The 72,089-nt window shown below is 39.0% G+C and overlaps 4 protein-coding genes and 1 long non-coding RNA gene across 6 annotated transcripts; all 5 read right to left on the bottom strand.

Annotated features, from left to right (window-relative positions):
• Positions 1-35,377: 35,377 nt before the first annotated feature.
• On the bottom strand, positions 35,378-36,163 carry LOC129764926 (arylalkylamine N-acetyltransferase-like 2). Its single transcript, XM_055764576.1, has one exon. It carries the CDS (start codon positions 36,126-36,128, stop codon positions 35,466-35,468), a length of 663 nt encoding a protein of 220 aa, XP_055620551.1. The 5' UTR covers positions 36,129-36,163; the 3' UTR covers positions 35,378-35,465.
• A 10,568-nt stretch (positions 36,164-46,731) lies between these two features.
• LOC129764928 (uncharacterized) lies at positions 46,732-47,158 on the bottom strand. The gene is made up of 3 exons (XR_008741291.1): positions 47,041-47,158; positions 46,848-46,899; positions 46,732-46,779 (listed from the first exon to the last, which is right to left on the bottom strand). It is a non-coding gene; the product is annotated as an uncharacterized LOC129764928 (long non-coding RNA).
• A 1,196-nt stretch (positions 47,159-48,354) lies between these two features.
• LOC129764927 (arylalkylamine N-acetyltransferase-like 2) lies at positions 48,355-49,523 on the bottom strand. 2 transcript variants are annotated; one of them, XM_055764577.1, is made up of 2 exons: positions 49,379-49,523; positions 48,355-49,322 (listed from the first exon to the last, which is right to left on the bottom strand). In XM_055764577.1, the coding sequence occupies exon 2, from the start codon at positions 49,213-49,215 to the stop codon at positions 48,559-48,561; it is 657 nt and encodes a 218-aa protein (XP_055620552.1). In that variant the 5' UTR covers positions 49,216-49,322; positions 49,379-49,523; the 3' UTR covers positions 48,355-48,558. The 2 variants fall into 2 exon arrangements, with proteins under 2 accessions (XP_055620552.1, XP_055620553.1); XM_055764578.1 differs by having other exon boundaries at positions 48,355-49,276; positions 49,344-49,519.
• Positions 49,524-59,153: 9,630 nt separating this feature from the next.
• Positions 59,154-60,113, bottom strand: LOC129764925 (MIT domain-containing protein 1-like). Its single transcript, XM_055764575.1, has 3 exons — positions 59,871-60,113; positions 59,380-59,818; positions 59,154-59,322 (listed from the first exon to the last, which is right to left on the bottom strand). Exons 1-3 carry the CDS (start codon positions 59,989-59,991, stop codon positions 59,166-59,168), a joined length of 717 nt encoding a protein of 238 aa, XP_055620550.1. The 5' UTR covers positions 59,992-60,113; the 3' UTR covers positions 59,154-59,165.
• A 1,510-nt stretch (positions 60,114-61,623) lies between these two features.
• Positions 61,624-62,901, bottom strand: LOC129766826 (uncharacterized protein K02A2.6-like). Its single transcript, XM_055767424.1, has one exon. The coding sequence runs from the start codon at positions 62,899-62,901 to the stop codon at positions 61,624-61,626; it is 1,278 nt and encodes a 425-aa protein (XP_055623399.1).
• Between the last annotated feature and the right edge of the window lie 9,188 nt (positions 62,902-72,089).

Below are 72,089 nucleotides of genomic sequence, written 5' to 3'. Positions count from 1 at the left end.
ATTGAACAATCTCGTGAGGGTCAGCAGAAGTCTGCTTGGAGTGTCCAGTGATAGAACGCTTCATTTTGTCGGAGTGTTGTTTGTACCTTGGACGCTTCTTAAGAGGATGAGGATTCTCGCCACTGTGAATGCATTTTTTCACTGTGTGCAAGAATCCCCACTATGTTTATCGCTACATTTTCAAAAACGAAATTTGTTGCCGTAGTGGCTGACCGAGTGTCCCGACTTTTTACAGTTGGTACAGTTGGCAGTTGTCGAGCATCCACAATCTTTACATGATCTCTGATTATCGAGTTTTTAAAACAACGCGACGCATTTTCAGTTCATCGACACTAAGTAAGACTCGCATTGATGACTACGCCTTTAATTTTCACATCTCCAGAAAGGATGTAAATATGATACTCCCTATTAAAAACATTGTAGTCAACAATCTTATTTGCCACAAGCGCTTCTACACGCAGTTTGTTTGGGCTTTGTGTACCTACAGGTCCGAATATTTACGCAGCAAATCTCTTGAAAAATCAAGCAATCTCAAAAACTTGTCCGGTTTTAGAAATCACCATTTTTGAATGAAAAAAAATCGAATTTTCAAGTAGATGCTGCATTCATCATTGGTTGAGTTTACTGTCATCATATTGATCCATTCATAATTTAGGATTTCTTCAGAACATTGCTATTTCTTGGGCAGTTTAAAAGTGTTCACCTCGACACACTCAACACAGAGAAACTGCTATGCGCGAAGGACACAATAAACAAACTGCAGCGCGACAAGCGGTTGCAATAGAAATCATGTGAACAAAACAACATTAGTGAATCGGACAACTCATGATCAGAATTGAGGTCATCGAAATGCGTTAATTACATGATTTAGCTATGTGTATCTGATAAAAATGGTGTGCAATCATGATGTTTACAATATTTGTAAGTGTTATAATCCAGAAAAGGTCTGAATACGTGCCATTGATTAAAAGTTAGCTCAAATGAGGGGCGCATTGACACCAATACATGGTTATTTTTTCTAATCCTTCAAAACATGTGAATCCGTTCAAATATACTAGAAGAATACTGTGAATCATGAAAAAGACAATGTTATTTATATGTTTTGGAACATTCGAATACCTCATTTGATACAGGTGCGCTGAATTAGAGCATTCAAAACAGTGGACAAACCATGATCATATTTTCGACTGGACAAACCAAAATTATTTACCTTAGTATGCGAACGCTCACTCCTACAACATATCTGTTTTGATGTAATTGTTTTCATGATCAAACATTCTGTTGGTCCATTATTGTGGTGAGTCATGAGAATCGTCAAAAAATGACGTAGTTGCTCTAATATTGTCATGCTACACACGCCGCACCGTTCCGCAGGCCATTGGATAAGTCCAACATTGCTCGACAAGACCAATTATGTCGTAGAAAGAGACACTTCAATAAGCAAGAACCATTGACTTGTTGCATGTAGCATGTTGAATAGATGGAATTCCGCCTTAACAACAAGCACAAACCAAAATTCTTCAAAAAAAAAAAACTAGAGGTGGGTTATATCTGTGATATAACCGCAAGGTAGACGTAGGACTATCGACATTTTACTATTTTAAAATTGTTGGTGAACCGTTGCCTTTGCGTGACTTCCTAAAAGCAACTGAAGATATCTGCTGCATAATTCATTTATGTTCTCCTAAGAATAATACACGATATTTCTCATAACCCCTCCACGCGGGAGCAGAATAGAAACTGATGCTTTTGGATAACCTCACTGGAACACCTAGCCGATTGCCAAAATGTATGCGAATATTCCGTCGTTGGGGCTCATTTACACGCGAACATTCTCTCATCACCACTCCATGCGAAAGCAAAAGGGAAACTGAATGGATTTCCTTTCAAGGCAATTTTTGAGCTATTGAAACGAGTGTTTGGATCAATAAGTAACAATCATATAACGCGTAGACAATTTATCTTTCGAATAAAGTAGTTATCATACCGCGTTGAAAATCCGCATTAACTTGAGTAGTTAGAGTTATATGCAAAATTTTTTTTTGGTCAAAAATCGACTTTTCAGACAAAAAAAAGAAAATTAAATCAAAAATATTTTTTTTGACAAATTTTTTTTTTCGAAATGACATCGAAAAATTTGTTTTAAGACCCCGAATTTCGATGATTTTTCGGTTTTCAAAAAACACTAATTTTAACGTCTGCGACACTAGTAAATCAAGTCAGGATTGGCTGATATTTTGCATATGGTATATTATCTTGCAAATCAACATTTCGCAGTAAGATCCGAATGAAAAATTGAGATAACTATTTTTATTGGCACCCACAACCATACGTTTCGTCTTGCATTCCGGAAAAAAAAGTCCCAGAGTGTCGATTTTGACAATATTTTTTTTTTTGAGATGCAAGTAGATCTCAATTTTTTAATGCAATTTTAAGACATTTGGCATCAAACAATTTGTTTTGCAAACCCCGATTGACCGCTTTGTGCCACTCTCTCTTAAGTCCGATTGAGCTGATATTTTACATAGGGTGTTTTTTCGAGGTGGTGAACATTTTCTATGGGGTAACTTTTTGAAATTCGAGATGATCAGATCACTGGTACCCTAGTGTACATTTGTCTCTTGCAAGCAATCGACGAGTAATGACAGACCATTAGTATTTCAAGGACAAAGCTATTGTAGTCGTTCGCTAACTGGACTTTCACTGAATTTATCTTTACCATACAATGTAGGTTTGAGGTGTGAAACAATTAGATAGTGGTCCTTCATCAACAATCTTCCTTAAAATTCCCGGAACCCTTGCCATCATGGTTACACTGAGACCCACTTTTTTGGCACCATCTGGAAACTTCTGATGATACGGTTGTTGAGCTGTGGCGACCAACCATTTTCGTATACCGACTGGGACAGTATGGCCCAATACGACTCGATTTTATTTATTGAAAAGGGGGACGTTTCTGAGAGTCTTAAACTACAGGGTCTTTCAGATTAAACGCTCACGCAACAAATTTCAATAACTTCTACAAAAGTGAACCGATTTTTATTGTTAAAAAACTAAAATAAATTATTCTAGGACATTTACGATGTGACCACCCTATTTTTTCGATAACACGTTTTAAACGGTGAACAAAATTCTTCATGCACAACTCTAACATTACGACTTCGATGCTGTTGAAAATCTGAGAAAATCTGAAAATCTTCTTTAAGTTCCTCCAAATTTTGTGGCTCATTAACATAGCAACGGTCCTTCACGAACCCTGGGAGGAAGTGATCGACGACGAAAAATGTTGAAACTCTTACCATAAGAGGACAAAGTTTCATTAAGGCTTCGGTTGCTCGAGTAATATGATTTCACTAAAAATGCCCGTTCTTGTAAATTGTACATCTTGACACTCCGATCAGACTGAACGAGTAGCCGAACATTATCGTCCCGAAGTGGGGAATGCAGTGTTACCATCGAGCGAAAAAAAATGTTTATAGGGAGCTATTTGATTTTTTTTGTGTGAGTGTTTAATCTGAAAGACCTTGTACTTCAACCCGGCAAAGTCATATTCAACTGAGAATAGTCAGGGGACTATGACGACGCTCCGTGTTCGTTCAATTATAGGGTGTCACCGTCACCGTCAAATGAAGTTCACGGCATGTTGACAACACATGCTCATAAAATTCTACAATTGAATAGATCCGTAATCAATCTGGTTAAGCTATTATTACGAATCTGAAAGACTGACATTTTTCTTGTTCTATATTGCCGTGAAATAATTCCGAAAACAGAAGTACAACACATCGATTGTATTATCACATCATGTTAGCTTCCTCTCTCTCTCCCACTACGAAACGAATGGAAAACTCGGTCCGGAAATGACCGTTTTCGGGCGGATCGCCGCTGTGAAACAGGTAGCTCGTAAACCGAGTCCGTCCCTACGTACGTGGAACATGGTGAAAAAGTGAAAAAACTCGTTTACCAGAAATTGCAAACCATAACAGGAAAAGTATAGTTCTGCAACCACTTTTTTCACTCTCACACCTGTCGTTGCAGCAAAAGCGTGGAACTTTTTCCTTTCTTCGGTCCCGCCATGGTTTCGTTTTATGGGTAAAGTTTATAATTTGCTTAAATCCTGTGTTGTCATTGCATTTAATCTGTTGGGAGATGCAGGCTCGTTACTCGTTCCGCCCTGTTGTACCCGGGGCCCTGTTGGCGGAGGCGGAGGAAAGAGTTTTCTCGCCGAGGATCCTGAGGGTCGGAAGCGAGCGCGAATGCATGTAATTTTCTTCTCACATTTTTCTGTTTTACGTCTGTAATGTCTCCGAGAAGCCGGAGCCGGGGACGGAAGCAAGAAGCAAGAATCACGTAAAGGTCCAGAGGAGCGTTTGGAGTTAGAAACAGTCGGATCGTGTGGCTGTTGCATCGTCGTTTGAACCGATGGAAAATAAAAGAAGGAACGATAATGCTTTGTGGAATTTTCTGACTTACCCCCCTCCAGGGATGAACACGGCTAACGTGATTTTAACGATCGTTTTCCTCACTTCATAGGTTTCAGGGGTTGGCGCTACTTTCCTGTTGATGCACTAGCAGACTGAGAACTGGGGCTCTGGATGATTTGTATCAGCTGGAAAATCTCTCTCTGGTTCCATAATTCAGGGTTGTATTTTCAGTCAATGATATGTTATTAACTGGTATGGCACATCCATGAAAAGGTGTCAGAGTATGGAGTATTTGAGTTCGTTTTTGAAGTTGAAATGCAAATTAATATGCCGGATGGTTAAACCAATTCTCATAATTTTTGAGACATGGTTTCATATGCGAATGCTGATGATCCAGCTTTGCAAAAACGCACTAGTAAACGTTTGCCATATTCATTTATACTCATGATCTGAAAATAGTGAGTTGATCTACAACTGTGTTACTGTGTATCAGATAAAATGTTCATTTTTCTATCATTGTATTTTAACGTTTCGTTCTTACTGGTAGCTGGTCTGTCTTATGAATTTAGCGAATATTTTGTCATATTCTTCAGTTCTACCGTTTCTTAAGCTTAAATCTTCCTTATTTTACAAACGCCGTTGAAGGGATTTCCGCGTAAACCGGCCACGATTCTATACATGATAGCCGTATGTTTGAAGTTTTCAAAAGAACAAAACTCCGCTTGCAGTTTAATAGGGGGAACAACATCATCCGCCGATTCATCGGGTTGTGAAACACGATTATTGTATTTAAATCTTTGCATTAGCCCGAATTCGGTTTTATCCAATCCTAGATATTAATTTATTTATTACATCGGGATAATTTGCAGTCTCCAATTTATCATTGGGTAATAACAGTTTCAGCTCTCTAAATATAATTGCTTCACCAAACATAATTGAATGAGCTTTTTTCATCTTCCTTTACTCGGTTTATCTTATATATAAAAATCTCGTGTCGTGGTCGAACTCCTCCGAAATGGCTCGAACGATTTTCAAGAAATTATACACAAAAAACTTGGTAGGCATGAGAATAGGATGTAAACTATATATGATACCGCTAGGGTACCTTTTACCATATGTTTAATACCGATTAGGGTGGCCCTATGCAAAAAAAAAATATAAATAATTTTGATTTCTATTTTTTCTCAAATTTGGCATAAAACTAATTATAACCTCAAAGGTTCAACCCCATCTCCTATTTTTAATCGCGATTTTAGTATTTTGGTATGAATAATATTCAAATAATCGACCCGTAGTTTGTTTTTCAAAGAGAACGGATTTATTTAAGTTGTTAAATGACAGATGGCGCTAAGTTCACTTCATTGAACACATTCATCCTCACATGCGCCAATAACCTTAATTCGGCTAAAGCCATGCATATTGCCAGCGAGCTGGAAGACTTTTTGAATAAACATAATGAATTATGGAAATTCTTCATATCATACATGCATTCAATGCGTATGTCGTTGGATACATTTCTGGAGTTATGGTAGGCGACTGCACAGTGACGCGAGTAATTGTGATTCGAAGAAGAAACAACAATCTGGAGTTCATCGTTGACACCCACCGCTCAAATGACACTCTCCATCTTCTTCTTCAATGGTACTAATGTTTCTAATGTTTCTAACGTTCATCATCTCAACGTAGAATGAATTGCGAACGATATAGAGGTAGAGAGCGAACGACTGCGGCTCTAAACAATCAGAAGCGGCGTGAGGAAAAATACACTCACTTGCCAAACGCTATCATGAGCAACGCAGACGCAGACTTTGATATTGCCAGGTCTAAACACACGTCATGATATTACAAAACGTGTGTTCAAACATAAAAAATGAATGAAATGTAGAATGAGATTCATTACAACGTTACATGTATTCGGTTTCACACCTTGCTGAATTTATTCGGCTGGATGGCGAAATTACAAAAAATTAGGATTACCTCATATGCACATTTTTAATTCGGATAATCGACAAAATACGCCCTGAGGAAATCGATAGAGTAATTTACTCAAACATTCCAGTCATTGAGCGTCGTGTTCCATTTATGTGAAGCGTAAATTGTTATGAATTTTCGAGTGAAATAAACACACTTCTAAAACAAAAAAAAATATATGAAATATGGCTCTATTGTGTGTTCTGTGTAGCAGAATAATACATTCTCTGTAGGTATCTTGAACGAGAATAGTCTCTGATAATTAATTTATATTTTGAATGATATTTTGGTTGAAATGCAAGAATATCAATAGATAAATAGTTAAGTTAGGGTCAGGACTATGTCTACTAAGTATTGAAACAACATCGAATAAAAATTTTCATTCAAATTTCAAGAACTTGAAATTGCTTCCAGGTCAGGTGAGTTGATTGTTCGATATTGTTGCCACAAACATGATTCATGATCGTGCAGTAATCTAAAACTTTTATACCCTTGCATGGCAGATGGAAAGTGTACAATGCATTTTCTTAAATATTTCACCAACGACACGACCGCAACCTTAGGTGGATGTCCAATATATCAACGACTAAAAACTGATAGAGACAGACAATCATTCATAAAAATTAACAACGCAGACATTGACATGGAAAATCGTTCGGCAGTGCCATATTCGCCTCAGCTGAGCAAAACATTCAATGCTCATATTATTGTTGAGTTCTGTGGTTCGATGAAGAGCAACAAACACATTTGCAACAACGAAATTTATATTAATATTCTTCTTTATTTCTATTTTACGACAAAAATATATTCCTTTTTTCACTTTAGATTCGTTAATGAAATACATCGGGAATGGAATACAAAGAATGGTTTGTGTTTTTTTCCCAATCGTCATCGACTTGGTACTCTATTCCTCGGTATGTCAAACACAAGAGTAACGAACGTTTCACGTATATGTAGATCGTAAAAACGTTTAAACACACTTACAATACATTAGTTATTTTTTATTTTACAATCAACATATTCACCAGAAATATGTATTATGGCAAAACAACGTTTGCCGGGTCAGCTAGTAATTTTATAAAAATGATCCTAACAGGTCGGTCCACTCGGCAAATGAAACTCCCTTTCTATAGTGTTCAACTGTTGCTTGTGCCATAATCCTCAACAAATTTAGATTAACTTTAATTTATAGAGCTTGAGCTTGAGTAGACTGTACAATTCGTAGTTGCTCTCCGTGATTGACCTGAACCAGCGAGATTGCACACTTGGGAGTAGCAAATCATTCTCATTGAGCAGGTTTCGGTGATCCGAGTTTAAATAGTCGATAACGACCCGGCCACGTCCTTACAGTCACCAGGGGAAGGGAAGGAACGAATCGGCGACATGCTCTATGACTTTCCACTCCAAGTACTCTATTGTATTCTCAAATCACGACGTCGGAGGTTTTCAATTAACTACCTGAGAAGGTAGCCGAAAGAGTTCTTTAAGAATAGTTCGGGTCGGTGATATGTTCTATGTGCTTTAGTACGTAGTACTATATCATGAATTCAGAACGCGACGGGTTAATGATGAGCTACCTAAGAACACTAACAGAGCATTGGGTGCTCCATTCAACCATTCAAATCTAATAGAAAAACTAAATCTAAAATCTGATTTCCACAAGTCTTTGGAAGGGATGCACAAAAATATAATAATTATTTTCACAAATACACCAGATAACTGAGACAAAAATAGATCGCAATCCAAACGAGTTATAAAAGTGTTGGCGATAAAATTCAAAACCGCGTATAGAACTCTTATTTATATGATTTATATGCATAACTACGAAAAACCACAAATTTAATATCTAACATTCTGTTCAAAATTTTCAGATTTAAAACTAACATTTCTTCTTCTTCTTCAATGGCACTAACGTTCCTAGAGGAACTTCGCCGTCTCAACGTAGTATTACTTGCGTAATTTTTATTAGTACGTAGTTGAGATTTCAATGCCAAATAACACAACACGGCTTTTTTTTTATTAATTTGTTTATTTTTACAGGCTCTGTTACTTAAGTTTAAAGGAGCCGAATTCTTAAATATATTTTTAAAACTATATATATATATATATATATATATATATATATATATATATATATATATATATATAAACAATTTTCTTACATCTATGGTTAGTAAGGTGGAAAACCGATGACTCGCGGTGTACTCGAGTTTAGAAGGGTGACATATTTTTAGGAGAATGATGGGATATAAGGACATTGTAACAATGTTGATGAGTACTCAATTCTTAAATCTATTCGTATATCTATAGTTTATTTACATTTCAACTTATTCTACTATTTATAACAAGGGGACGAATTACCCGCAAAGGAAGGAAAGGAGGGTATAAGGATGTAGGGACAATCACACACGAAGATCTATAGCTTTAAGGAAAACATATATATGGGACATGTAATCAAGGTCTAACCGAGCCAACACATCTCTCACCGGCACATTGGGCTGTCTTCCTCGGGCCCGAAGGGAGTTTTCTAAATTCGATCTGGCGACCAGATACACCTCGCACGACCAAACAACGTGCTCGATGTCGTGATAACCTTGGCCCCAAACGCAGAGATTGCTGCTGGCAAGATTGAAACGGAAGAGTAGTGCATCTAACGAACAGTGATTGGACATGAGTCGGGAGAAGGTGCGAATAAAGTCCCGACTCAAGTCCAGACTTTTGAACCACGGTTTGAGGCTAACCTTTGGGATAATCGAGTGAAACCACCGGCCCAATTCATCTTCATTCCACTTGCGTTGCCAGTTAGCGATGGTATTTTTGCGAACTAAAGAATAAAATTCATTGAAGGCGATTTGACGCTGATATATATCGCCTTCAATTGCACATACCTTTGCCAATGAGTCAGCCCTCTCATTACCCGGAATTGAGCAATGTGAAGGGACCCAGATAAAGGTAATGACATAACAGCGTCTGGATAAAACACTCAAAATTTCTCGTATTCTCTCAAGGAAGTACGGCGAGTACTTTTCCGGCCTCACTGAACGGATAGCTTCGACAGAGCTAAGACTATCCGTTACAATGTAATAGTGTTCAACAGGTCGTGAGGCGACGCTGTCCAGCGCCCAGTATATCGCTGCCAATTCAGCAATATATACCGAGCAAGGATTCTGAAGACTGTGTGAGGTGCTAAAAAATACGTTGAACACTCCAAATCCTGTGGACTCATTCATAGAGGACCCATCAGTAAAGTATATATTATCACAATTGATACGCCCATACTTCCCATACTTTGCATTGAAGATTATAGGATTTTCATGGATTTTCTCCTTCATGAACAGATCGAAATGTACAGAGGAATTGATGTAGTCAGGAAAACAAACACGGTTGGGAATATACGAAGAAGGAACAACCTGCATAGAGGTGAATTCATGATATGAACTCATGAATCCAGAATGAAAATTTAGCTCGATCAATTGCTCAAAATTTCCGATCACCAATGGATTCATAACCTTACACCGGATGAGGAACCGAAGAGATAATAAATTGAAGCGATCTTTTAGTGGGAGTACGCCTGCCAAAACCTCGAGACTCATGGTATGCGTTGAGGGTATACATCCCAACGCAATACGGAGACAAAGATACTGAATTCGCTCGAGTTTAATGAGGTGTGTTTTGGCAGCTGATTGAAAACAGAAACTGCCATACTCCATCACTGAGAGAATAGTTGTTCGATACAAAATAATAAGATCTTCGGGATGGGCTCCCCACCAGGTGCCGGTAATTGTACGGAGAAAGTTTATTCTTTGTTGACATTTTTTACTCAGATACCTAATATGGGCCCCCAAGTACATTTGGAGTCGAATCAGACCCCAAGATACTTGAATGACATAGCATGAGTGATCGGTTTACCCAAAAGTTGAAGCTTTGATTTTGCTGGTCTATGCTTCCTAGAAAAAACCACCATCTCTTTTTTCTCCGTGGAGAATTCGATCCCTAGCCCAATGGCCCAGGTTGAAAAATTGTTCAAAGTATCTTGTAAGGGTCCTTGCAGGTCGGATTCGTTTGATCCTACGACAGACACCACTCCATCATCTGCAAGTTGTCTTAGGCTGCAATTTTGTGTAAGGCAATTGTCGATGTCGCTTACGTAGAAGTTGTACAAAAGGGGGCTTAAACATGAGCCCTGGGGGAGGCCCATGTAAGAGACTCGACTTACTGCCGAATCTCCGTGAGAAAAGTTCAAATGTTTCTCACAAAGCAAGTTATATAACATATTATTCAATAGAGGCGGCAGACCCCGAGAGTGTAATTTGTCTGACAAAACCTCTATTGAAACAGAATCAAAGGCCCCCTTTATGTCCAAGAATACTGAAGCCATTTGTTTTTTTTCGGCGTAAGCCATTTGAATTTCTGAAGAAAGCAACGCAAGACAATCATTCGTCCCCTTGCCCCTGCGGAACCCATATTGTGTATCTGAGAGTAGGCCATTCGTTTCAACCCATCGATCAAGGCGAAACAAGATCATTTTCTCCAACAATTTCCGTATACAAGACAGCATTGCTATTGGGCGGTACGAACTGAAGTCGGACGCGGGTTTTCCGGGTTTTTGAATATCTATAACTCGTACTTGTCTCCAATCATCTGGAACAATATTATGCTCCAGAAACCGATTGAATAAGTTCAACAAGCGATGTTTCGCCACATCAGGGAGATTTTTCAGCAAGTTGAACTTAATTCTATCCGATCCCGGAGCAGAATTGTTACATGAAAGGAGAGCAAGAGAGAATTCTACCATCGAAAACTCGGAATCAAGATCGCACCTATCTTGTGGTATATCTCGAACAATTTTTTGCACAGGAGCGGAATCAGGACAAACCTTCCGTGAAAAATTCAAAATCCATCGATGTGAATATTCTTCGCTTTCATTCGTTGAAGAGCGATTTCTCATGTTTCGAGCCACTTTCCATAATTTTTTCATTGACGTTTCTCGTGACAAACCTCCCACGAAATTTCGCCAATAAGCACGTTTTTTCCCTTTGATCAAGTTTTTGAATTGATTTTCAAGGTCCAAATACGTTTGAAAATTCTCAATGGTTCCACGTTTCCGAAAAGCTTTAAATGCGTTCGATTTATCCTGATAAAGCTTGGAACATTGGCTATCCCACCATGGATTGGGAGGCCTTCGACGAATAGTGGAGCCTGGGATGGGTTTCGTTTGAGCGCGAACCGCGCTATCATAGATCAAACGAGAAAGGAAGTTATACTCCTCCAATGGAGGTAAACCATCTCTGGAATTGATGGCTAGAGCAATCGCGTCCGCATATTTTTTCCAGTCAATGTGTCTTGTGAGGTCATATGCCATGTTTATAGATTCAGAAGAATTCGACCCAATGGTGATGGAAATTTTGATTGGCAAGTGATCACTACCGTTGGGGTCCTGGATTACATTCCACTTGCAATCTAACGATAGTGAATTCGAGCAAAGCGAGAGGTCAAGAGCACTTGGGTTAGCAGGAGGTTTAGGCACACGTGTTGTTTCCCCAGTGTTCAAAACGGTCATATTGAAGTTGTTACAAAGGTCATATATCAACAATGAACGATTGTCGTCGTACTGTTTCCCCCAGGCAGTTCCGTGAGAGTTGAAGTCTCCCAAGATCAATCGTGGCTCAGGAAGAAGTGTGCACATGTCATCAAGTTGTTTGCGGCTAACCGCAGCTCTCGGAGGCAAATACAAGCTGACAATACAGAGGTCTTTGCCTCTGATGTTTGCATGACAAGCAACAGCTTCGATCCCTCCAATAGGTGGAAGGTCAATTCTAAAAAATGAGTGGCACTTATTGATCCCCAAAAGCACCCCTCCGTATCTATCATCACGGTCCAAGCGTATAATATTAAAATCGTAGAAAGAGATATCATCTCGCGAAGAAAGCCATGTTTCGGACAGAGCAAAAACATCACAATTGAAGTTATGAATTAAAAATTTGAATGTATCCAATTTAGGGATAAGACTACGACAATTCCACTGAAAAACAGTGATATCTCCGACCTCTCTATCTTAATTAGACATCAAGAGAGATAATCATTGCAAGGAGGGGCCATGTTTGCATCAATTGCTGTAAAATTGTCTTTAATACTGGAAGCATTGAGATGACAAGGGTTCTGATGGAGTCGGAAACATTAAAACACTTGACGATTTGATCCAAAAGGTCAGACAACTTTATAAATCCCGATTGGGAAGTTGAGCTGGACGGAAAAACAGGGACAGGTGGGGTTTTTGATGTCCCCTCGAGTGCTGGGTCGTTCGAAGGTGAACTATTCCCACGGAAGCCAGGAGGAACCTGATTTTGCTTGTCCGCTGCACTCGATTTTTTAGGCAAGCTAACTGGGGGTATCACCGGGGGGACTTGTTCTTGAACTTTGGGAGTGGTCACATTTTTGCGCCGGGGATTCCCTTTGAAAATAAACGGTGTGCCCCCGCTAGCTGTGTCCGCTTCCATTTCATCAACTGGCAACGTGGAAAAGATATTGTGTGTTGAGATTGGTTGTTGTTGTTATTGGGCCAGCGGAGAAGCGCCCTTTAAAATTTCCGCAAAAGTGTGCTTCGAGCGTTCCTTTAAAGAGCGCTTCTGTTTCTCCCAGCGACTCTTGTAAGTTTCACAAGCTGAGAGCGCGTGTGGGGATCCTCCGCAATATGGACACTTATGCTCAGTCGCACTGCAGGATTTCCCCTCATGTTGCTCTCCGCAAGTGGCACAGCGCTCCTTGTTGGCACAATAATCTGAAGTGTGACCAACTGACTTGCATTTGTTGCAAGTCATGGGCTTTGGCACGAAGAGTCGCACAGGTAGTCACAATTTGTCCACCATAACGTAGTCAGGGAGGGCGTCACCAGCAAAGGTGACTCGAAACGAGTCTGACGGCGTAAATTTAGTTTGGTCCCCATCATGGGAGAGTTTCCCGAGTTGGCGACAGTCCAAGATCTTTACTTCCATTGAGGGAAGCTTCTTGAACTTGCCTTTTCCTTCTTTTTTTATTTGTTCGCTCGTCAGACCCGTTTCAGTTATCACCCCCTCAATTTCTACGTTATGGGAGGGTATAAATGTTCTATATTCGAGAGTGAAGTGTTGGTCAGCAACAATCTCGTTTGCGTGTTTCCGTTCATTCACGACAACCCGCAATTTGTTCGGTCTAACCCTGCGAATTTTTTTGGGGGTCTTCGTAGCCTAATTGGTTGCGTGTCCGTGGACTAAGCGAACGATCATGAGCTAATAACTCAGGGCCCCTCAACTGACCATCTTTGTGTGTTATTCTAGCTACTACGTCCACGCAACAATCATCATGTGTCGGTAATCCCAGTCCCTTACCGCTCACATTACGATCTGCTGCATCGGTAATTGGTGCTAATTCTAACACAGCAATGGAAGCCTCATATCAGCAGTCCCGTTGTGAACAGTCCAACTGTGAACATTCGAACAATAGGAATATTCTAACGCCGAAAAAGGCGGCATGTGTTGTGTATCGATAGAAATGTAATACTCGGCATGTGTTGTGTATCGATAGAATTGGAATATTCTTAGGCCTAAACAGCTACTGTGTTATACATAAAAAAAACAAATGTTTATCGATGGATAGGAATCTTAAGCCTAAATAATATACAACAATAGTTATCTTAACATAAAAATGTATACGAATAAATTCGGCTCTGTGACAGCTGAATTGCTAAATGAGCCTAATAAACGAATGGGATAAAAAAAAAACCCCTGCGAATTTCAAATACAGAAGTGTATCTGGCCAGATCTTTCATGATCTGAATCACTTTGCTTTTTCCTTTTGGTTTTGGCCGGAGGAAAACAACCCACGGGCCAGTTCCAGGTGCATCTTCTGGATAAACTCTGACACGTGGAGCGGAAACAACAGAGGGAGAAGACGAGGACGAGGACGAGGATTGGGTTGGATCGGAAACATCAGAAGGGGGAAGCGAAATCGATGATGGGAGAGGGGGAGTGGAAGTAACAGTGGGTTCAGAAGGGAGGCTTGCTATTTTCTTAGAGGGGGGCTTGGAAGGATGAGCAGATTCGTTCCCAGAAGAATTATCTTCTTTTTGAGGGACTCGTTTATGTTTTTTCCCAGATCTTGAATGGGATTCATTATCGGAGATCTCCATCTTGGAGATCCTCCACTATCCTCCATTTTACAAAAATTTCTGTCTTATTTCTAATATATTATTGATTTTAACAATAATCTCGAGAAAAAAAAATAACAAAACAAAAATAAATTATGATAATAATATTAAACAATGAACAAATGAGTTGAATAATAATATTAATATTAAATATGTGTACCTTAATATAAAAGTTGTTCCGATACTGCGCTCTACTGCTCTGACCAGAGAGAGACAGAGGCTACGCGCTATGGATCAACACAATAGCGCAAGAATAGCTCACACGGTCACGTGATGATAATTCCCGTTAACGACAGCCACACGATGGCGATCCCGTTATGCCGATGTTCAACAACCGCCAAGGGCTGCAAGCTGCAAGAGCGCTGCTTCCTTTGTTCCACTTCACAAAAGGTCAATTCGAAAGCGGACAGCAATGACCTTCACTCGTACACTATACCAATCGCACAATAGTAAAAGAGGCAACGCACAATAACGACACTGAACTTTACTCGTCAAGAGTTGGATAGCGAATGTCAACACGCCTTGAATGCATTCTGAGTGGCAAGCTCTAGAATACGCGTGATCACAGTGCAAGTCGGAGGAAATTTCTTTGACGAAAAAGTCCCCCGACCAGAACGGGAATCGAACCCGAACATTTGGAAACCGGAATTTCTGAATTGGAATTGTATTCCAAAATTTCAAAGTAATGATAAATAGGGATAAATTAAACCTACATACACACATAAAAACGCATCCAGAAAAAATAACCTGCCAGATCCAGAATCTGGAATCCAAATATTTTCCTTGAAATCCGGAATAAAATTCTAATGTTTGAAAGTTGCATTATAAAATCAAGCACTCAACATAGACTCTACAGTCTCATTCGGGATTTAATCTGTGGGGAAGGATGGTCGTGAAAATATGAAATTCGAAATATGAAGCTGAAACCCGAAACTCTATGTTAGATATTTTTAAATTATTTATGGAATGCACTTGGCAGCGACCCACCCGCTAAGGTCTTTTTTTTAGATTTTATTAGACTGAATTAAAACAGATTATATGCTCCATTAATAGATCATACACTTAAATTATATTATTAATTTGATGTTTTATAGAGGATTCTGCGATATTTAACGCCTTTTAAAAACAAAAGATGAATGAATGAGATGTTTTCGGTAAAAGATAAATGATGAAAAAAAACCGAAAACTTAGATCAAAATGTTCCCAGCTTAGCATGCCTCCTATGGTGATACCTTCAAGATTAACCTTAATTTATAGAAAAAAAAAAATAGATCGCAAATTCAAAATATTAAAAAAAATCAATAAATCATCAACTGGTTGAATAAATAAATTTTCCTGTTCCTCTTTCAATGTCAGTAGCAGGGCTCGGTAAAGTCATATTCAACTGAGGGTAGTCAGGGGACTCTGAGAAAAATTCGCCTTTGTGTTCAATCGGAAAACAGTGTTGGTTGCTTCCAGCAGTTTCTCGCCAGCATAACTCAACAGTCATTCGGGCGTGTAGTAGCCCTCTCACTCTACGACTCGACTATTTCAATTCATTCTTCCCCGTCTTAATTGTGTAACTACTTTTTAGCATCAGAAATCAAGGTTTCGTTTGAGATTGTGTACGCGGGTAACGAGATTCGTGTTAGGGGGAGTAGTAGTATGGATTGATGGAAGGTTTAGTTAAGAGGCAAATTTGTATTCATTAGACACGGCAATTAGAATAACCATTTGCTAGAATTGTTCATCGATCATCCTTGCTCTTAACGCTCGTCAATTCATTTCTAGTCAATTCTAGGCATGTTGACGGCAAATGCTGTAGTAGTACTAGTCGAAGCGAAGCTACTGAAAGGAGAGTCGATTTTCATTTTTCATCTTCGAAGATTTCGGGCCCTGGCCAGTAGTTTACGACCAGTTTCCGTCGAACGAATTCGCTGTATTCAGAACAAGAAAAGAACAAAACAAATTAGTAGCTATTTTTCAAATACAAATAAAACAAAATAATCTATTATTTTCTTTCAAAATATTTCAATTGAAATACAATTCCTTTTATTATTGTTCACACTTTTGTTGAATGAAAAACAGATCTTTCTTTTTTCTCCAGGCTTATCAATAAAATCCTTCGTTTAGGCAACACTGTCAAAATATAGGTACACTTCATTCATGAATTTTCACCACAACCTATTATAATGATGATGCTATTCTTTCATGATAATGATATTTTGAACAGTTCCCAAACGGCAATTGTAAGGCCGTGGTGACATATGATCGGAATACGCACGAAAATTTGATTGTACGATAACTGTCGAAGAGAAATAAACAAATTTGTTCGCTGGAAAATTGCGAATTGGAACGAAGCAAGGGGGAAGCAATAAAACCACACCAATACAATTCAATGTGGTTGTTTACTTTCACTATTGCATACAATTCGTACCGTATTCGGTGGTCCTGAAAGAGCCGTTTGTTGTATTTACTCAGAACCTTCAAACGGGTTGTAAGGAACAAAAAACAAATTAGCTTCTGGCAGGATGTTTAACTGTCTAAATGAAAATGATCAAGGAATATCAGAGTGACACATGAAAGGGTGGAATGGTAGACAAAGACTGCGCGATAAGGACTATGGATCTGTAAACAAAAAAAGATCGTTATTGATAACATACAATATGAAAAAGAAACAAATGTTGAAAATACTTACGATTTCGTGATATTTTGAAGCAAAATACACATGAAATCATAAAGCTGCTTTATTTATATTGGATAGCTATGGTATTGTAAGTCGTAGAGAGTAGTAGCTTTTTCGGTGAAATAATGTTCGTTTGCAGATTATATTTCATATCAAACACATTGACACTGTGATTTTCTAAAGTAGGGGAAGGATGGTACATACGGTCACCTGAGGCAAACGTTAGTTTTTTCATGAATCTCACAACAACAACAAAAAAAAAATAAAAAAAAATATATATATATATATATATGTATATATATATATATATATATATATATATATATATATATATATATATATATATATATATATATATATATCACCACAGAATGATAGTCTAGGTCTCTTTGCATAATAAAATTTGTCTTTGATGCAGAAATTTTGCAAAATGAATGTGTTCGAGATCTTTGAAAAATAAGATTAAGTCGGGAAATACGGACACTTGGCGGGAACGATGGACACTAACTGAAAATTCAAGTTTATGTACTCGATAAGTTTTGGAGGTCTTCAAACAATCTATAAAAATTATCGAACAAAAAGGCTAGCCTAGAATGACCTAGAAGGGCTTGCAATTTGTCTCATTTTTTTCATGTCTAAAATAGTTTCCGGCATTCGGAACCACAAATTCGGATTACGTTTTAAAAATCGCTCTGCTGATTCCTCTATGATATCTGGTTGCACTTGCAAACGTAGTTAGTGCCCACATCTGTTAAAAAAGGATCAAATTGTTTTCAAAACAAAATGTTTGTCTTTCCCTTCGGTAGAGTGTCTGTCTTACCCGATTTGATTCGTATTTTTTTTCATCAATATTTCTGGAGTCAAAATTAGAGAACTTCACCGCTAATTCGATAAACTGGAAGAGAAGTGATGGTGGAACAGTCACGTAACGAAAAATATCAAAAGAAAAAACTCGATAACAATGAGAACCTTATTTTTAACCAGAAAGTCAGCTAGGTGTACACAGTAAGTGTCGAAGTTATTGATACACCGTATTGCAAGTTTGTACATCATTGAAATGTAAAATAAAAATGTTATTTATCAATCATACATAGGTGTTCGGTTTTCCCAGCCGTCTTACTAACCCACTTCACCATCTACATCACCATTATTTCTACACATTGACTGGATGTCCAATTTGTTTGATAGAACGAATTATTGCACATAATCTTGTGTTGTATAAACCATTCACGGGAACCAAGTTGAAAGAAAGAATGCCAAAATATGTGATTTTCCTTGCATTCGCTCGCAAAACATACCTGTTTTATTCGTTAAATTGCTCACTTGTTTTACTATTGGAGGCGATCTGGCGTATTGATAACATTCATACCTCTCACGCAAAGGTTACGAGTTCAATTCTCACTCCCGACATTCTTCCGAAATGAAAGAAGGAAGTGACGAGCCTGCCAAAAGTGTTGAAAGTCACTATAATACAGAAAAAAATGTTTTACTATTTCTACTGTTGATGTCTCAGGCGGAAAAAAAATCTAGCAATGATATATATTATAACACATATCGTAAGAACGATTCTGCGTAGTATGCATTTGAAATCTCGTAATTTTTCGTTACACTATTCGTAGAGTGACAAAACAAATCAACAAGTGACAGTTCAATATTCATGAATTCGCGATGACGACATTGTGTCGACATCTGGATACGACATTAGTTTGTATGAGGCGAACTATTCTCTATCAGATTAGTCGCTCCGAAGGCAGCCTTTAATTGCTAAAATTTGAATGATTTTTTTTTCTTTGCTTTATTAAATCACTTGAAGTACGTTGTCCCGACCCTAATTTAAACTATTTTCTAAAAAATTTCGGATATTTTCATCAAAACTTATCATCTATATAAATAAAAATGTTAAGCAAAATCTGTTAGTAAGCGGAAAACCCGAAGAAGGGATGATCTGATTTTAGCCTTCTTTATTTTGTTGTATTCGTCTCTTCCCGTAGATCAATATAGTGGAGAGAAAAATCGGAAAATTTTCGGAAAATCCTGAAGGAAGGTCGGAAAATTCGGAAAACTGAATTCCCACATGTTCGAAAATTACATCATAATAAGCGTTGTTAGTCCATTCGATATTTGCGCTATCGAAATTGATCTTTGTTCATAAGTGGAAATGAATTTTCAGGCGAAATAACGCATTTCCATATCTTATATCTATATAAATAAAAATGTAAGGCAAAATCTGTTGGTAAGCGGAATACCCGAAGAAGGAATGGTCCGATTTTAGCTTTCTTTATTTTATTGTATTCGTCTCTTTCCGTAGATCAATATAGTGGAGAGAAAAACTGTGAAATTTTCGGAAAACTCTGAAGGAAGGTCGGAAAATTCGGAAAATTGAATTCCCACATGTTCGAAAATTACATCATAATAAGCGTTGTTAGTCCATTTGATGTTTGCGCTATGGAAATTGATCTTTGTTCGTAAGTGGAAATGGATTTTCAGGCGAAATAACGCATTTCCATATCTTATATCTTCTATATAAATAAAAATGTAAGGCAGAATCTGTTGGTAAGCGGAAGGGATTGTCCGATTTTAGCCTTCTTTACTTCGTTGTATTCGTCTTTTTCCGTAGATCAATATAGTGGAGAGAAAAACCGGAAAAAATTCGGAAAACTCTGAAGGAAAATTCGGAAAATTGAATACCCACATGTTCGAAAATTACATCATAATAAGCGTTGTTAGTCCATTCGATGTTTGCGCTATGGAAATTAATTTTTGTTCGTAAGTGGAAATGGATTTTCAGGCGAAATAACGCATTTCCATATCTTATATCTTCTATATAAATAAAAATGTAAGGCAGAATCTGTTGGTAAGCGGAAAACCCGAAGAAGGGATGGTCCGATTTTAGCCTTCTTTACTTTATTGTATTCGTCTCTTCCTGTAGATCAATATAGTGGAGAGAAAAACCGGAAAATGTTCGGTAAACTCTGAAGGAAGGTCGGAAAATTCGGAAAATTGAATTCCCACATGTTCGAAAATTACATCATAATAAGCGTTGTTAGTCCATTTGATGTTGACGCTAAAGAAATTGATTTTTGTTCGAAGATGGAAAAGGATTTTCAGACGGATTCCTATAGCTTCTATCTATATAAACAAAAATGGAAGGCCAAATGTTTTGGTGTGCCCTAAATGGTCCGATTTGAGCTGTCTTTATTTTGTAATATTCTCTGTATCAAACATGTATTCCATGCACCAGAGAAACATGTTATTTCCAAATGCTTGAAGAATCTTGAACGAGAATTGTGTCTGAAAATAATTTTATATTATAAGGACGAATTTTTGTAGCAGTACTAGACAGTTTATAGTAAAAGGAAATTGTAAAAGGACAAATGGTATTCAATGAAGAGTTCAGTGATTGGACTCACTAACGTTCATATTCAAATCAAAAAATCTATTTCGGGCGGGACGAAGTTCGTCGGGTCAGCTAGTTATAATATAGAATTATTTTTGGACACAATTTTTGTATGATATTTTTTCAACACTTGCAGGCAAAAGTGATTTTCATTTACATCGAGTATTAATTTTATTTTAGAAGAATACTTTTCATTCATAATTTTTATATTAAAAGTGTGTTCATTCCATCTGCACACCCATATTGCCATGCTCATTTTCCCGATTCGTAATAGGAAGCTCAATATCGTCAACGCGTACACCCAGGTTTTTTTTACGAGGTTTTTATTTGCGCGGTTTTTTTTACGAGGTTTTTTTCGCGGATTTTCCAATTAACGCGGTTTTTTTACGCGTGAAAAAAGACCAGTGCAATATCACATCTCCCCCTCAGCTCACATTTTTCTCGTATGTTCCCTCAGAGCATATTACGGTAATTAGTGCTTGTAACGGAATTTAGCGCTTATAAAGGAAATTAGTGCCGCACCTTATCACGATTCTTACGTGAATTTTAGGTGTTGGGTAACGGGTAGCTCACCGGGCTGTACAATGGGACGGGGTTTTTACGGGCAGCGATTCGTGAATGGATTTCCCTGAATACTCAGCTCTGAACGGTCCAACAGTGGAACTGCACGTGCATCGGCAGAAGAGTGTACAAATCACAAGGGAATCTTCTAGCAACAGCAGATGACCTCATTCGTGAGGAAAACCGAATTATAGCTACCAGCAACCAACGAAATTGCAGGAAAAAACTACGAGTTTTCGTAAGCGAGCAACACTCAACTTTTTACTTCCGTTCTACGTAAGGATAGTCCCATTTGATATCTATCATTAGGTGATATAGTTTTTTTACGCGGATTTTCCAATTAACGCGGATTTTCGAATTAACGCGGTTTTTTTACTCGGATTTTCCACTTAACGCGGTTTTTTTTACGAGGTACGTATCCCCCGCGTAAAAAAAAACCTGGGTGTATACGAATTGTAAGAGCCCAAAATTGAGAACGACATCCCTGACCACAACATTCAAACTACTATTTTCGGAAGACTCCACTATGCTTTCTGTCTGCCCCCCCCTCAAAAGCCAGAAGAAGCTCAAAAATTTCAATTCCCTTTTTGTTGGCGCCGAGCGAAATCCGTTATTTGCCGTTGCATGCATGCACGTAGAATAATATTTAGTCTATTGCAAACCTTTTGAGAGATTCTCTTTCGGGTTAGGACGGAAAACGCCAGAGCAACAAAAAAACGTACGAACGAGCTTCAACAGAAGATAAACCGGGAAATAACGGCGCGTGACACATGCAAAAATTTCCGAATGATAGTCGTAAGAAGTCGTAAAGAATGAATTTCTCAGGATTTGCTTATGTCGAGATAAAAGTTGTGGAGAATAAAAGCAACTTTGTGTAGGGTTGTTAAAGATTCGGATCTGAAACTGTTCTGCATCTAACGCTGCGTGCGCGTTGATTTCAGACGAATGGATGCTGCAACGCTTCGGGTCTAAGAACAGCAATCGTTTCAATAAATTTGGCAGATGATAAATCAGAATTCCGACGAGGGCAAAACAATTGATAAGATGATTTAACAGGGCTGTTAAATCAACGTCCGTCTTATGGAATACGGTTTGTGATTTATACCATATTAGCACAGAATAATATTATAAATCGTTTACATTTCCATCAGCATTTCCATAGGTGAGGAGCATAATCCGTTTTTTATGTTCCACATGCAATAAAAATCGCCCCCACATGCTTCCCCGCACAGAGAATGGTCTCCGAAGGACGGAAAGCCAAATAAGCGAAAGCCAATGGAAAACATCCCACTTTCAACCGATAAGTATCCAACGTCGACATCCCAGCAGCATCCACTTGTTTGAATGCTCGGGAAGCATTCGCTGAGGCTGACAAAATTGCCTTTTTTGTGCCATCCGAGAATGCAGGCATATATCCATCCATTTTGTCGGAATTCTGCTGACCAACATCGTGGTAACGTCACAAATATTGCAATCCCTCTCGTATGTGTTGAACAGATTCGGCGTTGTAAGTGCATAAAACAGTCTTTATCTTCCGGTGAATGGTACTAGCCGCAAGATTATTTCCATTGGGACTCGTTTGAAGGCAGTGTTGGCAAACGGTTTGTTCTGCACAAGAACACAACGTGATAATTATTTCTACAACTGTTTTTTATTTCACCTGGTTGAACTTGTGTAACGTGTAAAAACAAACAAAAAAATCAAGAATTAATGACACATTATAATCACCCAGGATAATACAGCACCACTGGCAGGAGTGGAAGAGCAGTCGCAGGAAATAAGAACATGTTATTTATGGTCGTAAACAAGATCGACCCGCAGGATGGAGTGTGTTCGGATGCTGCCAGGAGACACAATTCGTTCCCCCATAAATGCGAAGAATCCTTGACAAGGATGAAAAACTGCCCATTTGCAAAGTGAGGCGATTAAATCGAGTGTGTGTATGTCGGGCCGAGGATGGTGTTTATGAGGAACTTGGGGAATCGCACACTGGTCAACGCAACTGCGAGTAGCGAACTCCCCCAAATTTGGCCTGTCGTCATCCCGCATTGGATGATAAATCATTTTTATCTCGTATTATTCCATTACTTCCACACACAGACGCGATGAACGGATGATTCCAGCGGCATGATTTCTGTTCCAAGTTGCGATGCGACAACCGCCGAAAGAAACTAACGAAGTGAGGGAGGAAAAGATTTTCGTGTAAGTCAGCACAAAAAAAAACTTCAGTAATCGGCGACGGCTTTTTCTGCCCTTTGGCATACGAAGGGTGAATTCGGAATCTGAATTGACGATTTCTTGCTGTTCTCTTATCAGCAGACTACATGAGAGATGAGAAAATGTTGCTAATTATCTTCTTCTGTAGTATTTATTGTAACTATTGATGGATGGGGGAAACATTAGGAACTTGTTGGAATGAAAATAAGTCATCGTGTTCAGTTCTTTGCGGAGGTCTGCTATCATCAACATTACACCAGGGACATTGTTTCCCTGGTGTTTGTTTCGTGTTCGTTTTGTATCCTTTTGCAGATGGAATTATAAGAAAGCCTAGAATGCTACACAATTTACAATCATGATATGTATGTATGGGAAAAAATCGACCCTTTAATTTCAAAAAGTTAACCCATACAAAATATTCACCATCTCGACAAAACACCCTAAGCAAAATATTGAGCTGATGCTCAACCTGACTTAAAGGAGAGTAGCGCAAAGCGTTTGAGTTTGAGTTGTTTGGAAATCGAAAAATAATTTTTTTTCGATGCCAAATATCTTAAAATTGCATGACAGGTCGAGATCTACAGTTATCTAAAAAAATTTTTTTTGTCAAAAATCGACTTTTCAGTTGGGAAACCGACCGAGTCCCAGTCTCGGATTGTCGATTTTTGACAAGATTTTTTTTTCGAATGGCAGTAAATCTCGACGTTTCGCGCAATTTTGAGACATTTGCCATCAAATTCTTATTTTGAAACCCCCGATGGATGGATGGTTTTTGAATTTTCAAATAAACAAAATAAAAAAAATTATAGGAGGTTGTGTTCAAGACCCAACCGCATTGTTGACGTAGAACTACGCTGTAGTTTAATTCAAGTCGCTTATTTATAACTGCGGATATTATTTTATAATGCTACGAAAATTTTGAAATAACCATTCTACCAGTTTGGTCGCCCTGAAATGTTTTTTTTTTATTGTAAAATGATTTGACAATAACTGTTTGATGAATCATTCTTGTGCTCGCAGAACAATACATGCTCAAGATAAGCGCAGCTGTCATCCTTAGTGGAGAACGTTTTGCTACTGGCAAGCGAAACTAAATCACATACAAAATTCCAGAACGACATTTACTTTCTTGGTGAATAGATAAAAGAAACAAACTATATCTGTTAATCTCAATAACCTCGAAAAGAGTAGCACTGCTTCATTATGATCGAAATTAGCGCAAATGCAATCCTAGTTGAAATCAGTTTTGCGACTGACACGCGAATCCAAATAAATCAATAACTCATTATAAATTATTGAATAACTATTCCCCAAATAATTTTTGGTGCACAACCTTAACACCTGCTTCACCATAGCGTCAGTTCAATGCATTGATGCAATGTCAAAGGCACCAACGAAGCCTTTATGATGACAGAAAACAACCAATGTTAACTGCTTGGAAAATGGCTGAATATTTGCCTCAGCCTCAGAGATTCATTACTAATCCCCTAGTGTACATATTTCCCTCCTGTTATCTCCCCTCCTTGTTTATATTTATCATGACGACTGCATAATTTGCAACACCAAACAATCGTCAATCATAGCATAAAAAAATTAGGCGATTGTTGCATCGTTACAGGGCCAATGCACACCAGAGCAGATACAGATGGGGTTTCAGCGTAGTGAAGATGCGCTATTTTTACGCACTATGTATACGTGCCATATCGATATATCGATGGCCTGAAGCAACTAAATATACACACACTTATCTCCGATTTGCGCACTTCTCAACAAAAGCCTTTTCTGTTAATATTGCCAGTCCAGATTAGCTCAGCTGTCGTCCTTTGTGGAGACAGTTTTCTTACCGTCATGCGAAACCAAATCACTGACGTATGTACAAATTCCAGAACATCTATTTTCTTGGTGAGCTGACGATAGCATAGCTTGATGATTCCCCACACAATTGTGTAGCTCAAAACCTTAACGCAATGGCGTCAGTTTGGTGCAATTATTGCAATGTCAGAGACATCAGCGAGTGAGTAATTTGGTCGCATCCACAGTTCAATCCGAAACGAAGACATGTGACGACGCAAAACAAGGAAGAACAAGCGATATCCATTGCTTTGAATACAGAACGAGACTGAAAGTTTGCCTTCCTTCCTTGCTTGAGACTTTAAACTTTTTCAGTTCATTCGTCTCTAACCTTCGAAAAGGGCCCTTGGAAAGCTTCACTTTATCCATCATATTACTCCTCCATCCCCATTGCCTTGAGAAAGGCATTCGATCCCTCGCCGTTCAGCTCGCCCAGCAACGATGTTGTTCAGTCGATTTTTTCACAAAGAATGAAAGTTTGCCTTTCTTCTTCTTTCTTTGTTTTTAAGAGGCTTTAAACTTTGCAGTTCATTCGCCTCTAACGAAAGTTTGCCTCAGCAAGATCCACTGTTTATACTCTAGGCAAATATTCCCCTTCGTTCTTCTTCTTTTCCTTTGTTCACGGAGACTTTACATCTTACGATTTCCTCTTCGTTGCTCGTCGAAAAGTTGTTCGTCATTGACAGCTCTGTTCGGGAAAGCACGCAAATGGACAGAACAAATGTATGAGGAAATGGGAATGCTTCCAATTTTCATCAATTTAAACCACTAGGGATTCTAATGTATAGCATATCAAACAAATCTTAAGGAATTTCCGATTCGTTTGGTATGTAAATCGCCAAAATACGTTCGCGGCAAAAATAGTTATTAACGTTAACTTTATTTCATAAAAACGTGACCTGTTTTCTGATTTGGCACACTTAATGTAAGACGTAGCTCTACGTCAAAAATGCAATCCAGTGCTTCAATCCATTTGTAATAATTTATTTGCATTGTACGAAGAAATTTATAACATCTGTAGTTGAAACAATAGTCATTCATTAAAAATTGCGTTTTAAGCATACTTAGCAACTAAAATGACGCGACTAAAATTAAGATCGGTTTTGAAATTCATGGTAAAAAAATAAAAACAAGAAAATTCATACCCTGAAAACATTCTAGGGTTAGTACTTGGTCGTGTAACCTTTGTTACGCATCACTTCACGCACCCGGTTCGGTATGGATTTCACCAGCTTCTGACACGTGGTGATCGGGATGGTGTAGTAACAAGCTTGAATCCTATCCCACGGTTGCTGCCTATTCTTCGACTTCTCCGCGTACACCGACCTTTTCACGATCTCCCATAGGTTCTTTATAGAGTTCAGATCCGGTGACTGCGCTGGCCACTTCATAATGTCGACATTGTTATCCTGGAACTACTTTTTGACGATCTTGGCGGTGTGCTTCGGATCGTTATCCTACATGAACTGCCATTTCAGGGGCATCTTCCATTCGGCGTGTGGTAGCATAACATCCATTAGGATTTGGGTGTAGAGGTACTGATCCACGATGTTATCCACCTAGTACAGGGTGTCAGCCCCGTACGAGGAGAAGCACTCCAAAACCATAATGTTCCTTCCTCCATGCCTGAATGTCTTCGTGGTATGCTGTGGCGATGGATCCAAGTTTTTCCGTCCGAGTCGATGAGGTTTACCTTCGTTTCATCCGACCACAGTATATGGTGAATCACACCATTGATGGAGATGGCGGTTCCTTCGGCTGAAGGAGGCCTGGATGATAACTCAGGAACTCTATAATATGGCACTTCAGGAAGACCATTGGAAAATTAAAACAACTGGATAATCAAAACACTTCGGAATACTTTCAAAAACACGGATGGTTTATTCGCGATGCTACTTCTACAAAGATTGGAATTCGAATGAGAATTATATTGGTAGGGATCATCGGTATGCACACATTTGTTTGTATGCGTTCGCATCGGGTTATTGTGCTGGTTGTGGATGTGTCATACACCAAACACTGCATTTAGAATGGGAGGATTCGATTTGGATGGGAAAGGGAAATAACTTTATTGGATAACTGCTCCAATAAAGTGGCGAAATATACGAACAGTATATTTCGCCACTGCTTTTCCTTCTCCGGACCGATCCAATCGAAGTGGTTTTTCACGAGCTTCAGTCGTGCCTTCAGATGTTTCAGTGTCAGCATCGGAATCTTCCATGGGATTTTACCGCCTAGCCCCTGCTCTAACAGCCGCCGCAGAACAGTCCGGGAACTCACGGACAGGTTCAGTCCGTCCCGGATCTTTTTCAGGACCTTAAAGGATCTTTCTTGGAGGCTCGCTTTATGGTAGAGTCATCCTTCGCGGTCGTTTTCCTTGGGAGTCCAGTCGTTTCGGATTTTTGCGGTCGTGGAGGGCATTCAACACGAAGGTTTTGGATCGTCCCAAGTACTATGAGATTTCGCGTTGGCTGCTGTCTGCATTGAACATTTTGCGGATGACCATTCGCTGCGTTTCCGTGCAACAAGAATTCGACAATTAAAACCTTACATACTTCTTTTTACATGATAAATACTTACCAGGGTCCGAAATACACAAAATATCACCGAGAAACAATCCAAATCCTTCAAAAATCGGTCGAAACAACATTTGAAGTAGCCGAAACGAGAAACTGGTCCTAAATTTTGTCGTTAAGTATGTATAAAACGAGTTTTTCAATGAATGACTATTGTTTTAACAACAGCTGTTATAAATTTCTTCGAACAATGGAGTCAGATAAATTCTCCCTCCATAATAGAAATTTTCGCTAAATTGAAATATGAGTGCAACTATTAGTCAATTTTAAATATATTTGACACCCCTGTAGAAATGTTGGAAATCCAATTTTTGTATATTTATCTTTGTCAACTGTTTTCCTCATCAACCAATCAGGAGTCGAGTTGCAAGTGGTTCGAGTTTGACCAAAAAAGTGGTCCGGAATCGGCCCCCTTTTGTCATGTCTCGTCTCAGGACCAAACCATGCAGATTAGTAAAAAGTGAAACGACTTCGAAAATGATAAATAGCCGACCGGGAAGGTTGTGATCACGAACGCGCGAAAGTCAAATTGCTTGAACATTGGTATATTCGCGCTTAAATCGTTTGTAAGTTTGATCAAGTGGAAGTTCTATAGACCCTCTATCAGATTTTTTTTCAAAGAATAAGTGAAGTCGTAGCTATATCTATACTAATATAGAAATTGGTTTCGGTTTGACTGAATTATGAACAAGGGCTACTGTCCCGAAAGTGATCTAACTTTATCTGAAAAGAACAAACGAAGTCGGCACTCAATTACGTTCCAAGACAGATTTGTCGGATTTACGACTACTAGTTCTACTCCACGAATCTGTTGTATTGCTGCTGTTGTATTGCTAGTGCTTCTAGTGTATATGTACTGTCTACTATGACTAAACGTAATAAAAATAAACGGCAAATGAGTGATTCTCCGAGTGAAATTGATAGTATGGATGCACAGCGGAATAAACAATCTCGAGTGAATACAAGAAACAGCGCTCATAGTCACAAGGATAATGATGGTGGGTCTGATGTTGGTTCATCGGGTGATGAAGACCAAGTGAAAATATCATTAGCTGAATTACATAAGCTGATAAGAAAAGATATACTCGAAGCTAGTGATAAAACGAATGCTAGAATCGATGAAATATCTACCCAAATTAGAAACTCTGTGATAAAACTCGAGAATGGAAAACATCAAGGCATCGCAACAGTTCATTTCCGAAGAATTTGAAGCTGTGAAAACTGTAATTGCCAATCACAAAGATGATATTGTTTCTCTGAAAAACGATGTGAAATCGGTCAAAATAGACTGTATCACTAATCAACATAATTTGGAGGAGAAAAACTTTGAATTAAATGCCCTGAAGCAAGCTAACCTTGAAGGAAATCTGTTGGTGACCAATGTAATCAAAGCAGCAGAGGAGAACTTGCATCATTTGCTGCAATCTATTTTTTCCTTGTTGAACATCAATTGTAGTGTTGAGGACATCCTAAGTGTAAGGCGTATGTCGTCAAAAAATCTAAATGGAATCCAACCGATATTAGTTCGCTTTGTTAAGTGTAAGTTATATAAACAAACTCCAATGACCTCTCAGTTGAGAACTGAATTATACAGAAAATATATCATTGAGAGAAATACACTTAGGAATAAAACGAAATTAGCTAAGAAAAATTATTACAAATCAAAATTAGATAGGTGTGGTAATAATGCAAAAAAACATGGGATTTGCTGAAAGAAGTTCTGTTTGATAAAAAAAATCGGACGAAACTTTTCAAAAATTATCAATCCATCAGGATGGAATTGTGTTACTTGATGATAAGTCAATTGCTAATTGTTTCAACGACTATTTCATCAATGTTGGTAAACATGCCTCTACAAACGATATAGCAAATGATTTTCGCGATTATATGCCACGAAGAATAGATACAATATTTGAATTTTCATATGTCCAGGAGAGTACAATATTAAATATAATAAAAGATCTGAATTCAAGCGCTGCCAGTGGTTTAGATAAAATATCTGTCAAGTTTTTGCAAAAATGTAAAACCTTTGTGGTTTCGTAAATAACTGAACTTGTAAATAATATGATAAGATCTGCAACATTTGATGATACTTTGAAAATTGCCAAGGTAGTACCTTTGTATAAAACAGGAAGCAAACAAGATAAAGTGAACTATCGTCCAATATCAGTTTTACCAGCGCTTTCTAAAATACCAGAAAAAGTACTGAATCAGCAGTTGAAGAAATATCTCTTCCAAAACCATGTACTTAGTTCAAACCAATTCGGTTTCATTCCAAAATCAAATACTGAATCGGCAACACTGGAACTAATCAATTTTGTCATTGAAGGTTTAGATAAAGGTGAATTTGTAGCATGCGTCTTTATAGATCTCAGGAAAGCATTTGACTGCATCCCGCACAACATATTAATAGAAAAGCTCAAATATTACGGTATATGCAATTCAGCTTCCAATATTCTAAAATCGTATCTCTCAAGTCGGAAACAAATATGTTACGTCAACAACGCTTTGAGTGATCCTATGTTCATTTGCACAGGTGTCCCACAAGGATCCATATTGGGACCAATACTCTTTAATATATTCGTTAATGATCTTCTAAAATTGCCTCTCAACGGAATCTTGCAATGTAATGCAGATGACACTGTCAGCAAATATCGTGCAAAAACCTTGAGTGTTTTGAATGACAAGATGCAGCATGATTTGAATTCGATGCACCAATGGTTCTCTGCTAATAGAATGTCAGTAAATGCTGATAAGTCGAATTTTATGGTATTTAGTATGACCAACGTTACGCCTACATTAACTTTGTCAATTAATAATGTACCAATAAAACAAGTATATGAAACAAGTTACCTAGGCTTAATAATTGACAACAGATTAAAATGGCATAGCCATATCAAAAAAGTCAAACAAAAAATTATACCATATATTTTCGCCATAAAAAAGGTTCGAAAATGTCTAGGTTTGCAAAACTGTTGGAAATTATACAATGCTTATATTCGACCGCACTTATCATATTTAGTTTGTCTCTGGGGCTCTGCTGCTGAGACACACCTTAACATATTGAAAGTACCGCAGAATAGAGTTATAAAAACTATAAAACGCCTTCCTAATTTGTATCCTTCAGAGGCGTTGTATACGGCAACCCATTTATCATTAAATCATTTGAATAAATTTAGCATAATATTTGTAATTTATAAAACAAAACATGGGATCATTCAAAGCAATATAAACTTAATCCCATACACAGATATACACTCACATTTGACAAGAAATCGAGATAGATTTTTCATCAATAGACCTCGCACTGAATTAGCCATTAGAAATGTGTTTCATACCGGTATTACGAACTTCAATGCTCTTCCATCAAATCTCAAATATGAAACAAATATTATAATATTCAAACAAAATTTGAAAGTGTATATTATCAACAACTAAATATAAGGACAGCAAAGTGAATTTATAATTTATATTTAGGTTAGGTTAAGATATTTGCATTACAACTGAATTCACTTTATGAATAGCAGGTCACAGTTTTAGTTAACTTCTCAGCTTGTACATCAAATAAAGAAATCAACTTCAGCAACAAGCACCCGCACTTTGCATCTATTTTGCAATGCCGATTTCCCTCGATTCCTTGGTTTTGAAGTCTGTGTTGGGGACACTCAAGTTTACGGGTCGATAATTAATCCGCATATAACTCGTTGAAATTATCTACATTATCCTTCAAATGAAGTAATTAACATACCACTCCGTTCAGCCGACAAAGAGTTATTAACGTTCAAAATGTTGCACTCCAAGCGTCATGCTCTCGTTTTCGAAACTTCGAACTTACACTCCGGTACAGAAATTAAAGATGTAGTCTTTTTAATATTGAAACACTTTGATTTCGAATGGGGGTGGATTGTTTTTGCGTCCATCACTGTATTATAGTATTTAATATTTGATAACAGATAATTGATGATTCTAGATTCCTTACAGACAGAATCTTCATATTGGTAAGATTTTCGTAGTAACATTTTGTTCACACCGAGAGAGCAACACAAGTTCTTTCAACAGGAAAACGCCGACATTTTCAAGTATATTTCTACACTCATGCGGCACACTTCTTGCCCATGTTTGGGTGTTGCATTAAGTCCCAAGAAGACATTTTTAAAAATATAAATAACTTATCAAAATTGTAATAGATGTTTATCCCTATAAATAAATTAAGCATAGTGTACAAAAAATCACGATTTCTCATCTCGGAACGTAATGAAATAGTTATCAACTTCACCAACACTAAGTTTTGCCTTTATTTTTACTGGTGTAATCGAACTAGAAACGTTCCGTCAGTTAATAAGGATCCATTGCACTCTCTGTTATCTAGGTTACACACAAAAAATCGCAAATTATTTTTGTAATGATTAGCAATGGGAACCTAAACATTCTTCTAAGAACGAGAAAACTTCAATTTCAATCAATACACTCAAGCGAACCCTTCGCAAGTAATGCTGATTTCAGCGCGCCGTTTTTTTCTTCATTTACAGATGCTCAACGAACTGCACATATCCTAGCAGAGCGGTTGTATCGCTGAGCAGCGGAAAATATCCGATATTATCTCGGTGGTTATCCCCGGCAGAAAATCCACTTTTCGTCTGATAACTTACTTGGGGGAGGGATTCCAGTTGCAGTATGATTGTAATACTTTCTATGGGATTAGCAAGCAAAGTCAAGCACCGCCGACGACATGAGAGCGGCAGCTACAACATATCGGGAGGGCAAAACGGATGAAAAACTGCAATCTTCCTAAAAAGAGATTTTCATTAAATTTTGCTTTCAGAGTCGGTCCCGTGTTTGGTAAATCTTCTTCTTTCCTTTCGATGGATGGATGAAGATGCCAGGATGCAGGATGGGATGCGGGGGAGTCAGTCTATATGTATCACGATAAATCACAAAAAATCCTGCTGGTCTTAAGGAGTAGTACACATCGGCAAAGTGAAATGGAGAAAACGAAGGCTTAAGATCTTTGAGAGGACGCATAGCTTCCTTCGGCATCCTTCGCTTTGCTCTACAGAACACAAGGCTAAGTGTAATTGCAATCGCTTTAACTGCGGGTCGACGCATGAGCGCGCGGGAATGCGGAAATGTTTGGCGAAAACATGGGGTACTCGGAGATGAAAAGCTGAGAACATTCTGTTTATGGCATTTCAGTTGCACTTCGCTGTGCGGAAGAAATTGACTGCCTCGAGCTTTTCGTTGAGATTTTGATGAGTATTTTTGCTAAGCGGGATCACGATTGGGTATCAGGTTATGCATTTTTATGACTTATCACTCCGCTGCATTCCTTCGGAGAGATTTATGATCTTAGTTCTGTTTAATTTTGTGTTCTCATATTTATTTGAGTGATCTTGTTTTGGGTTGGTTTGAGGAATAAAACTTGTTTGAGAATAATCTACAACGAGTTTGAGGGAAAAAGGAAATATAGATTTTGAGCAATTCTAAATTAGACGAAAAACAACCGATTTCGAACCGACCATCGCAATTGTATACAATAAAAAAGTGAATAATTTGGAACAAATATATTATAGTTCATCGTGTTCCATTTGAAATATCGAAAAGCCACGATGGTTTCCACACCCAATATATATTTTTCTTTTCATGACAAACAAATGGAAATAAAAAATTATAGGAGGTTGTGTTCAAGACACGACCGCATTGTTGACGTAGAACTACGCTGTGGTTTAATTCAAATCGTTTGTTCATAACTGCGGATATTTTTTTATAATGTTACGAAAATTTCAAAATAACCATTCTACCGGTTTGGTCGCCCTCAAATGTTTTTTATTGTAGAATCATTTCACGATAATTGTTTGATGATTCATTCTTGTGCTCGCAGAACAATACATACTCGAGTTAAGCGCAGCTGTTAGTGGAGAAAGTTTTGCTACTGACGAGCGAAACCAAATCACGTACAAAATTCCAGAAAGACATTTACTTTCGTGGTGACTGAATAAACGAAATAAACTCTATCTGTTAATCTCAACAACCTTGAAAAGAGTAGCACTGTTTCATTATGATCAAGATTAGCGCAAATGCAATCCTAGTTGGAAGCAGTTTTGCGACTGGCACGTGAGCCCAAATAAATTAATAACTTATTATAACTTATTGAATAACTTGGTATTTCCCAAATATTTATTTTGGTGCACAACCTTAACACATGCTTCACCATAGCATCAGTTCAATGCATTGATGACAGGAAACAAACAATGTTAACTGCTTGGAAAAGGCTGAATATTTGCCTCAGCAGCGATTCATTACTAATACCCTAGCGTAAATATTTACCTCCTCCTTTTTTCACTCTTTGTTTATATTTATCATTACGACTGCATAATATGCAACACCAAACAATCGTCAATAATAGCATAAAAAATTAGGCGATTTTGCATCATTATAGGGCCAGTGCACACGGGACCAGATACAAATGGGCCTTCAGCGTAGCGAAGATGCACTATTTTTACGTACGGGTTATGAAGCACGCACGTACGCACACAAATATCTATATATCGATAGCTTGAAGCAACTAAATATACACACTTATCTCCGTTTTGCGCTCTTCTCAACAGAAGCCCTTTCTGTTAATATTGCCAGTCTAGATTAGCTTAGCTGTCATCCTTTGTGGAGAGAGTTTTCCTACCGTCATGCGAAACTAAGTCACTGACAGAATTCCAGAACATTGTTTTTATTGGTGAGCCGACGATAGTCTCGCTTGATGATTCCCCACAGCTCAGTGTAGCTCAGAACCTTAATGCAATGATTGCAATACCAGAGACATCAGCGAGTGAGTAATTTGGTCGCGTCCACAGCTCAATCCGAAACGAAGACATGTGATGACGCAAAACAAGAAAGAACAAGTGATATTCCTTGCTTTGAATACAGAACGATACTGAAAGTTTGCCTTCCTCACTTGCTTGAGACTTTTAACTTCTTCAGTTCATTCGTTTCTAACCCTCAAAAAGGCCCTTGGAAAACATTATCCGTCATATTACTCCTCTACCCCCATTGCATTGAGAAAGGCGTTCGATCCCTCGCCGTCCAGTTCGCCCAGCAATGATGTTGTTCAGTCGATTTCCTCACGAAAAATGAGAGTTTGCCTCAGCGAAATCGACTGTTTTTACTCTAACTAAATATTCCCCTTCATTCTTCTTCTTTTCCTTCGTTCACGGAGACTTACGATTGTATACGATTCGATTTCCCCTTCGTTGCTCGTCGATAAGTTGCTCGTAATTGACAGCTCTGTTCGGGAAAGTACACAAATGGACAGAATAACTGCATGAGGAAATGGGAATGCTTTCAATTTTCATCAATTTAAACCATATACAGACTATGGGATTGTGATGTATAGCAAATCTTAGGGAATTTCCGATTCGTTTGGTATGTAAATCACCAAAATCCATTCGCGGGAAAAATAGTTATTAACGTTAACTTTATTTCATAGAAACGTAACCTGTTTTCTGATTTGCAACTTTAATGAAAGACGTAGTTCTACGTCAAAAAGCAATTTTGTTTATTTAGTCAAATACAGCTCAGACATCTCATCACAATTGTATGTAAAATTATTCAGAATAGCAGCCTCCACAAATTAAAGCTTCTTTACGAACGATTGTATCTCCAGGTGTGGCGGTTCCGGTTTAAACAGTTGCACTCCTTGCTCGTTTTTGTAGTTTGAATAAGCCAGCCTGCCTATGCATTCCATTCCAACTTGGAATGCTGTTTGCGCTGAATAAAAACTGGTACAATCAGCACTAGCCAGCGAATAGCCCAGAATTCTCGCGCGTTCAAATTGTTCTTCAAAAAGCCTCGCTCCAATCCGACGGCCACGATAGTCTGGATGAACGGCTAAGATTTCGATATCGTAGCAGCTGCAAACGTTGAACTGTTTTAGGATGTTATTTGCCTGTTGCAGATGTGCCAGAAGCTTCAAGCTATCACGCCATTTTCGGGTCCTTGATTTTTCGGCAGCTAACAGTAGTTCTTCTGTGTAACCTGGGTAGATAGAATTAGCAATGGAAACTCCCACTAAACGGTCTTCAAGACGATCGTTTGCTATCACTGCCATCCCTTGGAGTAGAAACGACATTGAAAATTCAATGTCATCCTCATCTGGAGAGCCGTCGTGTATGTATGATGTGCTCATAGGTTCATGCTCGTAATAGAACTTACGCACAAATTGTAGCACTGGGATGTAGTCCTCCGGTTTTGCGACACCAAATTCGATACAATTGTTACTATTAATTCTGTCCATTTGGATCGGGGTGAATCTGAGTGTAACTAAGCACAATATAGACATACCTGTCGTTTCCTTTTATACTATATATACCGGATGCCAATCACAGACCTTTTCTTACTGTATGTACCATTAACCACGACTTCATTCAGAAAATACCATATTTTCTCCATTCACTGATTATTGCTGTTTATCTGCGGCTCAACAACATTTTTCTTCAACTTAGAGCCAAACGTCTCACCAATGAGCTACCGTCGGCGCGTAATTATAACCCATACGCTCGATAAACCCGTTTACATTCTTTTGAAAAATGCGTTAACTGCGTTCATTTTATTGCTATGTCTACAGATTTGCAGACCATTTCTGGTTGCAGTGTGCGCTAATATGGATATGCATGGAGTCTACTTTTCTCATTATTCTTGTGAAGATTGAACACGAAAAAAATCGGACGAACGGGAATTTCACTGAATTCCGTTAAGGGTGTATATCATTCATTTGTTTACATCATGGCGGCACCGAGATTAATTAGCGATCATGTGCGTTGTGCGTACTTACTAGTTCAAATCGGATCGAGCTACACATGTTGTCTGGATGACTACTACTTATTAGGATTCGTAGAACAGATCAACTCCACAACACCCATTGTGGTTTTTTCTCTCAATAAATTAATAGTTCGTTCATTCGCATTTCGCTGTTCACTACAGTCTTTACCATTTGCTCGAACCGGCCAAGATATAATTGAACCATTTCTTACTCATATATAGGGGTAGTGGGGGCAAAATGGTCACTGCTTGCTTGCTTGCGGGCGGACTCGATTATATATAGTCTCCAAATTCCTTTATCTGTATATAATCGAGTAATATTTTTTAAATGTTTTATATACTATACATACACTTTTGTTTTTTTGAATATACAAGAAGAATAAAATTTTTGATTCATCCTTTTGATGTCAGAAAATACCTTTCTCACATAAAAAATCCGAATCCTTTTGGGTGGTGATAGAAGATCATAATTGATGAAAAATCCTTCTGCGCATATGTTCGAATTTCTACAATGACAATAAACTTCTTTTTTTTGTCACGGGCTCTGTTTGCCTTAAACTGATTCAAATTCAAAAAGTACGCTGGGTAGGACTATTCGGTTGCTTCCATTTGAAAGATGAAAAAAATAATACAAGATATATTTGGGACATATCTAAATTAGTGGATTGAAATAACATTTCGAAAGTGAAAAACTTAAAATTTTAGTTTTTTAAGTGTTATTATTTATTTTATCCCAAAAATTCATTTCTATCAACCAAATTAAAACTCTCCAATCGCCCTGCAAAATAATTCTAAACAACTCCTGATGATCCTTCCATTAAAATCAACAAAAATCACAACTTTTACTCCACTGTATTTATAATAGTCAATTAACCTTCACCATAATGTTCAAATATTATTTTTTTTTCTTCCCTTAAGCTATATCTGAAAAACAAAAAAAAATTAAATTTCAAACTGTATTTAATCTTGTCTAAAATTGTATATAATCGATATGATAATCGAGTCCGACCTGTATAACTATTGACTGTAGATGCCGCATTGATAGTCACCTTATGTTTGAAGAGTTTCATGACTTTTGAGTTACCCTGTACTGCAGTACAGCTGTCGCATGTAAACAAATTAATTAAAATAGATATCGCTCTGGTTATTGAACCTGGAAATATATGCCACACCAACTTTGCCCCCACTTGGTGACCACTATACTTTCAGGCGAATTTTTTTCGATTTTTCACTTTTTTTCCAACGATGAAAAATATATTATTTTAAACTTTTATAATAAAAGCCGTTTGCCATCTTGAACAACAATAGGTTGAACTACAATATTCTTCGAAAAAAGATTATTGGAGTGGTAGGTAAACGCAGGAAAAAGGCACATTTCTTAGGGTGACCACTATGCCCCCACTTTCCCTACATTGCTCGCCTTTGCAGTTTTGCGAGGCTATGCTGCTCGCACATCGGTAGTACCCACACACTTGTACAATGGATACTTCTGTAGTCATTGCCACAAATTATCAAAATCTATTCACGAATAGAAGAATTAACTTTTTCCCATAGTCGGATGAATTCTCTTCTGTTGAAACTCAACATCACATTTGCCATAATGAGTATAACAAAAGAGTCGAGATGCGTGAACTTTATTGAAGCATCAAGGCGCATATGCAACATCTTTCCGTTGCTATATATTTAGCGTAGCAACCACTGTAGAATAAGAAACTACACTGGAGAAATAGTTTAGTAAATACAGCTACCAAATCTTTAGTAGCTAACATTGGTAAAATATACAAATGTTTTGTAAATATTACCAAAATTGCGTAAAAGCGATGTCAGACGCAATGAACGTTTCGCCAGAGATTCGTTGATTTTACCCAAAAAAAAAACAAAGTTACTTCATACCATTAGTAACTTTGTTTTTTTGTCATACCTAACATCTGTGATGTGCGCACTTTGCAATCGCCATTTCTATTTTGGAGATGAAGCGATACGGAGGTAAGCATTTTGTTGAATGTTACGTTTCATTACATATATACATATTTAATATTATTAACATATGTATTTCTTTTTTTCATAGAGACACGAGAGAACAAAATGCGGATGAAACGTGCTGGTGCTACCGACACTCCCTAAATAATGCAAACTAGAGCGATGCAGCAGGAAGAGGAACGAGAACTTTCCACGTGTACGCGGCTCATAGAATAAGTGATATATTATTATTATAATGTATCCTAAGTATGTGGAGTTAAATGTAATCAAATAGAATTTTTTAAATTAAAAATAATTATAAACATTTTTATTATCCCTAATGATTATCTCTCACAAATGAGAAGCAAAATTTTCACTGATATTGCACCAATGTTGGACCAACAAATCGTAGTTTGTTTGACGTTTGTGCCTACCATTTTTCTTTCGTAATATGTACCAATGATTAGTAGGGTAGAAAATGACTAGAGAATTGGTAACATGTACCAAAAAATTCGTCGTATTTACTAACTATTCCTCTCAGTGTAGAGAATAAAGTTTTTTCATTAGTAGTTCTACCAACTACTCAACTCGAGTAGACATCTTATTTCCTCTGGAAGAATCTTTCTCTGCACCTGAATCTCGGACAGGTTATGGGCCCAGTCTGGAAGCTCCTGAAGTCGGAAAATTGAAGCGTTCGAACTACCAAGCATGGTCGTTTTTCGTGAAGGCATTGTTACGGAGGGAGCAACTCTGGAAGCATGTGGACCCAGGTACTCCTCCGGCACCAGTTACGGCAGCTTGGATGGAAGGGGACGAGAAGACGTTGGCCACGATTCAGCTAATGCTGGACGAAAGCCAATTCGGACTGATTCGTGACAAGAAGACGGCGAAGGATACGTGGGCCGCGCTAAAGGCGCATCACGAGAAAACCACACTGGGAAATCGGGTGACCCTTCTCCGGCAGATCACGAGCCAGAATTTCAAGATTGGGGACAACATGGAGACCTACTTGGCAGATATCGAGAAGCAGTATGGTCGTTTGGAGAGTTCCGGATTTGAAATGAAAGAGTGCCTCAAAGTTGCTCTAACACTTAGAGGCTTTCCGGAGTCGTTCAACCCTCTCACAACGGCTCCGGAAGCGAGGAACGAGGGGTGGCGAATATACCAGCAAAGTCCTGTGTGCAAAAGAGAAAGAAGTTCGAAGGGAAATCAATCAAGATGACCTTCGTCGGATACGCGTCGGACAGCAAAGCCTATCGTTTGTTGAATACGTCGACCAGTTGACGAACAGAAGGCCGGTACAGGAGGTACAAGCCGCAGTAGTTCCAGCAGCACGTGATGACGTGCGACGGTCGCAGCTCCGTAGTTCCACCGGAGCGGTTCGCCACATACACGATTGACCTGGTCGTGAACACGAGCGCAGAGCCAAAAACGCACAACGAAGCGATTGTGAGTACGTACAGCGAAAAGTGAAAAGCGACCATGGACGAGGAAATGGCCTCCCACCGGGACAACGGAACGTGGATCCTTACCAAGCTACCCCAACGGCGCAACGTGGTAGGCTGTAAGTGGGTTTTCAAGTGCAAGGGGAACGAGTCCGGAGAGATCGTGCGATACAAGGCCAGGTTGATCGCACAGGGATTCTCCCAAAAGTACGGAACTGATTACGATCAGGTTTTCGCAACGGTGGTGAAGCAGATCACGTTCTGTACTGTACTGACAGTAGCGAGCAAGCGGCGGCTGTTGGTCAAACACATCGATATAAAGACAGCGTACCTGTATGGCACCCTGCAGGAGTAGATTTTCTGGAAGCAGCTTTCGGGGCACTCGAACGGTGATCCTGATACGGTGTGCTCTTTGGAGCGAAGTCTCTACGGACTGAAGCAAGCGGCGCGGGTGTGGAACCAGCGAATCGATGCGGTACTGAAGGAAATGGGGTTCTACTCATCAGCAGCTGATCCGTGTCTCTACTTGCGGAATTCGGACGGTGAGTTTACGTTTAACCTGATTTATGTGGACGATATCGTGGTTGTGTGCAAGACGGAGAAGGGCCCTCGGTTACTGGTCGGAGCTTTGAAGAAAAGTTTCAAGATAACGGAGCTGGGTGACCTGACGTCTTGAACCAGAAGTCATACGTGGCGAAGATTCTGGCGTGGTTCAACACGGGGTACTGCAAAATCTCCCGGGTTCCGATGGTGACAGGATTCGTGTAACAAAAGGTGGAGGACAGTGACTCGTTGGCAGATGGATAACAGTACCAGAGTCTTATTGGTGCTTTGTTGTACATTTCTGCAATACGCGCCCAGACATAGCGATCTCCGCATCCATTCTCGGGCGGCGGGTTACAAAACCAACCATGGCGGATTGGAACGAGGCCCAGCGGGTGCTTCGTTACCTCAAAGGTACGGCGGACCACGAGCTGCATTTGGATTGCGGTAGCAACCTGTAACTGCAGTTCTTCGTAGACGCGAACTGGGCCGGTGAAGTCGACAACAGAAAGTCGAACACTCGTTGGCGGATTAGTTGGCTGGGGGAGCAGGAAGCAGACGTGTGTGTCCTTATCCAGCACTGAAGCGGAGTGCATCGCGCTAGTCGCGCAACTGAATCTCGGACAAACTTTGCCTAGTAGGGAAGATGGGGGTAAGACGGACATGTTAAGGAAAACTTCAATTGTATCTTTGGAGACTCATGTTTTCCAAAACTGAGAAGCAGTTTCTTACTGGTTTTCGAAATAATTGGCCAAATTTTTTTTATAAAAGTTTGTTTTTCCAGATTTTTTACTGAAATTAAAACAAGCCGAAAAGTAGAACATTTTTATCGATGCGGGTATAATGGACATGTAGTGGGGGGAATATGGACAGGTCAATAATATACGAAGCGTAGAAGTTTATCGCTCGCGAGAGGAATAATTTCGCTCTCTCTCAGTGTTTGTGCGTCCAGTAACTGAAATAGAACAAAAAGAGAAAGCTATATAAAAATGAGTTGAATATTCTTCCCTTCACTTTCCATCATGCACTTTTTCGTACATACCTAATATCGCTTCTTTGTTAACTCACAAACCGAAATATAACCATCAGCGAATTCAATTCTGCAATTAAACCACTCAAAATGCTTAATATCGAAGCCGCAAAAATTACATCCACACGCGGAACCATGTTTGATTTTCGGTTTTTGTTTCCCTATTTCATTTATGATCAGTATTCATTGTCATAGGATGGTTTAAATATTCTAGAATAGCATGTAGAAGAGGTTCCCATCAACAGAAATTTGAAATTCATAATGGAACTATACAAATCAACCACCTGTCCATTATACCACCACTGTCCGTCTTACCCGCGGTTTCCCTATAATGAACGAAAACAGCACGAATGAATTTCGAAAAGCCTGCATTCAGGCCATTCCTCTGCTTTTGAAGCCCTTTGAATCAATACCCATATCGTAGAGGTAATCTATTATTGCTGGTCATTAAGAGCCAGTATTATTAAACCGCAAATCAAAACAAGATAAGGCTCATTTTCCGTTCCTCCATTATTTTCATCCATTTCATTTATGTCATTTCCGGACAATCAGGAATAGATTCATAAAACAGAGTCAAAGAGTTACACTGTATATTTCAATGCCGACGAAAAACAAGATTTTTTTGTAATGAATGGCCATCCCTTAACTTTGATCGATTTCACTTTCATTTGGTTGACGTTGAATTTTATGCTTTAATTTTCACTAACACACAGTGATCTTCAATTTCAACGTTTCAAATATCATGACGGAAATGAAGATTCAAATGAAAAATGAACATCATGGCATGTTGATGTTGATGTTCATCCCACTCGTGTTCATTAATAGTGTTGTTTCATATTTATCGATTCTCGCTTGAACAGTAGGTTATCAATACAAGGTAATTGATGAAATTCGACGTACAGTAAAACCCCGATTATCCGCGAAATAGTCAGGCTAGGCCATCGCGTATAACAAAAATCGCGGATAATGCAATATAAACCTAAAAATGAGGTACAAACCCGAAAATATATATATTTTAGCATGAAAACTATGTTCCATCAATACAGAAATTATTGAACTATCAATCTGTAAGGTCGTGTACATCAATGATCAGATAATGTGAAAGCCATGACCAAAACAAAAAAGCAAGACTTTACTACTCACTGACAAATTCCGGGAAGGTTTATAGATTTACTAGAGAACTCACTTTCGCGGATTATCCGCACCGCGAATCAGCCGCTCGCGTATAATCGAGGTTCTACTGTATTTGAATGTCGTGAACATGAATATTTTCGATACTGCATGTAGGGTAAAAGGGGGGGGGGATTTGGACCCCCTAAGCAAATCGCCTAATATTTCCAAACCAATACGGTGGGAGGCGATCTGGCGTAGTGGTAACATCCATGCCTCTCACGCTAAAGGTCACGAGTTCAATTCTCACTCCCGACATTCTTCCAAAAATGGAAGTAAAAGTGACGAACCAGCCAAATGAGTTGAAAATCACTATAATACAGATATAAAAAAAAAGCCAATACGGTCTAAATCAAAAATGTAACATTGAACAAGGGGAATGTAACAGTGCAAGGGGAACGAGTCCGGAGAGATCGTGCGATACAAGGCCAGGTTGATCGCACAGGGATTCTCCCAAAAGTACGGAACTGATTACGATCAGGTTTTCGCAACGGTGGTGAAGCAGATCACGTTCTGTACTGTACTGACAGTAGCGAGCAAGCGGCGGCTCTTGGTCAAACACATCGATATAAAGACAGCGTACCTGTATGGCACCCTGCAGGAGTAGATTTTCTGGAAGCAGCTTTCGGGGCACTCGAACGGTGATCCTGATACGGTGTGCTCTTTGGAGCGAAGTCTCTACGGACTGAAGCAAGCGGCGCGGGTGTGGAACCAGCGAATCGATGCGGTACTGAAGGAAATGGGGTTCTACTCATCAGCAGCTGATCCGTGTCTCTACTTGCGGAATTCGGACGGTGAGTTTACGTTTAACCTGATTTATGTGGACGATATCGTGGTTGTGTGCAAGACGGAGAAGGGCCCTCGGTTACTGGTCGGAGCTTTGAAGAAAAGTTTCAAGATAACGGAGCTGGGTGACCTGACGTCTTGAACCAGAAGTCATACGTGGCGAAGATTCTGGCGTGGTTCAACACGGGGTACTGCAAAATCTCCCGGGTTCCGATGGTGACAGGATTCGTGTAACAAAAGGTGGAGGACAGTGACTCGTTGGCAGATGGATAACAGTACCAGAGTCTTATTGGTGCTTTGTTGTACATTTCTGCAATACGCGCCCAGACATAGCGATCTCCGCATCCATTCTCGGGCGGCGGGTTACAAAACCAACCATGGCGGATTGGAACGAGGCCCAGCGGGTGCTTCGTTACCTCAAAGGTACGGCGGACCACGAGCTGCATTTGGATTGCGGTAGCAACCTGTAACTGCAGTTCTTCGTAGACGCGAACTGGGCCGGTGAAGTCGACAACAGAAAGTCGAACACTCGTTGGCGGATTAGTTGGCTGGGGGAGCAGGAAGCAGACGTGTGTGTCCTTATCCAGCACTGAAGCGGAGTGCATCGCGCTAGTCGCGCAACTGAATCTCGGACAAACTTTGCCTAGTAGGGAAGATGGGGGTAAGACGGACATGTTAAGGAAAACTTCAATTGTATCTTTGGAGACTCATGTTTTCCAAAACTGAGAAGCAGTTTCTTACTGGTTTTCGAAATAATTGGCCAAATTTTTTTTATAAAAGTTTGTTTTTCCAGATTTTTTACTGAAATTAAAACAAGCCGAAAAGTAGAACATTTTTATCGATGCGGGTATAATGGACATGTAGTGGGGGGAATATGGACAGGTCAATAATATACGAAGCGTAGAAGTTTATCGCTCGCGAGAGGAATAATTTCGCTCTCTCTCAGTGTTTGTGCGTCCAGTAACTGAAATAGAACAAAAAGAGAAAGCTATATAAAAATGAGTTGAATATTCTTCCCTTCACTTTCCATCATGCACTTTTTCGTACATACCTAATATCGCTTCTTTGTTAACTCACAAACCGAAATATAACCATCAGCGAATTCAATTCTGCAATTAAACCACTCAAAATGCTTAATATCGAAGCCGCAAAAATTACATCCACACGCGGAACTATGTTTGATTTTCGGTTTTTGTTTCCCTATTTCATTTATGATCAGTATTCATTGTCATAGGATGGTTTAAATATTCTAGAATAGCATGTAGAAGAGGTTCCCATCAACAGAAATTTGAAATTCATAATGGAACTATACAAATCAACCACCTGTCCATTATACCACCACTGTCCGTCTTACCCGCGGTTTCCCTATAATGAACGAAAACAGCACGAATGAATTTCGAAAAGCCTGCATTCAGGCCATTCCTCTGCTTTTGAAGCCCTTTGAATCAATACCCATATCGTAGAGGTAATCTATTATTGCTGGTCATTAAGAGCCAGTATTATTAAACCGCAAATCAAAACAAGATAAGGCTCATTTTCCGTTCCTCCATTATTTTCATCCATTTCATTTATGTCATTTCCGGACAATCAGGAATAGATTCATAAAACAGAGTCAAAGAGTTACACTGTATATTTCAATGCCGACGAAAAACAAGATTTTTTTGTAATGAATGGCCATCCCTTAACTTTGATCGATTTCACTTTCATTTGGTTGACGTTGAATTTTATGCTTTAATTTTCACTAACACACAGTGATCTTCAATTTCAACGTTTCAAATATCATGACGGAAATGAAGATTCAAATGAAAAATGAACATCATGGCATGTTGATGTTGATGTTCATCCCACTCGTGTTCATTAATAGTGTTGTTTCATATTTATCGATTCTCGCTTGAACAGTAGGTTATCAATACAAGGTAATTGATGAAATTCGACGTACAGTAAAACCCCGATTATCCGCGAAATAGTCAGGCTAGGCCATCGCGTATAACAAAAATCGCGGATAATGCAATATAAACCTAAAAATGAGGTACAAACCCGAAAATATATATATTTTAGCATGAAAACTATGTTCCATCAATACAGAAATTATTGAACTATCAATCTGTAAGGTCGTGTACATCAATGATCAGATAATGTGAAAGCCATGACCAAAACAAAAAAGCAAGACTTTACTACTCACTGACAAATTCCGGGAAGGTTTATAGATTTACTAGAGAACTCACTTTCGCGGATTATCCGCACCGCGAATCAGCCGCTCGCGTATAATCGAGGTTCTACTGTATTTGAATGTCGTGAACATGAATATTTTCGATACTGCATGTAGGGTAAAAGGGGGGGGGGGGATTTGGACCCCCTAAGCAAATCGCCTAATATTTCCAAACCAATACGGTGGGAGGCGATCTGGCGTAGTGGTAACATCCATGCCTCTCACGCTAAAGGTCACGAGTTCAATTCTCACTCCCGACATTCTTCCAAAAATGGAAGTAAAAGTGACGAACCAGCCAAATGAGTTGAAAATCACTATAATACAGATATAAAAAAAAAGCCAATACGGTCTAAATCAAAAATGTAACATTGAACACTGAGCTACACTTGTTTTCTCTCAATCAATAGTGTTTAATCATAATATAAAGCTTCGATCTACCAAATATATTATAAAATAAAAGAGATGATATTTGGACATTTAAATTTGATGCGGGGTGATTTGGTCCAGTGTTTCATCGGAAAAAAACCTACCTATGTTCATGTAAAGTATTTTGGGATAATGTTACAATCAGTAACAGTGTTTTGGAATCGATACCAGGTGTCTTGGCCAGATTCCAGACCAGAAAAATTGGATTGAGACCATCTCGAATTCTACATGGATCTTTCCACTGTTGTTCGAGCATTTTCAAACACTTTCGATGCTTGGTCAAAGAAAATCCGTTCTTCATGTCCCGCGTTGCTCTTTCAAGCTCTTCCTTCTTCCAACGTTGTCTGCCCATCCTGTTTTCGTAATTCAGCGGCATCTGGAATCAATTAGACCAAAGAAAAGCCTCACACATATAGGACCAATTCACCCCACAGAAACGTATCCATGTCACCGCACACAACATGCAAAAATTAAAATGCAATTAATTTTATTCATTGTTATCAAACTTACTGTTTCGCTGCATTATATTGTTCCTCTTCCTTAGGCGAACAGAACTTTCCTGCACAATACACGAAAAGTTTGTTTAATCAGCGGGAAAAACCTTAAAACCACGATTGGAAAACTCACATTTTTTGACAATCAAAGTGCTTACTATGTTCATGCTACCGTTTCCTACCAGCTGTCGAATTTTACCAAAGTTTTTTTACGTTAGGTACATGCGGTTCAACAATAGAAAGATATGACATTATAAATAATCCAAGTTGAGCCGTACTTTTTGAGATAAAGGGGTGGTCCAAATCACCCCGTATGTCCAACTCACCCCGTGTTACCCTAGTAATACTCCTTTCGTGTCATATGCATTCCTTTGTACATTAACTTGTACTCAACTAAGATTGTGATAAGACCTAGATACGTTATATGTATTATGAGTTTTCACTTCAATTAGTTACTATATAATTGAGCTCAATTAAATTGGAATGAACCAAGATGATTTTTCTTATATTTTTTTCGTTTCACATTCTTCGAGATCCACTAATTGAGATGCATCACACCAGTCTCAAGAGGTGCAGATCCAGTGACGCTCGACAATTTTTTTTCCACTCCAAACCCGACCCGGAGGAACCAGAATGCCTGGCCACTACCAACCTATTTAAGTTTTAATGTCAATTCGCACTGCACCATTCGGTACGACTGGCATGTTCTGTGATTGTTTGTGTCATAATTCAAAGCTAATGACTAAAGTTAATTGAACCTTCTGTGCCGTCATTTCTCCGATTTTCTCCGACTGCTGTCCCTCTACTCAGTGAGGCTTTGCAGTCGGTAACATTTTATGAACATTTTGGCCGGAAGCCCAGTATCTGGTAGACGCTAAAGCAAACAAATAAATCCATTAATTATGATTGTAATTTAATGCGACCATTGCCATTCACCGTTCAACGTTCATGCTCCAGTAACGCGCTGAAGGATACCAATGAGAAACGAATTCAGATTGAACCGGAGGAAATCAGTCAGAGTGGAAAACAAGATGTATTTATTATACACATTTTCTTGCAGATTTTTAAAGCAACCCCTTCGTTCGCAAACAAGCCGAAGGAAACAATCTCCTACAATATTACTCGGTTCTTCAGTTTAGTTTAGTTTGAGGGAATGTTTAAAATGACGCAATGAAGGGGTTGATTGATGTTATCAGAAACTGTCCGTCAAAGCTCATTGATATTTTGTTCCGTTCAACCCTTTTCAAAAGATAAGAATGTCAACTGTTCAAAGGTAATAAACTTGCTTTTAATCTGGAAAAATTGAATCGAAAAAAAAATAATTGCATTGGTTAAAATCGTTTTGGTCGAGGACTCGTTTTATGAGCCATAGAAATGATATTAATCCAAGGCATTCACGTAAGTGAAAACAGGAAATAGTTATTTCCTAGCAAAGCGATTCAATTAAACACATATTTCCCCTGTTATTTTCTCTCCATCGTCTTGATATAAGTGCTCAACTGATGCTTATCTAAGCCTCCGCAATATAGGCATGTTATTCCGCAGCATAATTATTTGCGTTAGAGTAAAATAAAGTCTATAATCCAGTCGGTTCAATGCGGTGTCATCAAGTCAAAAAGAATTAGTAAAATATTCAGTTGGAACGAGAAACTGGAATCGTTGCTAATCCAAGCAAATGTACTTGTTTCTTATGAATTTAGCAATCCGATTACTGTGTATTTAACGAAAAGGGATGGAATGATTAGCTTCAAGCTACATTACAGCTTTTATTTGGCAATATGTTCAAGTTATCATATAAGAATAATAATTAAAACGAAAAGTGTTCACTGATAAATAAAAATCTGCTATTTTAATACTTTCGCGTAGGTTTTTATGACACGATGCGCTTCTTGAGGATCGAACAGTTTATCGCTTTTTTCATCTCTATAATCTCCCAGTGACAGCTCGTTAATACATTCCATCTCTAACTTATCTGCTATTTTTGCGGAATATACACTAGTAAAATCACCACTAATTGCTCCGAACCCCAGTTTTCTTGCTAAATCTATCTGAAATTGCATCAGTCTGAAACCTAAAGCATGTCCTCTACAGGCTGGATCTACAGCTAAAATATGCACATGGTAAGCTCTGGGTAACCCATATCTACCGCAAACATCGGCAGTCCGCTCTAGAAGCGCTAGCAGCTTCAGGATATCAGACCACTTCTTAGTTTCCGTAATCGCCGCCTCTTGTACCATTAGGTCCGGATCACCGGGCTCAATCGGTCCTGCAATTGAAATTCCCATAGGCTTACTCGTATTGCTGTCTTCTGCCAGCACCACGGTTCCTTGCTGCACAAATGACAGCGAGAATCGCTCGTCGTCCAACGTTGGTTCACTGCCATGCATGTAGGAAATAGTGATTGCCTCTTCCGGATAGTAAATCGTCCTCAAGACTTCTCGAACCAGTTCCACCTCATCCGGGCGGGCCACTCGAAGATTGATGCTGTCAGAATTAATCATCGCTCAGCTGATTACTGTGTATGGGCAACAGTTTGAGGTGCGCTCTAGACTGCTTGAATGACTGATAAGAGAAGTCAAGCAGTTTAGAATGTGAGAATGAGTGAAAACTGGAATGAATAGTGGGTTACTTAATCCAAGATCGTATAATTAGGTGGAACGTTACGTCAGAGTTTTCCGAAGAAGAGAACAACAAGAGAATCTTTCATCAACTTGTGAACGGTGTTCGCTCGTAGAAGTACTGCTTGTACCGCTCAAATTAAGATTATTAGAAGATTTGTTAGAGTCTATTTGATCACTTGTATCGAGGTGAAGATTGTTTTCCGATTTGTTATGCTTATCGCTATTCTCATACACTGAGAGAAATAATTAGTAAATATAACGAATTTTTTGGTAAATACTACCAATCTATAGTCATTTTCGACCGTACTAATAAACACTTATGTCAAGCAGAACCATGATTCGGAAGCCCAATATCGGCTACATTTTCTCGCCGGAAATGCACGTATCAGAATTATATCCTTATTATACCTCCGTATTGCCTTATGGGAACAATGAAAATGGTTAATACGCGCTCTTCTCACCAGTTTTCAGATATGACAATATCCAAGCTTACTAATGTTATCGAGTAAAATATACTAATCTCTGGTAGGGATGCGGGTTTGTTGACAATATGTACAAAAAAATTGTACATTCTACTAATTTTGCATTACCAAATGTATTTGGTAGTTTTCGACCGAGGATTTTTCTAAGTGTAGCTACTATTATTTTTGGATTTGCAGGAGAACAATGATGACCCAACCCAGGCGGTTTGCTTATCGGCTATCAGTTGGGAATAGTGATCCCCGATAATCGTTCGATTAATCGATTAATCGAATACTTCCTACAGAAATCGATTATTAATCGAACGAATACTGCACACTCAATAATCGAAGCGAACGAATAATTTACGTCGATTAATCGATCCAAACCCAGAGAGAAAAAAACGTACGGCCGCTGCAATTTTATTCTGGAAATCAATCATTATCTTTGACGCTCCCCTTATTCGGAAACGAAGCTCAATGCCGTTAACGCGAATTGAGATTCGTTTACGACTTTAGGAGAGCGTAAACGATAATAATTGATTTTCAAGCGGAATGAACATTTTTTTTATTCCAGATGTCTTTCTAGTAAATGGGAAATATGAGTCAAGCTTATTATTTCGCTTAATCGATTAATCGGTTATTTGGGGCGATTAATCGTATCGAATAACAAACTGGTGAAAAGTTTTCGATTAGCTGATGAACGATTAATTTCAAAAATCGGGGATCACTAGTTGGGAATAACTAGAGATGGGCAAACCGTTCACGAACGGTACGAAACAACTAGTTCGCCGAAAAGAGTGAACGAACGGTCGTTCTTTTTCAAAGAACGATAGTTCTCCCCACGAACTGATTGCGAGCGAACGGTTTGTGAACGAACTGATTCCGTAAGAACGGTTTGAGAGTGAACTGTTTGTGAACGAACTGTTTGCGAGTGAACTGTAAAAAAAAAGAACTGATTGAGAGTGAACGAAGTGTTTGCGGGCAAATTGTTTGCGAACGAACGAGTGCAGCTGAACTGATTTGCGCTGGATGGAATGGATAAATATAACGAGAACGCTTGTAAGGAAAATAAAATGATTTGTCATTCATGAGCAAAATGCATGTAACGCAGGGTTTATTTTGTTTATGTATTCTCAATTTTGGGTTAAAAATTAAATTAGATTTTCGTGGTTTTAAAAGCAAAACATCATATACATATCATATACTTTCTGATTATCAGAAAACAATCTGGGGGAAGCTGGGGCGACTCATGGATTAGGTAAACATAAAATTTTATAGTGAGGGCATGTTGAGGAAAAAGTTTTTTCGTTGCTCTCAATTCATTGTTTGGCCTATTGCGTGTACGTGTTATTGTGATTGTTTCTATGATTGATTGTTAGTGAAAATCGCTGCTGATTTTTTCCCTGAATGAACATTATGAAATATGATCTTACATGGAACCTGCGTGTTGCCCAAAAAAAAAGAATATGAAAAATTGCACATATTTTGTGCGCATCAAATTATTATATAAACTTTTGTCGAACGATAAACATATTTTCACATAAAGTTTGCGACTTTTAATGAAGCAGCTTATCTTTCCCCACTAACTTTCAAAAATATAAATCCCATACGTACACGGCCCAATCCAACGATATCAATTAATAGCTGTCTATTGATGTTGAGTTCCAGCCAACATTCTATGTTGTTCTTAATATCGCTGAACGAAAGAGCGAAAGAACGGTTCAAAAGAACTGATTCACTTAGATGAACGGTTAGTGAGTGAACCGTTCATCAAAGTGAACTGTTTTGCCCATCTCTAGGAATAACAATATGGCCCTGATTCTCGAATACACTTCACGGTGGAAACGAAATAAACGGCACGCCATTGAACTACGTTTTACGAGTTAGTGAAGTGTCGAAGATAATGATGAGTTTTCAGGCAGAATGAGCACTTTTCAAATGAAAAAACATTAATGAAAATTAACTTGTTCGTATCAAACTGGTATTCAATGTGAGTGGAAAACTTTGTTTTCTTCATGTGATATACTAATCTCACACAAAAATTTCATCTGAAGATAATTTGATATTATAATGATAAATTTAGTGGGAAACTAATCTCGCATCCAGATGTTGACACCGTACCGTTGTCATCGCGAATGCGTTTCATTCCGTTTCCACCGTGAAGTGTATTCGTAGTGTATTCGAGAATCAGGCCCTATGACTTATCCAGGCGATTCAACCACCACCATCTCCCATAGTACTATCGTTAGAGCTACTGTTGCTGTCGCTGCCTGCACCGCCATACATCATTGCTGAGCTCAGCACTAGAGATGGGCAAACCGTTCACGAACGGTACAAAAGAACTAGTTCGCCGGAAAGAGTGAACGAGTGGTCGTTCTTTTTCAAAGAACGGTAGTTCTCCCCACGAACTGATTGCGAGCGAACGGTTTGTGAACGAACTGATTCCGTAAGAATGGTTTGCGAGTGAACTGTTTGGGAAAGAACTGATTGAGAGTGAACTGTTTGGGAACGAACTGTTTGAGAACGAAGTGTTTGCGGGCGAACTGTTTGCGAACAAACTAGTGCGCTGACGGAATGGATAAATTTCCGTCCAGCGCAAACTGATTTGCGCTGGACGGAATGGATAAATATAACGAGAACGCTTGTAAGGAAAATAAAACGATTTGTCATTTATGAGCAAAATGCATGTAACGCAGGGTTTATTTTGTTAATGTATACTCAATTTTGGGTTAAAAATTAAATTAGATTTTCGTAGTTTTAAAAGCAAAACTATATATTTTCAATTTCATGTATTCTTTCAATTCCGCGCAACAATCATATACTTTCTGCGCTGGGGCGATTCATGGATTAGGTAAACATAAAATTTTATAGTGAGGGCATGTTGAGAAAAAAGTTTTTCCGTTGCTCTCAATTCATTGTTTGGCCTATTGCGTGTACGTGTTATCGTGATTGTTTGTATGATTGATTGTTAGTGAAATGCGCTGCTGATTTTTTCCCTGAATGAACATTATGAAATATGATCTTACATGGAACCTGTGTGTTGTCCAAAAAGAGAATATGAAAAATTGCACATATTTTGTGCGCATCAAATTATTACATAAATCATAAAAGTTTATCGACCGATAAACATATTTTCACATACAGTTTGCGACTTTTAATGAATTAGCTTATCTTTCCCCACTAATTTTCAAAAATATGAATCCCATACGTACACTATCCAATCCAACGATATCAATTAATAGCTTTCCATTGATATTGGGTTCCAGCGAACATTCTATTTTCTAAATACCGCTGAACGAAAGAGCGAAAGATCGGTTCAAAAGAACTGATTCACTTAGATGAACGGTTAGTGAGTGAACCGTTCATCAAAGTGAACTGTTTTGCCCATCTCTATTCAGCACCGGAACCAATTTGGTAGGAGAAATCATGGTAAAACCGACACCCTAAGGATTTCCACATATTTCCTGGAACTCCCGCGTTTCTTCGACTTCGAATGCTTACAGAACTTCTCTTCAACTATTAATTAACCATTCTACTATATATGATGATCATTTTTTGAGTAGAGCTCGAGTTTTGATAGTTTACAAAAATTTATATTTTCAGGTGAAATAAATGGGAGTGCGGGTGAGATCGACACCCTGTCGGGTAAAACCGACACCTTTAGAGAAACGAATGTAAACTTGTTACAATAATTTCTAAGTATCAAGAGGCTATCTATATACTATTTAGACGCTTCAAGAGGGAAAAGCGGGGATAGTTGTAAATTGTATGTAATTGGATTGCTCAAATTTTGAATAGTATAATGCATAAAATTCAACTGCAATTGAAGTCCATAGCCCTCGCCGCTGATGTAGTCTTAGGTTTGCGGAACGAATGTTCGAATTCCAGTCTATAAATCTCAGCCAGTACTTATGTTCATGTCCCAGCTTGGGTGAGCATCCACGGGAGATGTGCCGATGAGCATTGAAGCTCTGCCAAGCTTTTTGATTGCATACCTGATTCATCGTTGGTTTTGGCTGTTTATCAGTCCAGCCCAACCTTTTTTTTTCAAATGTAATATACGGTATCTACTGGCATTCACAAAAAGTGAGAAAGCATTTTCCTGTTCGTGTAACACAAACCCTGGTGTCGGTTTTACCCTGACTGAAGGTGTCGGTGTTACCCCGAACTGACTCGAAATTGCAGAACAAAGTTTTAGAGCACCGATAAGCAACAAAACCATCTACAATCTCACAAAATACATGGAACAATGATCTAGGATGACTTAGGTTCCCAGAAGTAACGAGTTTTCCAAAATTTTCCGACAAAAACACATAAATTCCACGAGCGAAATATTACACGGACTAACTCCTGTTTGCTGACCGGTTCTGTTTTGTTGTTTGTTTTAACAGAAAAGCGACTTGCGAAAAATTGCTTCTAACTGTGAAAATCAGGGGGTGTCGGTTTTACCCACAGTGTCGGTTTTATCCTGATTTCCCCTAGTAGTATTACTGTCGCTGCCAGCTGCTCGTGTTGTAATCATTAGGCTGTCTTCGAGTGTATGGCTATACGATAAAAGTGACCGGTCTATTGCTGAGCCGGTCCCTATCCATATACTGGGTATAAAAGATCGATATATTGTTTTTGTTTTCTCAACAAATCTCATCCGCAGAGAAGCAACGGTTTAGTGCTACGCAATGTTTTGGAAATCAACATAATTATTATTGGCTAACCGAATCAATTTTGAACCATGGAAGCTGAAGTTGAACTTTGGAAGTGAATATGTGTTTATGTTTATTTGAATAATAGCAATTGATTGAGGTGACTTTCAATGAGAGCGATACCCAATACATTGGTCAGGTTTTGGTCACCTCTGGTTTCTGGTACAAAAATAAATAAACGCTTTACAATATTATATTAGCTTAAATATGGATCCCATGTGTTGATCAGTTGAATGAAGACCACCACCGATCACGTCCCTCAGATCGTTTTTATTCATGAATAGCTGACCCGGCAAGCTTCGCCCCGCCCAAAATTTATCTTTCGTTATCACATCCACGTTTTGTTACTTAGCGCACGTTCATGGGTCCAATCGCAGAATTGTTCATTGACTGATCTTCTAATATACCCTTCAAAATTATTTTTTACTATAAAAATTCAGTACTTCTACCAAAACTCGACATTATAATATCAGATTACTTTCAGACACAATTCTCGTGCAAGATTTTTCATCCACTTGCAAATAACATGTTTCTCCGTTACATGGAATAAATTTTTGATACAGAAAATATGATAGAATGATGACAGTCCTAAATCGGACAATTCCTTTCTCGAGTTTTGCTCTTATCAACACATTCGGCGACCCATTTTATTTATATAGATAAGAGACGATATAGGAGTGTGTTCTATCATATTAAAATCCATTTCCACTTTCGAACGAAGATCATTTTCGTTACCGCAAACATCAAATGGACTAACAACGCTTGTAATTGTAGAACACATTCGAATTGTATTTTTCGAATTTTCCCATTTTCCTTCAGAGATTTCCGAAAATTTTGGGACCCCCTCTCCATACTAGAGGAGGAAGGGGTATCATACCATGATAGAAACATTTCTCGTACCCAAAAACCCTCACATCCCAAATTTGGCTCCATTTGCTTGATTAGTTCTCGAGTTATGCAGAAATTTGTGTTTCATTTGTATGGCAGCCCCCCCCCCTTACAGAGGGGGTGGAGTATCTAACCACTATAGAAACATTTATTGCACCCTAAAACCTCCATATGCCAAATTTGGTTCCGTTTGTTTGATTAGTTCTTGAATTATGCAGAAATGTATGCTTCATTTGTACGGCAGTCCCCCCTTAGAGAGGGGGGGAGTATCTAACCACCAAAGAACCATTTATTTCACCTCCACATGCCAAATTTGGTTTCATTTGCTTGATTCATTCTCGAGTAAAGCAGAAATTTGTGTTTCATTTGTATGGCAGCCCCCCTTAGAGAGGGGGGAGGGGTCCCGAACTATCATAAGAACCTTCCCCGACCTCAAAAACTCCTACATACCCATTTTCATGTCGATCGATTTAGTAGTTTCCGAGTCCATAAGAATCAGACAGACAAAAATCCTTTTTTATGTATGGAGATAATAGTTTTTCGCAATTTGAAGTTCGCCCGATCAGATTTGTTGAAAAGATCGGCCGATTGTTGATGCTGTTAATTTTAGCCATCTCAGTCACCTTGCTGCTGCAGATGGCCACCATTGTGGTTGATGTTATTTGAAGACTGGCGTTGGTATTGCTGGGATTGGCGATTCAGCAAATGTGGGAGCTATGCTGGAGGGTATATGGAAGAGCCACTACCGGCGGGCTTGCGCCGAACTGCTCTAAGTCTCATTCGCGTTGGTCACAGTAGTTATTGGTGAGCTGTCCTGGGTGGTTGTATGTTCGTCATATTGAGCGCTGTTCAACCGTGGATATCCAGGCATGTCGTTTCCTGACGACTGCTGCTTCAGCTGTAGATTGAACTGATCGTACTGGTTGTGGGACACTACAGCTGGTTCGTTTGAAACAGGCACAGCGTAGGTAACTGTTGGTGCGGAGGAAATACTCTGTTGCATAAAATTCAGACCTGGTTGATCGGTGTTATCTGATTGTTTTGAAATTCATATCGCTGCATCTAAAATGAATGAAAATAATGTGCGTTCATTGCATTAATGATATTAGGCTGTCAAAAAAGTCCTGTGGTATGTTTTTTGAATTTTCATTTGTTCATAAAATTAGTTACAATCATCTGTTTTAAGTCAAATATGCGCCGTTTTGTTCGATGACTTGTTCCCAACGATATGCCAACTTCATAATACCCCTGTTATAGAAGCTCGCTTCCTTATTGGAAAAAAACTCGGATAGCCAATTTTCACAGGCCTCTTTTGTGGCTAACTTCTGACTACCTAGCTCGTTCGCCATGGACAAAAACAGGTGGTAGTCACTTGGTGCAAGGTCCGGACTATACGGCGGATGCAAAAGAACCTCCCATCCGAGCTCCCGGAGCTTCTGGCGCGTCACCAAAGAAGTGTGTGGCCTGGCGTTGTCCTGATGGAAGACAATGCGGCCTCTGTTTTTTATCAAAGATGGCCTCTTCTTCATGAGTGCTACCTTCAAGCGGTCCAGTTGTTGGCAGTACAGGTCCGAATTGAGCGTTTGGCCATAAGGAAGCAGCTCATAATACATTATTCCTTGACAATCCCACCAAACACACAGCAGAACCTTCCTGGCCGTTAATGAGGGCTTGGGCACCGTCTGAGCCGCTTCAGCGGGCTTCGACCACGACCGTTTGCGCTTCACGTTGTCGTAAGTGACCCACTTGTCATCGTCAGTCACCAACTGCTTCAGAAACGGGTCGATTTTGTTGCGATTCAGCAACGATTCACATGCGTCGATACGGTCAAAGATGTTTTTTTGCGTCAACGTGTGTGGCACCCATACATCGAGCTTCTTTGTGAATCCAAGCTTCTTCAAATGGTTAATAACGGTTTGATGACTTATCCCCAGCTCTTGGCCGATGCTACGGCTGCTACTATGCCGGTATTTCTCGGCTAATTCAGTGATTTTGTCGCAATTTTCGACGACAGGCCTTCCGGAGCGTGGTGCATCTTCGACGACCTCTACACCAGAACGAAAACGTTGAAACCATCGTTGTGCGGTGGAAATGGAAACTGTATCGGATCCATAAACTGCACAAATTTTATTGGCAGCTTGAGATGCATTTTTGCCTTTGTCATAGTAGTACTGTAAAATATGTCGGATTTTCTCTTTATTTTGCTCCATATTTGCGACACTATAACTCACGAACGACTTAACTAAACAAAACACAAACCATAGTCTAAGGCGGCGGTGACACTGGATGCAGAGAAGTGATCGTACGAATTGTATGCAATAGTGAAAGTAAACAACCACATTGAGTTGTATTGGTGTGGTTACATTGCTTCCCCCTTGCTTCGTTCGAATTCGTCTGTTTCTATCGAATAAAATTGTTTGTTTCTATTCGTACAATCAAATTTTCGTGCGTACTCCTATCCAAAGTAACCTTAGCCTAATGGCGGGTTTACATTAGGGAGATCTATAGCTATAGATGGATTTATTCCCTTGAATATAGGTGTAAACGGGTGAGAATAAATATGATACACTTATTCGAGGTATATATAACTTGAATAAATTGCGCTTGTGAATTTCTCACTGGTGAGAAATCACTAAAGTTGGATGCAGTTCTACTTCAGGTGAATAAATTCATCGAAAATAAGAATATATTCATTATAGAAGTTCTCGCTAGTGTAAACGGTTGATGCGATTTCTATAAATCTCATCATATTTCTTCACATGAATATATCACTAGTCTAAACCCACCCTAAGGCTACTTTGGATCGGAGTACGTACGAAAATTCGATTGTACGAAGAGAAACAAACAATTTTGTTCGATAGAAGCTGACGAATTCGAACGAAGCAAGGGGGAAGCATTGTAACCACACCAATACAACTCAATGGGGTTGTTTACTTTCGCTATTGCATACAATAGGGCGCTTGCAGCGTGCATTTGATTAGTGATCCGTTGGGCAGGCAAAAGAGATCGCTGCATAGGATTTATATGGATAATCAACCACCAAATGATTTTTTGCTACGTATTCAGACCTTTTTTTGGATTATAACACTTACATATGTTGTAAACATCATGCTTGCACACCATTTGTATCAGATTTATACCTCTAAAGCATGTAATTAACGCATCTCGATGACCTCAATTCTGGTCAAGGTTTGTCCGATGAACTGATGTTGGTTTGTCCACATGGTTACTATGGCAGCCGCTTGACGCGCTGCAATTTCTTTATGTTGTCCTTCGTTAGTAGAAGAAATAATGTTTCATTCCATTCCATTCTTTGTTTTTGAGATGCTTTAACACGTAATGTTTCTCTGAGTGCTGTTCACCTTTGAAATACACAGAAAAGGTAATATTCTGAAGAAAGCTTAAATTATGAATGGATCAATATGATGACAGTAAACTTCAGCAATAAACATCAACATCAAGCAATATCTACTTGAAAATTCGATTTTCTTCATTCACAAACAGTGATTTCTAAAACCATGATCATTTTTCGGACAAACCGGACAAATATTTAACAAAGCTAGAAAATGATTTGTGGGAGAATCCACTATCATGTTCGCAGGGACCGACATGAGCCTGACGGAGAATTTTTTCTCGCTCCCGCAACTCGGTGGGGGTCCAACGTGTGAATTCAAAACGACATTTAGTGATCTTGCAATGTATCGGAAGAGTTTCAGCGATTTATGTGGTAGAGTGTTATTGAAGAATTCAGTACAAAAATCAAAAGTAGTACAATATACTTTCAGGTTTTATTATTTTCGGGACAATAAAAAACATCTATATTAGTTTCTCTACACTCTCGGTAGTGATAGTTGAAAGCTCCTAGACAGTATTTGCTCGGTGTTGGTTTGAAATAGTTTAATCCTCGTCCTATTTTGACCACATACCCGTTACTAAGCCTTTAATGAAAAGATTGAGGTAAACTTTGATATTTTAAATACGTTTATAATGCTTACATTATTTGTCTATCGTGCATATGGGCAGAATACTCCACAAGAAGTTCGATCCCATGCTTCTTCAAACTTTCTCTCAGCGTTTGAAACGCTCTCCCTTGTTCGTCGTTATTTTTCTGTTCGCGCACAGTTAATAATTTGATGAACTTCAAACCTCTACAACTACTCACGGCAAGTTCACAAAACATCACGACATTGCAAATCTGATGGTGTTCACGAACATAAGGTTCCTCGATGAGAATTTCCTTCACCTCTTCCGATAGATATTTTCCAAACACCCTGTGGTAGCTGTAACCAGTTGCTCCATCCACAACGTGAATCTGATCCCGGATTTCTCCTCTACTCTTCCATCGCGATATCAGTTCTTTCACCTTTTCAGCGTGGTTCATGTATTCGAGGATTTTGTTCTGAAAATGCTGCTTCCGTTTTGGATCTGTCTCGGCTGTATTAAATACGTGTTAGTGAACCGCACTCAAATACGCATCGGAACATACCTTTAGATTCCTTGAGCAACGCCTCAATTCCATCTTCGTACAGCTTCAATGATTCCAGCTTTCGGCCGTTCATGTCGTATTCGATTGCTTTTGTTAGCAAAGTTATTGCTATCTGTGCCATTTTTATTCACTTATTCCGTAACTTTTGCACTGTTTAAATTCCGATTTGGTCAGCTTCCAGCTGATTTCTGTTTGTTTACACGCATCGTACTGCAGAACAGATGATTTGAATCTTTCAACAGGAAGCATATGTCAAAACTGCTCGACTGATATTTATGTTTACCTTTAGTCCGTTAAGGGTTGGAACGTTGTGAAAATGAAACAAATGCCAATCGAAGCTGTTCGCTACATGAGACATGCGCATATTTGAGCGCGGCAATTCTGACTTCTAAAGGTATTAACATACATACATGGTAATTTCCGCCATTCAATATTCGTATTACAAATGAATTGTCGTTGTTCAGTCAAACCGAACTAAGCAACAAAATTAGAAGAAAATGGGTTGATAGCAGCAAACAATAAAGAATTTCTCAACCTATATTCTACTTTTATCATTTTATGTTGTAAATAACCAGGTATATGGCATACATTTATTTTGACTGATCCGCAAAACATAATTATAGTATGCAGTCAGAGTGAAACAAGTGTACACAACCATAGCGATTAGAGAATAGCCACGATTTTCTGACAACCATAAATTGGAAAGAATTTCAAATTGAATGTCGGACTCCTTCACTTCAGAAAATTGTTCCCTTTGTCCTTCAATGAACACGGATGAGCAACTCATATTGAAACACAATGTAGGGGAACTTTGGGTAAGGCTCACCGTGTCGGTAAAACGCCCCACCATCAAAAATCATGGAATTAGAGGCGAATGAACTTCAAAGTTTAAAGCTCTTAAAAACAACGAAAGAAAGAATCATGGAAAACGCGGTGATCGGCAGAATTTTCCTGTGCTTATAACTTCCTTTTTTCATTATAAATACAGTTAAATGTAGTGTAGCACCAAAAACCACGTCTATCTTCATATAAAAATAATATATTAAAAACTGCATGATTTCATGCAACTTTGACCGCTTCTGTCATAAGGCTTTTGAAGCATGAAAAAACTTATTTAAATTTTGCAAACTCCTATACATTCTCAAATGTTACCAGAGCTATCCATTGAGTTTGAATAAAAAAATCTTGAAAACTCAGTTTTATATCAAAATGCAATTTTATAATCCATCTCATAATGGGGCACATCGCCCCAGTATGGAGATTAATGAAGAGTTCCAGTGTTACCAATTCACTCAGATATTTCTGCAACTGTTTTATACCCAGATGGTTTCTGAAAAGCATAAAACCATTTTCACATATCATTTCTTGTAATCTTGTAATAAGAACCAGAACGAACAAAATGATTTCAATGTTTTTGACTACTAAAACCCATCCATGATTAAGAATAATGCAAACTGTTGTATCCGTTACCACGGTGATAGACTGGTAATTCGGAGTGACTAAAACATGTTTATTTTGCTTGGTGGTTAATTAACCAACTATATTTTAATCAATACATAAAACTCATAGCCTTCCAAGGAAGCAAGGCCTGCTACATCTCCCCCTCTTAAAAGTAAGTAAGCCATCTTGGAAATTTTGATTTACGAGAAGAACGTCGCAGGGTTATTTCTTCTTGATCGGATGGGTCAAGTGTTGGTGTAGCGTCGTTTTCAATTTCTTCAATAATCGGACCAGGATTCGGGCCAGATGTACCTTATGCTGGATCCAGAACCGGTTGCATCAAAATTGGAACAGGACCATCGGATGCAGAGGGTGCTGGGTTAACGGATGTAGATGGTACTGCTGGATTAACTCGTGCAGGTGTTATTGGAGGTTGAAACTCATCGAGTAGGATTTCCCATGGTAGTTGCTGCGTCTCTCCCTCAAAAGTGTCACAATCGTAGCGAGGGCGCATTTGGTTGATATGAGACCTAATAAGCCTCAGTCGTCCTGTTGTGCCCAGAACAACGATGTAATTTACGGAACCTTTCCGTTCGATGACTCGGCCAGGAACCCAGGACATGGCATTTCTGCTATGCTGCTCAACAAAGACCAAGTCGTCACCTTTGAAATTGCGTTTGACAGCTCCATGTTGACGATTGAACTGCTCATCTTGTTTGTGGTTCCTTGCAATTTGAGTAACGGAATAAGGTTTCCCTAGGAACGCTTCAGCTGGAGACGTCGATTCCGGAGTATTTGGGTTTGGAGTAGAGCGGTACACCGAAAGAAATGTGTGCAGATGCTCCAGTGTAGGTGAACTTTCTCCATAACTCAGCTTCTTAAGGCCACGCTTGAGGGAATCGACATATCGTTCTGCTTGGCCGTTGGACTGCGGGTGGTATGGAGCAGTACGGAGGTGATTGATACCATTTGCATAACAAAATTGCTGGAACCGCTCGCTGGTGAATTGCGTTCCGTTGTCTGAAACCAATGATTCCGGGTTGCCAAAACGGGAAAACGTCTCACGAAGCATGTCTATAGTTGCAGTGGTGTTAATTGATCGACTGCGGAACATTTCGGGCCACTTGGAATAAGCATCCATGATGACGAAATAGTAGTATCCATCAATAGGACCAGCGAAGTCAATATGAACACGTTGCCATGGCCGGACTGAAATGGGCCACGACTCCAGCGTTGCTTTCGTTGGAGACTTTGCTGCTTCAGCACACGCTCTGCATTGACGAACAAACTGCGCCACATCATCGTCGACATTGGGCCAGTAGATGTAGCTGCGCGCCAGAGACTTCATCCGGTCCATTCCAGTGTGTCCACGATGTAGTTGACGAATGATTCGCTTGCGAAACCTAAATGGCACGACGATCCGATCGCCGAACATAACGCATTCGTCGACGACTTGGAGTCCATCTCGTCTGGCGAAGAACTTCTTGACATCATGGTCGGAAATCTGCTTTGCATTTGCTGGCCAACCGTTATTGATGAAACCAACCACTTGTTGCAGAACTGCATCCTTCTTCGTTTCAGCCAAGATCATTTGGTGCGTTATTGGAAGATTGCTTATGGTGTCGACGAGAACTGCTTTCGCTTCAGATTCCACGTGAACGGCAGGAGTGTCAGGGCCCAGCGCTGCAAGCGATTTGCTGTGTAGACTGATATTTCGGAGTGACTAAAACAGGTCTATTTTGCTTGGTGGTTAACTAACCAACTATATTTTAATCAATACATAAAACTCATAGCCTTCTAAGGAAGCAAGGCCTGCTACACAAACCTTAGAATAAAAATAAAAATTCATAAATACAAAGGCCAAAAGTCTGGCAGCACATTCGTGAACAGCGGCACGTAGCAATATGTTTATGAACAGCGGAACATATTGATACGCTTGTAAACAAAAATTTTGGATTCATATTTCTTTGGCGTTTTCGGCGTTTGATAACAAAAATGCCTTGAAAATTCGAGATCATCTGATGATTCTAACTGGTAGAAACATAACGGAAGCGGAAGGTATAAGCAACGAATCAAGAGTTATCCAAAATAAACGCTTCGATATTGTTTGATATTTTGACTCGTTGTTGTGGTGCGTTTTGGACACGCATATGGGCATCTCAGGGGCTGTCCACATATCACGTGGACACAAATAGCACGATTTTAGACTCTCCCCTCCCCCTTCGTGGACAAGCCTGGACATTGACCAGACCCCTCCCTCTGTTGTCCACGTGGACATTCCTGAATATTTTTTTATTCAAAATTACCAAGTAAACACCTCGATTGCACCCTTGTTCCATTTCAAATTTATTCCATGTTAGATTTTGTTTATCAGAAAGGACTGTTTCAAATGACTTTTCCACTCACACGAATAAAAAGTTAGGAGTTCAAGGCTTTAGAGGCGTATGAACTGGAAAGTTTAAAGCCTCTTTAAAACAAATAATTTTAATAGGAGTTAAGGAAGTATTCCTGAATCATTTGTTGCCGTTTTAGCATCGAAACCACCGTGCTATTCCAACAGAATAAAGCATCATTTCAAAAAAGTCAGAAGTCTTTTACATGGTTTTTAGGACTGGGGCTTCGATTCTGGACTACCCTGCTTTTTTTTATCAGTTTCAACTCCAATCGGTAACTTATGTAGATTGATCACACGAAGAATAGAAGCCGAAACATAAGCAGTATGTGAGTTTTATTGAGCTTAAACGAGCAGTTACCTCTGCGTGGAGCGAGATTCAAATTTCCACATGCCGTAGCTTGGCCAAATACGTTGTTTGAATAGATTGGAAACTAAGGATGGTCTACGAATTATAAACTTGTTGTAATTCGTGCGAAATTTGTTGTTGATTTTGTAAAGAAGTGACAAATTTTTATTTTTTTTTTTCAAATTGCTCGAATTTCAATTCCTCGCGAAAGTGTACATTTTTGGAAAAAAGTAATGCAAGTGAAAAATCAAATCTTCGCGTTCAAATGTCTGTTCTCAGCCAAAAAACCTTTTTTACCGTGCAGAACTGTAGTCAAAAACCAGGACTTCATTTTGAGGGAGTGTTTCGAAAGATGGCACACGAATGAGAGTTATAGAATATATTTTTTTATAAAAAAACAGCATTTTAAAACACATTATTCAGTAGATATTTCAAAACGAATTGAAAAAATCTTGTTTATCTTCATTTATCTTCATTATGAATCACTGCTCTTTCAAGGAAAAATGATTCCAACCAGTATGACACCCATATCCGAATTGAATACGACCGCAAAGGGTTAACATGCAACTGTGTATCTATATAAAGATTATCATTGTTTGACATTTTTATACAATTCTGGTACATAGTCATGATTTGCAACTAGAGTATGCATTTTGCATATTTTATTTTGAAATGAAAAAAATCCTCCGACGGTTCACGACCAGTAGCTCCAGTCATATTGACTTTTGGAAGAAGATTGTTTGGACCGATTAGAGTATGTTTGAGGTTAAAAGACACAAAGAAATGACAGCCTGAAGTCTGAACTACCCAGCCTACTCAAGCCGCAGCAAGCAAGTGGAGAATCACTGCTTGTGTGGGGCTGTTTACTTGGAATGGGGTGGACAATCTCGTCAAGATCGATGTAAAGAGTCCTACGTCAATGTCTTGAAGGAGAACTTAAAGCCGTCACTCATGAATATGAATATTAAAGGCTATATTTTCCAACAGGACAATGATCCCAAGCACACCTCGAAGGTTGCGAAACTCTATTTTCAGTCCAAAAGGATTAAAATACTTGAGTGGACATCCCAGTCCTCAGACCAAAACTCCATTGAACATCTATGCACAATACTGGATGAAAAAATCCAATAGTTGGAGTTTTATATAAATTTGGAAATGAATGCAAACAATGGCCTGTTTACATCCTTTCCATTGTAAGAAATACGTTCACATTCGAAAACAAAATCATGAAGAAGTTTTTAGGTAATGCTGTTTACTTTTCTTCTTTCCAACACTGTACATAGGATATTTGGTAACTTATCGAGAAGCTCTTGATCAACCTGATAAATCTTCATAAACTGCTTTGTGATTAGTTTTCTGACACCAAATTGTTAGATTATTTACTTCCGTAGCATATTTCGTTTTAAGCATCTTCAAAAACCACGAATTTGACCATTGTGTTCACACTGACAAGTATTTAAAAAAAAAACATCAGGCAGCTCAACCTTTTTATTGTTAAATATGCAGAACATGCATGAACGGAAGTTTGAAAGTTCTTGAAAATGAAAAACAGATTTCGTTGATTTTTAAATATAGATGTGATTGTTTTTTCTCAAATATTTATTTCACGTATCCACGTGGACATTGGCTATACCCCTACCCCCCCACACCGTGGACAATCGGGGACATTTTCGTAACCCCTGCCGCCCCTACAGTTGTCCACGTGGTATGTGGACAGCCTCTTACCTTGCTTATTTAAGAATGGTGTAATATGAATGCGTTTAGTATTCTCGCTATTTATGTTGGTTTGCCTATTCGTAATCGTTATTGCTCATTTCATTACAAAGAAAACAAACGTGGCTACGTTGTGGATGTAAAGAAACGTTGAAATATGTAGAAAAATACATGCTTCATCTTGTTTTGCTTAACAGGGGCGTCTTACCCGGACCTCCCCTATACGCTTTCTGACAACTTATAGGTATTGGAAAGTTGATCGAATATACTATTATATCTTTATATCTTATTCAGACAGAGTGGGACAAGTGCCAGAGAGTGCAGCATTGTATTTACTAAACTTTTCATGGTCCATTTCAGATCCAACCATTGTCTTTCATTGACTGCAAGTCCTCTTTTCCGCAATCACGCTAACCCGTTTGTCGTTGGAACATATTTTTTAGAAAATCAAGAATTGTACTTGAAAATACATACTAAGCGATGATTTTTGATAAATAAAATGCTGTTTCAAGCCATAAAATTTGTTTCCAGAAAACATCCAGAAAATCCGGATAACATCATGATCGACTTCACACAATAGGGTGGCCAATTGAAATGATTTTTTGATCCCAGTCGGTTGATAGCGCGATAAATGCATTGCTTTTGATAAATCTATTGCTGATCCGCATTTTTTTACCACTCCAATTTATTACTTATCACAGCATTACAACCTTTCCATTTTTTTCCATTGCGGCATAACGGATAGAAATCATCCATTCCTTCTCTCTCACCATTGCAAAAATCCTTTATCAAAAAAGCAAACAAACCACAAACACAGTATTCGCATGGGAATGATAAAAGTATAAAAGTAACCTCCTGAGCTTCTTTCCGAAAACGGGGTATGTTTGCAATGGGACCAAGCAGATGAAAAATGGTATCCAACGATGGGCGATGAAATGAGAAATGATGTCTTTGCTTACCCTTTCACTTTCACCGGATATATTCGCTCGCTCCCCGGCACGATTTGGGAAGTGGATAAGTGTCATACATAAGTGCATTTTCCGGAAGAGGTGTTTTTTTTTTGCTTTACCAGGTTTGTAACTGAGTCATTTTCCTAAAGTAGCGTTTCTTATTCGATCAATTCCGTCCTCTTGTTTGATGTTTCGGGTGTTGAATGTGGTTTTCGAATAGTCTCAGCTCCATCCCCTTTCTTAACATCAAGCTTAAAAGTGATCCAGAATTGCGAGAGACATGTATTCGTACCAAATGATTATGTCCCATATTCGCATCAAAAAATTCACAATGCATTTTTCGTATTTGCTATTGTTGATTTTTTTATACCACCCCTCGTCTTAGGCCCATTCCAGCGTGACGTGACAACGATTTGACTCACTAAAAACAGGTTTTTACTCGTTTTCATGTATAAATCACACGATTTCCAAATGGTAAACGATTTTAAAGTGGAATTGAGAAAATTCCCTACAAGAATCTTCAGTTGGATAATATTAGGCTGTCAAAAAAGTCCTGCGGTATTTTTTTTTAAATTTTCATTTGTTCATAAAATTAGTTACAATCATCTGTTTTAAGTCAAATATGCGCCGTTTTGTTCGATGACTTGTTCCCAACGAGATGCCAACTTCATAATACCCCTGTTATAGAACTTGCTTCCTTATTGGCAAAAAACTCGGATAGCCAATTTTCACAGGCCTCTTTTGTGGCTAACTTCTGACTACCTAGCTGGACAGAAGCATGGACAAAAACAGGTGGTAGTCACTTGGTGCAAGGTCCGGACTATACGGCGGATGCAAAAGAACATCCCATCCGAGCTCCCGGAGCTTCTGGCGCGTCACCAAAGAAGTGTGTGGCCTGGCGTTGTCCTGATGGAAGACAATGCGGCCTCTGTTTATCAAAGATGGCCTCTTCTTCATGAGTGCTACCTTCAAGCGGTCCAGTTGTTGGCAGTACAGGTCCGAATTGAGCGTTTGGCCATAGGGAAGCAGCTCAGAAAAGATTATTCCTTGACAATCCCACCAAACACACAGCAGAACCTTCCTGGCCGTTAATGAGGGCTTGGCCACCGTCTGGACCGCTTCAGCGGGCTTCGACCACGACCGTTTGCGCTTCACGTTGTCGTAAGTGACCCACTTTTCATCGCCAGTCACCATCCGCTTCAGAAACGGGTCGATTTTGTTGCGATTCAGCTCTACACCAGAACGAAAACGTTGAAACCATCGTTGTGCGGTGGAAATGGAAACTGTATCGGTCAATAAACTGCACAAATTTTATTGGCAGCTTGATATGCATTTTTGCCTTTGTCATAGTAGTACTGTAAAATATGTCGGATTTTCTCTTTATTTTGCTCCATATTTGCGACACTATAACTCACGGCATGCATTTTGTGACGTGACAACGCGCTCTGTACGAATAAACAGTCTCCACGAAGCGTTGTCACGCCACACTATCAATAAATTGTATTAAATAAGAACTTCGCCGTATTGTAGCGAGCGATATACTATTTTTTATGTTTTTTCATTACTCTGAATACTCTTTACTTTCCTCTGAGATCTCCCCTTCCCCTTCCAAAAGGGGAAGGTGGTCCTAACGCATCCGGTGGTCCTGAACCTACCCTCCTTTGTAATGTAGTGCGTGAATTCGAACAAACTGGATCCGTAGCGGATATTGTGAAACCTGTGCATCATCGTAATGTGCGTTTGGCCGAAAATATTGCTGCTGTTGCTGCCAGTGTGGAGGATGACCCGAATGTTTCGATTCCACGGCGTGCTCAGCAATTGGGCTTGTCAAACACATCATTGTGACGAATTTTGCATATGGACTTGCACCTACATCCATATAAAGTCCAACTGGTACAAAAATTAGAGCGTGGTGACCATGGAATGCGTCGGGCAGCAAAATGCTGAATTTTCGCATCAAATTTTCTTCAGCGATGGCACATTTCGAGCTCGGTGGCTATGTGAACACCCAAAATTTCCGTATATGGGGCTCAGAAAATCCACACGTGATTGTTGAGAGGCCATTGCATCCGTCAAAAGTCACTGTTTGGTGCGCATTATGGTCTGGTGGAGTCATCGGGCCGTATTTCTTTGAAAATGAGGACGGCGAGACGGTAACTGTGAATGGTGAGCGCTATGGCCGCATGTTAACCGATTTTTTTTTTGCCACAAATTGAAGATATGGATACGGATGACATGTGGTTTCAGCAGGACGGCGCCACGTGCCACACAACACGACCGAACATGGCCATATTGCGAACGAAATTTGAGGGACGCATAATTTCGCGTTTTGGTGATGCCAATTGGCCGTCCAGATCATGCGATTTGAACCCGCTAGACTTTTTTTGTGGGGTTATGCGAAAGACCGCGTCTATGCCAACTCTCCGCAAACTCTTGAACATTTGAAAGACAACATTCGTGAAGTTATGAGATACCGCCCCATATGTGCCGAAAAGTCATCGAAAATTACCTGTTCCATATCAAGGTGTGCGAGGAAGCCCTAGGTGGACATTTGAATGATGTTGTATTTCACACATAATGGCATAAACCAAACTTTAATTTGAAATAAAAGTTTCATCGAAATTCGAATTCTAAGTGTGTTTTATTCCAATTTACTTTCGGAATTTGAAGTTGGAGAACCCTGTACACGGTATGCCTTTATTTGGGAAAAGTCGGGGTGGTCCTAAACCGACCTCCAGTATCGTGATTGTTTAACACGTTCACTCTAGCGCTTGCCATCAATGGCTAGCACAATCCCAGTTCATAGAATGGCGCTAACTAAAGGGGGAAGGCAAACAGAAAAAAGTCAGGTGCTGCCGCGTTACAAAAGTATTTGACTGACAACAAGCCAATCTAATTATAAAATATTCTCCAAATGATTATTCTTATTGGAATTTTTCTTAATTTTATTATAACATCGTTTAATTTTGTGTGCTTTATTCATGAAAAATCAAAAAAGTGTTTGTAGTGAATCAAAATGTTGTTACGTCACACTGGAATGGATCGTATACTTTTCGATGACAGTTGATACTCCTCTATTTGTGGACCGATCTAAACCAAATTTTGTGGGTTGTTGACCTTCATTGTTTGCTCAGAGAAACCCAAGTATAAAAATGTTTAAACCTATGTTCATCTGATAAACTAAAAAAATGCTCTATTTTTGTGACGTGACAACGCTTCAAAATACCTGTTTTTCAAATGCTTGTTTCTCATAAATTACAAAATGAAACGTAGCGCGGTTCTTCGAACAAACATTTAAATACCCATTCAATGGAATATAGACCTTGAAGTTTGGTTAAGCATGCGCAGAGATATCTCAAGAAACATAAAAATAGTGAAAACCTAAAAATATTTTAAATATTATTATTTAGTTTTTTAAACTCGCCTCTCTCAAAGGTTGGTGCATAAAAATTAAATTTGTTACAAAAAATTCATGATATAACTAGTGCCTATTCAAATAACGTTTTCAATTTTCTCCTAAAACTAGATTTGAAATTTGATTCTCTGGTGCATAATCTCATGGAATGGGTCTATTGTTGATTTTTTGATACCACCCCTCGTTTTACGGTAGAGGGTTTCAGTCTTCATTTGTTACCCAACATCGTTAATCGCAAAGAATTCAATTACTGAGTCGAGACCATAATTTGGGGCGCATCGTTTATTACCACAGCCTCAGCCAGACCAGAAGACCCTTCCGCAATCGAGAATTCCCTTTCTTGGGTTTGAGTATGTGAATTTGTGGAAATAACCGAATGCTTTCAGTCGGCGGAGAGATGACCAGTCACGCTGCGATACAGATTGAAATAATGCGTATAAATATGTCGCATATCAGCAATCAACATCTATATCCAGCCAAAGACGCAAGGATACTGGCAATGCGTCGCCGCTCCTGCTCTATTCCTCCGAGTATTGAGATTGTTTTAGAGGTTGATTTCCCGGTCTCGGGATACAGCTTCCGAGCTTGCGTCCGCTGCGGTGGAATGCAGAGACCACTGGACCAGAGTTGAAAGGGGAACCGATTTTGCTGATTGCGAGTGGAATAGTGTTTTCGATTTGTCACACTAGGCTGAAACTAATGTTTTGTTGAAATTGCTAAAACAAAATATTTTTACCGTTGAAGTACTTTTATAAGGTTATTAGTGATAATAAGGATTCTGAATTTATAAACAGAAGTAATATCCTGGAGGGCTGTTGCTGCACGTGTAAATTCCGGCCCACAGTACAGCAAATGGTAGGAAAAGTGAGATGAGTACGAGCGTTACATAACTGAGGCGATTTATTCGCCAGCATTCGAATCGTCATGCTCGAATATGAATGCGTACGACCCGCTGGAATGGAATGGAAGCGGAGGCTGAACGGGAGCAAGTGCTGAAAAGAAATGGAACAACATTGAGATAAGTAATTCATTAGATAAATAGATGAGTGAACATAGTTTCTTTCCCACACATTTTTCGAAACCAGAGTGCTCGCGCTAGTTTGTGGACTTTCTGGCGGAGGCGTTTCGTCCCGCCAGTCATCTTCGAAAATGGAATGCTTCGAGACGTAGGGAATTATTGTCTCTACAACATAGATGGTTTGAGGATTGCATCCCCCCGAAAAAAGGCGAATTCCTCCGGTTCAATTTCATCATCTACTCAATCCATTTCTCCAGCCAGCCAGAAAAGAGCGAAAGATGCCAGAATCTGTATCGAGCAGTTAACGAGTAACGATAATCTCATGTTCAAAGGCAGCATCACACAGCCCGGAGAAAAGCGGAGAGCTCATCGAGTAAAATCGGATATGGGGAACGATGGTTGTAAGTAGAGTTTGTATCGAAGAGGGCAACCCATATTTGTTACCATCTTCCAAGCCAGCTAAGTCGTCGGTTTACGTATTGCGGATCAATGCTGGTTTCTGTCGTTTATTTAATCCTATATATACATGGTCATAAACAGACACACAGAGCTGCTTGCAGGGAAATTCATATCTAATCAAGCAGAGCGATTTTTCAAACGCATACAGTCTTGGATGCCTTTGCTGATGAGGTCACAAGGGCAAGGACATTCCGTTGGGAGAATTAAAATAGCTGTGCCGTTTTTCTTGTCACATTATTAGATTGAGGCCATGGAATGTGTTGGTTAAATAACTTGAAGAAGGGATTTCTATGGCTCAGGAGAACTATATTATTACCATTCCGTAAACCATAAAAAAATAAATAAGGCCATTTCCAACAGTAAATGTCACAGTCATTCGTTCGAAACAGCTGTAAATGTATTTATCAACATTTTTGCCACCGTGCCCAATAACAAAATTATTATTTTCAAATCCAATCAATGAATAAGTTTATCGTCCATTAA

The sequence above is a fragment of the Toxorhynchites rutilus genome, chromosome 2, assembly GCF_029784135.1.
Source record: "Toxorhynchites rutilus septentrionalis strain SRP chromosome 2, ASM2978413v1, whole genome shotgun sequence".
Lineage (NCBI taxonomy): Eukaryota > Metazoa > Arthropoda > Insecta > Diptera > Culicidae > Toxorhynchites > Toxorhynchites rutilus.
Note: the sequence above shows the minus strand (reverse complement) of the source record. Positions and strands in the feature narration are given on the sequence as shown.

Bases quoted from the DNA above. Each gene is read 5' to 3' on its own strand.
- LOC129764926 (XM_055764576.1), bottom strand. From the start codon at position 36,128: ATGGACAGAATTAATAGTAACAATTGTATCGAATTTGGTGTCGCAAAA.
- LOC129764927 (XM_055764577.1), bottom strand. From the start codon at position 49,215: ATGATTAATTCTGACAGCATCAATCTTCGAGTGGCCCGCCCGGATGAG.
- LOC129764925 (XM_055764575.1), bottom strand. From the start codon at position 59,991: ATGGCACAGATAGCAATAACTTTGCTAACAAAAGCAATCGAATACGAC. The intron at 59,819-59,870 runs GTATGTTCCGAT...TATTTAATACAG, and splicing joins GTTGCTCAAGGAATCTAAAG to CCGAGACAGATCCAAAACGG. The intron at 59,323-59,379 runs GTAAGCATTATA...TTTTCATTAAAG, and splicing joins ATGCACGATAGACAAATAAT to GCTTAGTAACGGGTATGTGG.
- LOC129766826 (XM_055767424.1), bottom strand. From the start codon at position 62,901: ATGATCTTGGCTGAAACGAAGAAGGATGCAGTTCTGCAACAAGTGGTT.